Source organism: Dermacentor albipictus, chromosome 7, assembly GCF_038994185.2.
Source record: "Dermacentor albipictus isolate Rhodes 1998 colony chromosome 7, USDA_Dalb.pri_finalv2, whole genome shotgun sequence".
Lineage (NCBI taxonomy): Eukaryota > Metazoa > Arthropoda > Arachnida > Ixodida > Ixodidae > Dermacentor > Dermacentor albipictus.
In genome coordinates this window covers 70335419-70407507 of record NC_091827.1, presented here as the reverse complement: position 1 = coordinate 70407507, position 72089 = coordinate 70335419, and the positions used below count along the sequence as shown (strand labels likewise).

The window sequence follows — 72089 nt, the reverse complement described above, 5'->3', positions numbered from 1 at the left end:
CTAAGCTTTAACTAACCAGTATGACCACAATTGAATACCGTTTGGTGTTACTTTGATGCGGAATGGGGTCCCCGCCATCTCTCACTGCTATAGTTATGCACAATGCTTCGCTATTTCTTGCACTTCAGTATCCAAGGTGGTGTTCACTGAGAATTGAAGCTATGTGAAATCATGAATTAAAGAATTCTCTGCAAGTTATCTGATGGTTGTTCAGCCTTTGTGAGGCAATTTTTTCACCAAATGCGGGTCCAGAAAACGAGGCGTGCCCGCCTCGTTTTCCGCCTGCTTTTCCCGCTCGGCGAAGAGGTTTTCGCCGCTTTCCGCCTGCCCGCTTTGTCCGGCCCGCCTTCGGTGTGAATGCGCCATTAGCGTGTTAGCCGTCGTCTGCTACGGCAGGCCCACCACCGGCGGCGCCACCGTCGCGGCCGCGCCGAGCGGAGGAGGAGGGAAGTGAATGGCGCTACTTTGGGAGATTGAGGGGTTTTACGCGCTGCCACGTTCGCTGCACTGCTAGTTTTCCTCCTACTCACTCCCACAAGCGTCTCCTCTCCACAAACGTCACCCCCCTCTTCCACCCGGACTCTCCGCCTCCGCGCCAAGAGCTGCAACACAGAGGCGCCTTCCCCACCCACTGCATTCAGCCACCACTAAAAAGAGACGCGTTTTACGATGCTTGGCATCTTTCTTTGCCTCCCTCTAGCTCCTTTTTGCATCAACTAATAGCGCTTTCACTCGTGTGAACGACAAGTGCACCAGAACATACGTATGCTCAGTCTGAAGTTAACTTATGCGAATTATTACAGACTGTGGAGCTAGGAGTCCTTGAATTCCGCTCAGCAGGCAGTACCGAGCGGTGATGCTTTCATTCCCAAACAGACAAACTAATGCAGGCCTTGCTCCACAGTGAATTTTTTATATGTCATTTATCACGGCAAGACTATTCGTATCCTCCTCTTTTGGATATTTGACGTAAGGAAAGTGTCAGAAAACTAGTTAAACATCTATTTACTACAGCTGGCGCAGATATATTGTTTACTCAAAATGAATTGGTCAGATATGAATTCACAATTTAAAATTTCGGAAGAACATGCGCGACGAGGTGATAACACTGAACGCACGCTGAGCATTTGCCAAAAGGCGAACGCGAATTGTATTGAACCAAGAATAGAACTACGGTTAGGAAAATGCATATTATGTGGGAACCGCTGGAAACAAAAAAACAGTGGCGCAAAAAAAAAAGAGGACTAGAAACAGAATAAGCCCTGTGTCCTCGTCTTTCACGCCATGATGTTTCCCATGAGCCAAATAGCCCAAGCAAACGTTATGCGACATACTAAGAATTAACTTCCCCTAATAAAAGTGCTGATGTCATTTTGCAGGAGATGACTGGGGAGCGCCAGGGGTTTTCTGTTCCTGCTTTGCTACGGGACTGTGAAACGTAAATGCATCAGTAGTATAACTTCGGTGTTGCACCTACAGCAACACAATCTCGAAATCTTCTCAGCCAATCTTTTCTTCCTTTTAGTAGAAATGATTTGGCTGCTACGACGGCGCAATTCAGCTGCTACGGCACCGCGTCCCACTACGCATTCTCTAAATTTTTGTTTCTTCTTTCAAGAAATGGTTTGCCAAAGGCTCGAGGATGCCTTTTTAGGAGTGCGTCCCAGCAAGACTTTCTCTGTTGCACGCTTCTGCAGCAGCACTTCGCGCTCGCCCAGGTTTTCTCGCATAGTTTCCGCGTGGGCGATTTTCAAATAGCAATGCAAGGTTTTCCCTCATGGTGCGGGCTGCCGATTTGACACTCGGCACGCCGCTTGCCGGTTTTCCAGTTGGGCTGGCAAGCGCTCTGTTAGGCACTCATACATAACAGACAACTGTATCCTCGCGCGTTTCTCTTCGGTGCAACAAAAAATACGTTCCTTCATAAAAATCTAACGCGTATGATTTCGGCGCACATGTATATCTACAGCACACCGACCTCTCAATGGAATAGTGCTTTATGTTCAGATTCATGATTTATCATTCGCTATGTGCCGCTGGCTGCGCGCAATTCAGTCTAGTCCTTCAGACTGAGCATGTGCCATCTTCTTCGGGTGATTCGTGGCGGACGGCGCGGCGCTGCTCGAGGCTGTGAAGCCTCCTTTCTCTTCGAACTCGCGCTACTGCTTGCGGACGGAATGCTTTTCTCCGGAGCCTGAGGGGACGAAACTGTGTTCTGGCCTTTTTATTTCTTTCTTTTTCAGCTTCTTCTTGGATCACTGGTAAAGAAAGTTGCGAGTTCGGCGGCAAGCGAACCGCCTGGTTTCCGCGATCCCGAATGTATAAAGACGAACACAGCCCCCTTCACTCCCCCACCAACACGTCGCGCGAGAGCAGGCGGGGACCATTCATGCCGCCGTGCAGGCGGCGATCATGTTATGGTACGTCCACACTAGCGACAAAAACGCGCGCGACACACCGCGCGCGGCAAGATTCACGAAAAAATGGAGGACGCTTAAGCTTCGCCTTCAAGAGTGGAACGCGATAGCGTTATCGCACCCCGTTCGCACCGCCTACTCGAACGATCTACGCCAGCCAAACGTCGCAATCGGCACAGATAGCAGGGCCGCGACGCGCCATGAAGGCGGACGCGATCATGGGGCGAGTGGCCCGCCACGTGTCGGGGCAGCGCCGTACATTGCGAGGAGGGGGTCTTCTGTGTTTGCCGCAAGATGGCTCTACGTGTGCGCAGAGCGCAGAAGAAATGTAGCGGAAACGTAATTCGCTACTCGTGAAACTGCGACTTCTGTAAGTTGCATGGTGATAATTACCGGTATACACCGCAGTATAACTTTCTACTGCATGTTTCTAAGGCAACACCGCATTCACTAGAGGCGATTTTGTCCCGTTTTGGACGAACGAACTCGTGGCTGAGTGGTAGCGTTTCCGTCTGACACTCCGGAGACCCTGGTTCGATTCGCACCAGCCCATCTAGCAAGATGTTGTTTATTTATGAATTGCCTTCTGGGATTTATCGCCCAAGGCCAATGCCGCTGACGCCGACGTCGACGACACCGGCTTTTCGGCGACACGAGCTCCTTAACGCTGTCGCGTTAAAAGCGGCAGCAACGCGCGGCAAACGCGCGAACGGGTGCGAGACCCATTTTTCGCGGCAGACGCAAAACGACCACCAATCAGAAGCGAGCCGCTTTCCGAGCCGCGCTGTTGTGGCGCCACCTGTCGCATAAGCAAAGAATCATAATCTATGGGCTCCGTGACACGCACGCCTTAAAATCTCAGAGGCCATTTCCCGTCAAGGGGGCTGTTTTTGTTAAGCCTTCCCACACTGCCACCGAGACATCGTCGAAGAAGTCGCAATGGAGGCGTTTTTGGAAACGGTGCGCGACTATCCATGCCTGTATGATAAATCAAACGCTGACTTCAAAGATAAGGACCTGCGCGCCAACCGCTGGCACATTATCGGACAGCAGTTTGGGATGACAGGTGCGTAATTGGTGAAATTTTCTTAATGTTTCGGGAACATGTGTGAGCATGTCATTGTGTTTGTACATACCATGCAGGCGAGCAGGCAGCGGGGAAGTTTAAAAACTTCCGCGACCGCTGGCTCAAGGTAGCGGTGGAGAAAAACAAGGCCTACAAGAGTGGTGCTGCCGGCAAGGACGGGAAAGCCAAAACGGAGTGGACGTATTATTACATTCTTGACAGTTTTCTGCGGAAGACGCCATACTACGCGGAAAAGTAAGATGCACTTGTGAAGACTGTTTCACCTCTGTTTCCGCTCGCACAGGGACTTGATCTGGTGCATATATAGGAATATTTGCTGCCTGGGTAAATGTATGCTCGCTAGCGCATGGGTGCATTTACTACCGTATTCCGAAATGCGACTTAGCTTTGCCGTGGCTCACGTGAACGGCTGATGCGCCGAAGGAAACGAAATGACCCCCTCGGGCATGTTCATTACAGACGATTCTTTAATCTTTGGTTGACCAAGTCCAGCCGCGACATTTTCTGAATACGGCCGCTCTCTTATGTTCAAGAATGGCGCTGTATTGTTCGATACATTGAAGAGGCATGTGCCTACGCGCCGTGCCCGAGGCGCATTCGTGCGGCGCACGGCCGGACGTATTTCTGTATTTCTTCGTTAAATAAGGCGTTTTCATCCTAGAACACATTCATGCATGTCATTTTTACGTAGAAATAATAAACTCGGTTGCTCGCGGTTTGGTTTTTTGCCGGCCGTGCGCTCGCCCTTTCTCCATGTAAAAAAGTGACTGCATTTGTTGCCACATGCCTACCGCTGCAATTTTCAACATTTTCTTGCCCCCTTCTGATGGCTGCGATATCCCGTGCTTGCAAACTCATATTTCACTGCTCTCGCATAGGCGACATTATCGAAGCAGTTATTATAAAACTATTAAATTACTCTCACTTTTACGTTTCATTATTTTGTTGCTCGGGGGTTTTACGGCACGATGCAGGAGCGGGCTCCACTGCCGCCGAAACCCGCCGGCGCGCGTATACTACTCCTTGCCCCGGAAAACACACAGTGGAAAGTGCGTGGTATATCCTAAGAATTTGAAAAGGCGGTAGCGCAAGAAGACACGGACGGAGACGAGAGGACAAGGATGGGTGCTGATCTTCAAAAAACATTTATTGTGAATGAATCACGAATATATACATGCTGTCCGAGCCCGGTGTAATCATCTGCGCATTCGTAAATATGCCAACTATTTGTCTGACAGCGTGATGGATGCCATGTTGACACATCCCCATGCTTACACAGCTTTTTTTTTCCCTATCCTCCATCGATGATGGAAATAAAGTTCAAGTTCATTTCTAGAAATCGGTTCAGATTCTGCGATTTCCAGAATAACACGAGTTTTACTCTTCTTAATAGCGAAAGTGTTTACAAGGTCGGGCGAACAGTCCCTGCAAGTCAGACAATGACTTGCCAGAAAACCTTCGAAATCTTTTCCTTCACGCGGATTTTTTACATTGTTTGTGTGCTTCCTTAGCCTATCATTAACACATCTCCCAGTATGGCCAATGTACACTATTCCGCACCTTAAAAGAATTTCATAGACTACCCCTTATGCGCATTCAATAAAAGGCGGCCTGTGCTTTATGCCGCAGTCACGTTACTGGCTTGCTTCGGGGTCGGTCATTCTACAAAGCTTTGACAGCTTATGGGGAGCCGCGAACACTCGTAACGCTGAGCCACCTTTTCCAAATTGTGGGATTGTGTGTGAACGTAAGGTATCACAGCTACATTCTGCCTACGCTGTGCGCGGGTTTCGCACGTTTGTGGCTTTCTGCGCATATTTCTCAGCAGGTTCCCTGCAGTATTCTTAGCAAAAAAAAAAAAAGCCCTCCTCCATTGCACCCTGTGAAAGTGGATGTACAACGAAACGATTGCCGACGTTAGACGACGTTACTCAGAAACCAACCAACACTAACACCACAAGCGACGTACGTGACGCGGGCAGGCATGTATACGGAAGTGCAGCATACATGGCCCCCGCCAAGCGCAAGAGCCTTATGGAACTAAATGAATCTTTGAGGGTAAATTGTCAGAAAATGCGTAAAATACAACTTAAGCACAAGCTTCAGACATGATAACTTCGGATTGCAAAACGAGTATGCGGGAAAACATAATTCTGTTACGCGGAAACTGAAAGACAAAGCCCTTTTCTAGCTGCCATTTGAGGTCTGTCTGAGTGGCCACGGCCGGTAGGTGGCGGTACCTCGGATTAGTACCACAGAGAAAGGCGGAAAAAAAAAAGCGAGCTCGCCATGCAATAGGCTGCATAAACATGCAGGGTGCCAGAAGAAAGGAAAAGCGCTTTTAAATTGAGGAGCAGTTAAATAGAGAACAAATAGGGGTGTATGCGGTTATAAAAACGCACCTTAGAGACTTAAAAGATGCACCAGTCATTGAGAATTATGTTTCGGAAGGTTGCAACAGAACTAAATCGAAAGGAAAGGGAGGGGGGCCGGAATGTTCAAATGGGAAAAAGCATATTCAAAGTGTCAAGGGCATCTTTGGTTTTCACGCACAATGAGTAGAAATAAAACTTGGCTGGGCTTAACGTATTTATGAACGAGAAAACATTGCAGAGAGAAGAACCAAGGCTTAGCGGAATGCCTAAGTGCTGATATTAGGCGTTTCGGAAATAATGCCCAAATTACCTTGTTAGGTGACATGAATGCCGCAGAAATACACGAAGCACCACACGAACACCTAGCTTGGGATGGCTTCCACTTGAACCGCAGTGGAATAGAGCTAGTTTCCCAACACATCAAGTCCTTTATTAAGGACAAGTACAGAAAAACTCTTTTAAGTTCCACCTCAAATACCACCTCCACCAACTCTGCGGAACGTGCAACCGCGAACAACACAACTGCGACAGTCACTTCGAGAACACAGGGAATACAGACAGTGGAATGTGAAGCAAGCCACTGCACAAGTGAAACAGTCAACACAAGAACAGTTGGAACACAGACAGTGGAATGTGAAAAGAACCAGAAGGCACACACAGCACCAAAAATGACATCAACCACCATGCAAACAGACACAATGGCAACAGACAACAGAAAACCCACCACCGAAGTCTACACAGACCCCCACACGCCTGCCTGCACACACACAAACTCAAACAGAGACCGAGATCGAATTAAGCCAGGCATACGATAATAAACCGGCCGAACAGAAAAACACCCCACGCAAATCTGCCCGCAAGAAGAAAAGTAAATGACAGACACCGCAAATCAATAACTCTTCAATGCCACGAAGCACCGAATTCCTACAGGCTAGAAAACTTACCAAAAAACATGTCAGCTACACCTCCCATCTGAAAACCTACACCAGCTGCACAGAGAAAAATATAATTCCTAAAGGCCTAACACTCAAGGCTGTACCAGCTCTAGGAACACTCCCACCACACCATCGCGCAAACTGGCAAACAACATTACATAATGCCTCACTTTCACTTTTGAATATCGTCAAAGAACACTGCGAAGAGCAAATCGAAACTTTTAACCACAGACTTAGGAACATAACCCTGACACCAGATGAGAAGAGAGATTTAGAACATTACGGCGAAAAACAATCTAGAAAATTGGTTCAAAAACAAAGGAAAAAGCAACCTTCCAGTCAAACAGCCACCACACCCAGACAAGAGGGACCTCGAGCTTAGAAGTACCAGACAGGAAGGAAATTTCCACAGAACTAAACCGCTCCAATGTTAGACATTTCTAAAACACTAAGTCAAAAAGAAATAGCCGTACTCAGCAAGGGCTTAAACTTTTGCCCCACGAACAACACAATAAATGAATTCGAGCTTCACAAGGACCTCTCGGAATTCTCCCGACGAATGCGTATCCGACACTTTTTTGCAGACACACCAGACACCGGGATGACACCACTTAGAGCCCAATCCACTTGGACTCCCGAACCAGAACAAGCCATAGAACTTGACATATACCTTAAAACTATCACTAAAGAAATTATAAGCCAATCCAAGACATCTAAGCGACCTAAAAACATAACTGCGTCGGAGAGTCATATCATTTCAAATCTGAGCTGCCGGAATGACATTGTTATTAAGGAAGCAGATAAGGGTGGAAGTATAGTTATTTTGCCAATAGAAAAATATAAGCACGAGGTTTACAGACAACTAAACAACCCAGAACATTACCGCAAACTAGATAACGATCCGACATCGTTCTACAGAGTGACAATTACGAACAGGCTGAAATCACTTTTGGCTGATGAATTGATAACACCATCAGAATACAAATTTCTTAAACCAAGCAACAAAACTGCCGGACGTTTTTACCTCCTTCCGAAAATTCATAAAATTCCATCCGCTGAACTATACACTGCTATTATTCCAGACCGTCCGATAGTATCAAACAACAACACCCCGACAGAGAGCATCTCCACATTCCTTAACCACTACCTTGGTGACTTGCCAAAAGCACTTCCGTCATTTGTACAAGATACGCCCCACCTGCTGAGAATTATAGAAGACATTAATACTAAAGGCACACTACCCCACAACACAATTCTCGCAACACTAGACGTCACGGCGCTGTACACCAACATTCCAATCCCTGATGGTTTATATTCGATAAAACAAACGCTGTCGAAACACAGTGCACAACACTCTACTGAAGTCTACCTGTCTCTCCTTGAATTAGTTCTAACACATAACTACTTCGAATTTGAAGAGAGTTACTACCTACAGATACATGGTACAAGCATGGGTACGCCTTTTGCACCAACCTACGCGAACATATTTATGGGGATTCTAGAAACAGATTTCCTATCGCGCTGCACTACCAAGCCCCACACATACCTACGATACATAGACGACATACTCATAATCTGGGGACATGGCCAAGACAGTCTAGATAAATATGTAGCCTTTCTAAATTCTGTTCACCCAACAATAAAATTCACATCAGAATCCTCAACTGAGCGCATAAACTTTCTGGACTTCTTAGTTAAATTCTTCTGTTTTACCATAAATGCGCGTGAAACTATGATGATTGTGTAATTTGTACGACGTGTGCGATGACGTTTTTAGGTGTAGGGAGCCTTTGTTAGTGCGGTGGGCGTACTTATGAAATAATGACAAAAGGGCTATATCGCGATGATTACTTAGCAGCTTAAGTGAAAGGGGAAGCTTTATTTGAGTTACGCTAGAACGACAGTCATAATTCCGGGAAATGGATGGAAATATATGGAAACACAGGGAAGAAACAATAATAGCGAAGGTGAACAGGGGCACGACAGCGCACCGGGAATGGCACGCTCACGCTGGTTCTTGCTACAGGGCGCTATCATCTGGGCAGTCTGTTCTTGGCTTGTTCACCCAAGCCAGAACTTTGGTGTCAATCTACCACCACCACTGTCTGCATCACAGCGCTGGAGGCCGGTTCTGGACGAAGCTTTCTGCACCAACTGGCAACCCGGGCGTGAGACGAATACCCTCGACACAGCGTGCAGAAGCCTTAGATGCCAGCCATCAACAGCGCACTTCGGGCACGACAGCGCACCGGGAATGGCACGCTCACGCTGGTTCTTGCTACAGGTCAGTTACCAGAATAATGCGGCGTATGTTAGGAGCAGTAACCACTGTTTATGTGCGGTGTCGTGCCCTGTAGAACTTCATGATTTGTTTAAGCGGTTTTAGCTGCTGTATTCCAACGTTCACAATGCTTTTTCTGCCCTTTTGCTCGTACTTTCTGGAGACGTGGAACGAAATCCTGGTCCAATGTCCAAAACTGAAGCTGATGCATTTGCCCAGGCTCTAGAATCTATTCGAAAGCTTGAAAATGGTTACGCTGCTTTAATTGCCGTACTTAAGGAGACGAAAGAAAAGCAAGAGGCAGCTGAAAACGAAATCAAGCTGCTCAGTGCAAAAATCATAAAATTAGAATCCGCCACTTCTTCGCATTCCAGAGCCGAAGCCGGGACAAATTCTGATGCTATAAGCAACGTTTCCGAGCAATTGGCAGCCATATCTTCAAGGTGTAATGACACTGAAAATAGACTACGCCGCTCGAATCTCCTGTTTTTTGAAATAGATGATGATCCCAAAGAAGATTGGGCTGCGTCGAGCAAAAAATTATCAAGTTTTGCTCAGAAAAACTTGGCGTTAACACGACAGCTCAACAATTCGAGCGCGTGCACCGTTTGGGCAAACATTCGCAAGAAAAACGCAGGCCAATCATAGCGAGGGTCGCTTTTTTCAAAGACAAAGAGCGTATCTTGGCTTCAGCACCTAAACTTAAGCGATCAACTTTTTCAATCCGCGAGGATTTTTCTCCCGCAACGCGACAAGCGAGGCGGAAATTAATTAGCTTTGCCAGGAATAATAACAAGGCATTTAAGTTGCATGTCGACCGAATGCGCATAGACTCTGAGACGTACACTTACGATGTTTCAATCGATGCAATTGTCATGGTCAACAGATAGCTCCGGCACAATACGCATGTGCGCAATCACCATAAACCAAATCAAACGTTTACTTCTTCATCCTTATCACTATCGTTTGCTAACATCCGTAGTATTATGTCAAAGCGCGATCTTGTTTCTTCTTTTCTGGACGATTGCAATTCAGATGCTCTTGCTTTTACCGAAACCTGGTTAAACCCTGAAATGACTGACAACAAAATTTTTCCCGGTAACACAAGCTACAACATATACAGACGCGACCGAGATAAGAAAAGAGGGGGCGGTGTCATGATAGCAATTAAAAAGAATATCGCATCATTTGTTGTTCAAACCCGTACTAACCTCGAAATCATTTGGGTAGCCTGCTCTGTATCCACCATGAAGGTACTGCTCGATAACTGTTACCGTGTGCCCGATTCTGATTTTTCCTTCGTAACTGCATTACATGACAGTATTAATGAGGTAGTTGGTCTGTATCAGGCAGATATAATGTACCTACTTGGAGATTTCAATCTTCCTTCAATCGACTGCGTTAATCTATCCTCTTCGTGTCATATGTGCACAAGCTTTATTTCCTTAACATTAGATTTTAACCTATTTCAAGTAGTTAATCAACCGACTCGTAATTCCAATCTTTTGGATCTCATTTTAACAACAGCTCCAGAAACTGTCACACATATAACTTGCTTAGATGGATTCAGCGATCACCGGCTACTCCAGGTGACCATCGATATTCCGTGCGCGTCCACCGGTTCCACAACAAAGCTAATTAGAGACTACAATAAAGGTAATTATGATATCATCAATTTAGAACTAGACAACTTTTTTGTTACTGTATTGGAGCCATCCTTTTACAGCAGATCTGTCAACGAAAATTGGGTTCTGTTCAGAGATAAGTTGTCGACATTGATTGAAAAGCACGTTCCTCTTGTTACTATAACTAACGATAATTCCAACCCGTGGTTTACTAAAACCCTTCACAGAATGCGAAACAAGAAAAAACGCCTATATGAAAATGCAAAGCGTGTACAAACAACATTGGCTTGGGAAAAATACAAAAGCTATCTAAAAGAGTACTGCACAGCTTTATTGGTCGCCAAGAATAAATATTTTTCAATAGACTTGCCGGAAATTCTTACAAGCAATCCGAGGAAATTCTGGAACATAGTTAACCCTAGTAATAAAGGCAGTAATATTTCATTGCAGGATAAAAACAACACACCTATTCCTGACAGTCAATGTCCGACAGCATTCAACTCATTTTTCACATCCGTCTTTACAAGGGAAGATAGTTGTTACATACCTTTTGTTCCTGATTTTGATTTTCAGTACATGGCACCCATCACTATCACTTTAAAAGGCGTAGTCGATCTTATAGATAACCTTAAAATGTCTTCATCCTCTGGTATTGATGGTATAAATTCTAAAATACTAAAAAACACAATACTAGTATCAAGCAAAATTCTGCTACACCTTTTTAACCAATCGCTTACAACTGGTATGCTTCCTACAGACTGGAAGATAGCAAAAGTAGTTCCCGTCTTTAAGAAAGGTAACAAGAGTTCTAGTGATAATTACCGTCCTATATCACTAACATGCATTTGCTGCAAAATGTTGGTACACATTATCGCATCCCATATATATTCTCATCTTGAATGTAATAACTTTTTTGCCCGAAACAGCATGGTTTCCGAAAAGGATTTTCCTACGAAACCCAACTTCTAGAATTCACGTCAGACTTACACTTTGAAATGAACAGTAATAAACAAATTGACTGCATCTTTTTGAATTTCTCGAAAGCATTCGATCGCGTAGCCCATAGTCGCCTGATATCAAAGCTCTCAGCAATTAAACTCGACTCACTAACCCTATCATGGATTCGTAATTTTCTTACTAATCGCGAACAGTTCACTGTTGCTAACTTTTCCTCTGGCCTCTCTGACGTCACCTCTGGTGTACCTCAAGGCAGTGTACTTGGGCCTCTTCTCTTCTTAATTTACATTAACGACTTACCTAACAATATATCATCTTCTGTACGATTATTTGCTGACGACTGCATTGTATACCGTTCGATTAACTGTCCCTCTGACCACGCGGCACTCCAAGATGATCTTGCACATATCAGTGATTGGTGTGCTACGTGGCTCATGTCCCTAAACGTGTCGAAGTGCAAAGTAGTTTCCTTTTCTCGAAAGACTGTTAACTCTCACTTTTCTTATCATCTGGATTCTAACATAGTTGACCACACCACAGAATATAAGTACTTAGGAGTGCTCCTTACACACAATCTTACATGGACTAAACACATCACCTCCATTTCAGCTAACGCCTCCAGATCATTAGGATATCTGCGCCGCAACTTAAGAACTGCGCCTTCACCACTACGAAAACAAGCTTACGTAACTATCGTACGGCCACAAATTGAGTTCGCCTCTTGTATATGGTCTCCACATCAAAATTACCTCATCGAACTCCTGGAGAGCATCCAGAATAGAGCGAGCCGTTTCATTTCCAAAAATTATAGTAACCAGTCCAGTGTAACCCAAATAAAAATCGATCTTTCGTTACAACCACTAACTACTCCCCGTGATATTTCCCTTCTATTAATATTTCATAGATTTGTTCACACAATTGGCCTAACCTTATCAAACTTGAAAAACGCATCCTCGACGTAACAACGACTGAACAATCAGTTCAGCTACACCCGAATTTATGGCAACACTCACGCTTTTAATTTTTCAGCTTTGCCCCGTGCGGTCCGTTTATGGAACGCACTGCCAGATACCATTGCATGCCAACTTAAACACACTGCATTTCGCAATCTGCTAACCAATCAATATGCCGTTCAACCGTCTAAACACATCATGTCTTTCGTAATTTTCTTGCATTTCTTCTACAATGTTAAAGAATTTCAGTGCTCCCAAAACTTTTTTTTACAATACTTACTACTGTATAACATGCAAAAACGTTTACAATGTTATTATGCTGTTATGGTATTATTTACCATTTATTGTTATTGCGCTACATATTGTATTTGCTAATGTATTAATTTTCCATGTTCTGTGCGTACTCCTTTCATTATGCTGATGTTTATTTCTTTCCCGATTCCATACTAATATGTTACCGTATTTCCCCCCTTACACTATGCCTTCTCGAAGGCCTGTAAGGTATATGTAAATAAATAAATAAATATTGTCCTTAAAGCGGGCTCCAGTCTGGGAAATGAATAACGAAATACAATACACATTGTATATTTAACATTTATTACATCGCGCTTGATATAATTATGATCGGTACATAATAAAGGTATTCGTCATTCGTCATACTGCTCGTTATTTGAGCGTGTGTCGGCCTCAGTTTTGTATGCTTGGGTTGTCTGTGATATCGTGTAAACACTATCCCTGCAGGCATTCTTCTGCTCTATTTTTGTAAGAACATTCATATGCATAACGCATTTGTATCATTAGTGTTTTGCATCATAACATAACCTTCAAGCTACCATTTACTGCTGCATAGATTGCATTCTTGCATTTGCTATACAACAGGAGGAACACCGCCGGATTTTTATTGAAAGCTGATACATAATTTTTTATTAGACAGTTTTAGAGTCATGCCACATAACCAATGAGCTTCAACACTAAGGTTCCGAAGCACCCCGGGCGCCGCGGCCAGCGACGAACGCCGAGCAACCCTCAGGTCCCAGCGGCCCATATGTCTTGCGCACATTTCGTGCCATTTTCGCGCGCTTTTCTGCCTCCACGATTCCTACTTATCCCAAGCAGGCTTCGCATCTTTTCTCCTGCGCTTCCGCCTTCGCGCGTTGCCGACCGTGGCAACTAAAAAAACAAAGCAAAAGAAAAAACACGTATAGGACACTGCAGGAAACCGTGTACTCGCTAGAGAAAGAAAAAAAGAAATAAGCTTCAAAGGCAGTAAGGGGAGGAGGCAGGCATAGGGAGAAACAAGGCACAAACAGCGGCGGCCCATGTCCTCACACTTCCCGCGTTCGTCCCTGCCCTTCACGAAGTCGCAAAGTTCACAAACAGCTGGGTTTTCTCCTTTCTCTTTTTTTTGTCTTTTGTGTTACTCGCGCGCTGACCGCTTGACCGGCCGTTTTAATGCCTCAAAAACATGCCGCCAACGACTCCCCCTGAATACCTCCTAACCTTTCGCATCCCCAACACGCTCCCAAGCCCCCATATTTCTTAAAGATTTCATTTTTCTCTTTCTTTTTCTTTCACTCCCCCCCCCTTTTGTGTCGGTCTTGGCGCCGCCCTGGCTTTCCCCACCCCTCCTTTTCTTTTTCTTTTTTTTCCTTTTTTCTGCTTCTACTTTTCTTTTCTCCCCGCGTGCCCACTCTCAAGCTCTTGTCCCCTCGTCTTGAGAATGAAGCTCACAGACGTCGGACGACAACGCTTGTTTCCTCTTGTAATCTCTCTCTTTAAAACCAGCCGCCAGCGACAACACCCGCACGTGACGTCACTGCACTAACCCTTTAAAACTAACACACCGAGGATGATGAGGCCGCCTTTGATGAAGATAGGTCCTCCTATCGAAACGTTGGCCAGCCTGTCTGAGGCACTTCATCCCTGTTTACAAACTTTATACCACAGTGTGCTATTCCATCTGTCAGCCCCTTTCTTGTTTTTGGACTTCCATGACAGCTGACGATGACGGAACAGGGTAAGTGCCACTTGTTATCCTTTGCCCATGTAGCAATCCTTGGAGACAGTCAGTACAGATACTTGAAGGAACATTTTCCACCAGGCCAACACGCGCCATACATAAAACACCTTAGTGGGGCACAAACATCAGATATTCTACCGCTAGTATGTGATACGCCAGTTGACACCACACACTTTATTATCAATGTAAGCACAAACAACCTAAGAACACAAAGCGCCGCGGACACGATAGAGCCCATGAGCGACGTAATAAGAACCATTCAAGCCGCTCGCCCAAACGCACATATAACCATAACGACTGCCGCTCCCCGCCTACAAAACAAACACCGCCCACTAATCTACCAAACTAATGCACTCATGAAGCACAATGAGGAGATTAACAAGCTAAACTGACTAATTTTCAACTTAGAAAACGTCCATAAGAATGTTGACACCATGCACCACGCAGAATTACATGAAGCACCACACGAACACCTAGCTTTGGACGGCTTCCACTTGAACCGCAGTGGAATAGAGCTGGTTTCCCAACACATCAAGTCCTTTATTAAGGACAAGTGCCGAAAGACTCTTTTAAATTCCACCTCAAATAACACCTCCACCAACTCTGCGGAGCGTGCAACCGCGAACAACACAACTGCGACAGTTACTTCGAGGACACAGGGAATACAGACAGTGGAATGTGAAGCAAGCCACTGTACAAGTGAAACAGTCAACACAAGAACAGTTGGAATGCAGACAGTGGAATGTGAAAAGAACCAGAAGGCACACACAGCACCAAAAATGACATCAACCACCGTGCAAACAGACACAATGGCAACAGACAACAGAAAACCCACCACCGAAGTCTACACACAGACCCCCACACGCCTGCCTGCACACACACAAACTCAAACAAAGACCGAGATCGAATTAAGCCAGGCATACGATAATAAACCGGCCGAACAGAAAAACACCCCACGCAAATCTGCCCGCAAGAAGACAAGTAAATGACAGACACCGCAAATCAATAACTCTTCAATGCCACGAAGCACCGAATTCCTACAGGCTAGAAAACTTACCAAAAAACATGTCAGCTACACCTCCCATCTGAAAACCTACACCAGCTGCACAGAGAAAAATATAATTCCTAAAGGCCTAACACTCAAGGCTGTACCAGCTCTAGGAACACTCCCACCACACCATCGCGCAAACTGGCAAACAACATTACATAATGCCTCACTTTCACTTTTGAATATCGTCAAAGAACACTGCGAAGAGCAAATCGAAACTTTTAACCACAGACTTAGGAACATAACCCTGACACCAGATGAGAAGAGAGATTTAGAACATTACGGCGAAGAACAATCTAGAGAATTGGTTCAAAAACTAAGGAAAAAAGCAAATTTTAATCAAAAAACAACCTTCCAGCCAAACAGCCACCACACCCAGACAAGAGGGACCTCGAGCTTAGAAGTACCAGACAGGAAGGAAATTTCCACAGAACTAAACCGCTCCAATGTTATAGACATTTCAAAAACATTAAGTCAAAAAGAAATAGCCGTACTCAGCAAGGGCTTAAACTTTTGCCCCACGAACAACACAATAAATGAATTCGAGCTTCACAAAGACCTCTCAGAATTCTCCCGACGAATGCGTATCCGACACTTTTTTGCAGACACACCAGACACCGGGACGACACCACTTAGAGCCCAATCCACTTGGACTCCCGAACCAGAACAAGCTATAGAACTTGACATATACCTTAAAACTATCACTAAAGAAATTATAAGCCAATCCAAGACATCTAAGCGACCTAAAAACATAACTGCGTCGGAGAGTCATATCATTTCAAATCTGAGCTGCCGGAATGACATTGTTATTAAGGAAGCAGATAAGGGTGGAAGTATAGTTATTTGGCCAATAGAAAAATACAAGCACGAGGCTTACAGACAACTAAACAACCCAGAGCATTACCGCAAACTAGATAACGATCCGACATTGTCCTACACAGTGACAATTACCAACAGGCTGAAATCACTTTTCGCTGATGAATTGATAACACCATCAGAATACAAATTTCTTAAAGCAAGCAACAAAACTGCCGGACGTTTTTACCTCCTTCCGAAAATTCATAAAATTCCATCCGCTGAACTGTACACTGCTATTATCCCAGGCCGTCCGACAGTATCAAACAACAACACCCCGACAGAGAGCATCTCCACATTCCTTAACCACTACCTTGGTGACTTGCCAAAAGCACTTCCGTCATTTGTACAAGATACGCCCCACCTGCTGAGAATTATAGAAGACATTAATACTAAAGGCACACTACCCCACAACACAATTCTCGCAACACTAGACGTCACGGCGCTGTACACTAACATTCCAATCCCTGATGGTTTATATTCGATAAAACAAACGCTGTCTAAACACAGTGCACAACACTCTACTGAAGTCTACCTGTCTCTCCTTGAATTAGTTCTCACACATAACTACTTCGAATTTGAAGAGAGTTACTACCTACAGATACATGGTACAAGCATGGGTACGCCTTTTGCACCAACCTACGCGAACATATTTATGGGGATTCTAGAAACAGATTTCCTATCGCGCTGCCCTACCAAGCCCCACACATACCTACGATACATAGACGACATACTCATAATCTGGGGACATGGTCAAGACAGTCTAGATAAATATGTAGCCTCTCTAAATTCTGTTCACCCAACAATAAAATTCACATCAGAATCCTCAATTGAGCGCATAAACTTTCTGGACACAACAATATACATTGACAATGGTGAACTAAAGACAACGCTGTATAGGAAACCTTTCGACAAACAACAGTACCTAGAATATACCAGGCACCATCCCAGACATTGCAAACAAGGCATCTTTAAAGGCCAAGCCACACGACTACGTCGCATTTGCGTTGAAAGCCAAGACTACATAGATAGACTCGATCAACTTAAAAAAAACGCTATCAAACAGGAACCACCCAAACAGTGACCTTCAGACAGCTTACATCGCTGCAACCAAACTTGATCGAGCCGAGGTCCTCAAGCCCCGCCCGAGGATCACGAGAACAACAACGCCTCTCCTTACTACTAAATTCTCAAACGCACTCCCAAACGTGAATATCATCCTAAGTAAATACTGCCCGATTCTCACCACCAACCAGAAACTTAAGAAGATTTTTCCCGACCCTCCCAGAGTGGCCTACAGACGCAACACTAATTTTAAAGATGTTCTTGTGCACGCCAAACTACAGAAAAAAGAAGAAGTTGGGAACCAATCCCTGTGGCCGCCAGAGGTGCTCTACATGTAAACACATTCAATCTACTACTACAGTAAAAAGTACAGCGTCGAATTACACACACAAGGTAACTTCGGCTTTCACCTGCACATCAAGCAACGTAGTCTACTGTCTAGAATGCGCCGCTTGTAGCAAACAATACATAGGTGACACTGGACAACAAATTAATACAAGACTCAATGGTCACCGCGCGGACACAAAACACAATTTACCCAAAGCAGTAGCCAGCCACGTTAATGAACATGGACATATGTTCGACAAAGCAAGACTCTATATACTACAAACAAATTTCCGTTCCCCTCGCGAAAGGAAGTATACGGAATCATACCTCATACACAAGTTTAATTGCCTACACCCGACAGGAATTAATTTGGAACGCGGCAACATAGAATCTTTAAAAGCTGTAACTTAAATCTGAAACTCTCATATCATCAACCAATACACAAAACACATTAGGCCACCAGCCAACTTTAATTCTTAAACTCACCTACTCTTCCATTTGGAAAAAAATTTTTTCCTCCCTACTACTCAATTGAATGTACCCTTTCAGGTTTTTACGTCTATACCAACTGTACGATCCCCTTCTTCCATGTACACTTGCCCCCTTCTGCGCGCGTCACCCTCCTGTTTGTTATACCGGTTTCGCCCCCCCCCTCTCCCTCCCCCCCTTTTTTTTAATCCTTTTTTTTCTTGAAATCCCCTCGACAACACACTCCGAAGTCAATATGCCTTTTTCGGCGCCTCAACCCAGAGTATCGCCATCTCTGGATGCCGCCATAACGACACCTACGTTAAGCGCGTAGGGCAGTGCCCCTTGAAAGACCATGCCGCTGCCTTTCAGTCACCCCATATATTGCATCGCAGACTCCTCGTCGCCACCTTAACTATTTCAAAATTACCCGACGTATTACTACTATGCCATACAGTCACTTTCAACTCATGTTTTTCTGTTTGTGTGTGTGTGTGTCTGGGTTTTCTCCTTTTACTTTTTTTGTCTTTTGTGTTACTCGCGCGCTGACCGCTTGACCGGCCGTTTTAATGCCTCAAAAACATGCCGCCAACGACTCCCCCTGAATACTTCCTAACCTTTCGCATCCCCAACACGCTCCCAAACCCCCATATTTCTTAAAGATTTCATTTTTCTCTTTCTTTTTCTTTCACTCCCCCCCCTTTTTTGTCGGTCTTGGTGCCGCCCTGGCTTTCCCCACCCCTCCTTTTCTTTTTCTTTTTTTTTCCTTTTTTTCTGCTTCTACTTTTCTTTTCTCCCCGCATGCCCACTCTCAGGCTCTTGTCCCCTCGTCTTGAGAATGAAGCTCACAGACGTCGGACGACAACGCTTGTTTCCTCTTGTAATCTCTCTCTTTAAAACCAGCCGCCAGCTACAACACCCGCACGTGACGTCACTGCACTAACCCTTTAAAACTAACACGCCGAGGATGACGAGGCCGCCTTTGATGAAGATAGGTCCTCCTATCGAAACGTTGGCCAGCCTGTCTGAGGCACTTCATCCCTGTTTACAAACTTTATAACCAACAGCACGTGTGTAACCCTCCCGCCAACGCGCATTCGCCATCTAATGCGCAAACCCTTCTCGCGCCTCCATTTCCATCCCCATGCCCGGGAAAGAGCCGTTTAACCGCAAGCGGGCCGTCCTGCACCGCGGTTGCTTCCAGAAGCTCTATTCCTTTCTTTTGCATTTACTTTTCCTGAAAGAGCCGAAACCCTAATTTATTGCGACTCTTTGCTCATCCTTGACTGTAACATGACGTGAAGCTCCAGAACCCGGGAAACCATGCACTCGCTAGAGAAAGAAAAAACACAAACGCAAGGCTTCAAGACAGGGGAGAAGGCAGGCATAGGGGGAAACAAGGCACAAACGGCGGCGGCCTATATCTTTGCGCTACCCGCGTTCGTTACTGCCCTCCACGAACATGCAAGTGTACAAAAAAGTGTACGGTTGCAACCATCCCACCAACGTGCATTCATTTTCTGAAACTGCAAAGCGCAAACCCTCCTCGCATATGTCCATTTCTATGCCCGGGAAACAGGCGTTTAACCGAAAGCTGCCCGTCCTGCACGATGGTTGCTCCCAGAGGCTTTCATTCTTCTTTTCTTTCGCGTTTACTTTTCCTGAAAGATCCGAAAACCTATTTTAGTGCGACTACAACACGACGTGCAGCTGCGGGACTCGGGTCATTTCCCACAGTGCAAACGAACAAGGCCACGAGTTACCAGGTCTCAAAACGTAACCGAAATTCTGAGCGTGGTACCTCCAAGCTTCGAATTGGTGCACATACCGGTAAGCATTCGTCCTTTATTTTACCGATTGTACCATAAATGACAAAACTTTCTTTATAACTTATTGCCGCTGTTTATTGCCCCGCGCGATTCTCCTTGTTATTTCATATAATTTCTAGAACCTGCAATATGAAAGCTTGCTGCTTCATTGCATTTTGTGTTGTATTGTATTGTATTCTTCACGAATCCTACGTGTGCTGCTCATTGTTGTGGTAAACAGGTCCCCTCGAGCTGTCCTAAACAGCATGTTTTCCCGATTACCCGCAGCATCGCCTTTGTTGGCGTTTGTTGCAAATGAAATCAAATTGAATCTCATGCTTACGCCATGCACTCTTAAAAAAAATTGCACCTCTTTGGGGCTTACCTTGCTCCAAACGATAATCGTCATTTGCCTTGCTTGGATTTCCTTGCTTGAAAATTATGCGCTCGCTACTTTCCTGTCGAGAATGATATATGTTACGCTGATAATGCGCATGCCGTCCGTGACCTGGAAGTAGCAAGCTCCCAGCGTTTAAGAAAGGAAGTGCAGGCAATACAGTTGACAATTATCGTTGTGGGTCAACATAAGCCCCAAAGGGTGCACACTTTTTCAAGATCGAGTGTTTCACTATTCTAGCCGCTTGGCAGTGTTATTGCAGAAGTGGCCGCTCGTACAGGATATATAAATGAACAATACTTAGGTGCTGTTAAAGAAGCTTGTAAGCTAAAAAAAGGCCATAAAATAATTTATCAGCCCTTCCACTCTGTGAAGGACGAGCAGCAAAGTTCAATGTATATATAGGTATTATTATTATTATTATTATTATTATTATTATTATTATTATTATTATTATGAAGTAGCGACGTGTGCAAGTACCGCCGCATGGCAGACGGGAATGCCACAATACATACAACTGCGTTGTGAACTACCTAATTAAATAAAGTAGATGAAACTCGGCGTAATTTTAGAGTCATTTTAGCGGCTAATTGCCATATAATTTTTTTCGGGATCATCATCAGCCTGGTTACGCCCACTGCAGGGCAAAGGCCTCTCCCATACTTCTCCAACTACCCCGGTCATGTGCTAATAGCGGCCATGTTGTCCCTGCAAACTTCTTAATCTCATCCGCCCACCTAAGTTTCTGCCGCCCCCTGCTACGCTTCCTTTCCCTCGGAATCCAGTCCGTAACCCTTAATGACCATCGGTTTTCTTCCCTTTTCATTACACGTCCTGCCCATGCCCATTTCTTTTTCTTGATTTCAATTAAGGTGTCATTAATTCGCGTTTGTTCCCTCACCCAATGTACTCTTTTCTGATCCCTTAACGTTACACCCATTTTCGGAATACTCCCGATAAAACAATAGTTACATCCGTTTTCTGCAACCATACTCTCTCCGCAGACGGCCATGTGTTGACAACGGACGGGAATTCTGTAACGTTTACAACTGCACTGTGAACTAAAAAATTAAGATAAGTAAATGAAATTCGGTGTAATGATAGAGTCACCTTTGCCCCTACTTAAATTAATATAATTAAACTAGTTAACCAAAATGTATTAATTACCTTTTTATTACTGCCTTAAGGGCAGTTGAATAAATGACGAATTTTTAGGCAGTCACATTTTAATGCACCCTCATTTTTGAAGCATATTGAAAATCGCAGCTAATTCGAGATATTTATAATAAAATTTGAACGGTAAATCCAGGCTATATCGAAACCGAGCGCCGCGGGAGGACAGAAAAGGCGGCCTCGCTATCATATCAGACCGAAACGCCCCGTGACGACAAGCGCGAAGAAGTTTGAGACTCAACGTCGCGAACAGTCGCAGAAGCTATACTGATATGGCACGCTCTTCCTAGCAAGCATGTGTGCCGTTATGTGTACGGTCAGGATTTGCCGCGTCATGGTATCATTCTAACTTCGCTCTTTACGGGACGTTGCCGTCTGACGCGCTGCGGAACGCGCTCAGTCTCGATCTTGCCTGGATTCGGCCTTAAATTTCGATTATGAATATCTCAAATTACGTGCGAATTTGTGGATATCTGAAAAAAGGGTATACCATAAATTGTGACGCCCTACCAGTTTTCCATACAAACAACCGCCATGAAATTAACAAGAAATATGTTGATTAACATTTTTTTGCTATTTAGTCTTTTCAGAGTAAATTAAGCAGCGGCGAAGTATTTCCCCCGTATAACATATGCTCTTTGGGGAAAAAAAAAAGGTAGCTTATCGACTATGGTGTTCGGCTGCTAAGCACTATTGACTAATATAGATGACTATTATTGTTGTGGGACAAATATACACCCCAAAGGGTGCAAACTTTAATAGTTTACTGTGTTCTTGACTGGTAGTACCACGTGACAATATATTGTGGGTTATATTAACACCTACATTTTTGTTGTCCTCATTGCTTACAGCCTTCGAGAATCGAGAAGAAAGTTTTCGAAAATCAGATGCGACTACACAGCGAAGTCTCAAATGTCAAACAAATGCTCGCGGCTAACGCATCAAGAAATACTGTGGTGGCACTACCTGATGACTGTCCCCCCTTGCCAGCCAAAGGTGCTGAGGAGGTGCATATCTTAGAGCAATATTTAGCTTCCGATTCCCGCATGGAACAGATGGTGAGTGACATGCTGTGTTTTTAGAGAAACTATGTATTCATGTCCAATTTTTGGCTGATTTTCATTTTGTCATTCATACAGTACTGCAGCCATATGCCGTTCCGTCATAGAACGTTGTTTCTAGATATACTTGTTTTATGGGGTTAAAGCATATAAAACGAGAACCATCATATTTCTTATCCTGACCATTATTTTTTACAGACCGCGATAACCACGTATTTGGATGTCTGGTTTAACTCTACATGCGCTGGTTCGTGCAGGTGAACTTTTTCTCCAGATATGGAGGCACAGACACCAGTCAAGCCGTGCACACTCATCTGCAGGGCATTCTAACGAATGAAGCTGCACTGCAGTTCAGCTGGAAAGGGTCGCAGGGGAGGAAGCACGCCTTCGTGAAGCTCACGGCCATCACGAATCTCATTCTAAGTAAGAAATATGGCACAACAATCAGCTTTCTTGTGCACGTTGCGAACATCGGTACCAACTGCATGCTTCGGTTTTTTTTTCTTCGTTCAAACAAGCTGCTGCTCCTTGCATCTTGCTGCGTCCAGTATTAGCACTTTCTTTAATAAAATAATGCCGTAATAAGTGAGTTCTACTTGCGGCGTCCTTATTTTGTCACTGCTTTTGAGGAGTTTGTTTTGCTTCACGATATAATATATGCTGTATGTGATGTTTCTGCTTTAGCCCATGTATGCTGTTTTCTGCAAAACATAGACCTATCATCGTTGCCATCATGTCAGCAAGTATATGTATCATGCCATAAGCTTCCCCTCTTGCCTCTCCAGACATTCACCTATTCACCTCCTTGTGCCGCTTGGCGCTCCGGCGCGTTCTTTGTCTCAGCGTTTCAACTTGGCTGTTTCATACAGTGCTCACGGGAACCAACCAAACCTATCGTGGTGTAAATAGCCGCGCTACCTATAGACACAGTAGCCACTGTGTATGCGTGTTTTGTTATGGTTCCGTGTTCAGTTCCCCCTATTGCTAACGACATATAAATTACCAACTATCCGGTACTTACACGATTTGTGTCGTCCAGCCACTCTTCCTGCCAGCTTCGATACTGATTTGCACGTCCCTAATACTGCTTTGTTGTCGTTTCTTTAATGTTTCGTGAATATCTGGCTTATGATCTTTTTTGATTGTTTCACTTCTTCAAATGGAATGCGACTCACCAACTGAACTATAAAGCGGGGGCAGCTTTCTTATATGTGCCGCTTTTTTGCAGCATCTGTGTGGAGCACGTTCCCTGACGCTTCACTGGCATCAGTGGCTGGAGTCGCAAAACGCTGGTTGGTTGGAGCAGCTGACAGGGATGGAGGCCGGAACGAAAGAAGGCGCCGTGACCCTGCTTCAAGCCCACCAAATATGAACTAGTGTTTGAAACTTGTGAACGTGTCGGTGTACATATCCAATTTAAGACAATTACAAGAAATAAAGACCTGTATAAGAATATTTTGCCTGGCATTTATGTGGCATGAAAAGTACAAAAAAGCGTTCGCTTTCGTGTGGTACTTCTATGCCGGCCGCCACACAAGTATGATGCATGATGCGCATGCTGTTGTAAATGCATGATGCAATAGCTACGATTATTCGGGGCGTCAAAAGCAACGTCGGCTTTCTGCACCGGGCCGGTGCAAAGCCGACCATTATTGTCGTCAGGGCCATGGCTGGCCCGCGTGTGGCATGCGCTCGGCTGCGTTGGCCAAATAGAATGGCCCTACGGCTGGCCGACTGACTACGTACCTAAAACCTTGGTAGGCCCTCGTATGGGACGCCGTCGGCCACAGAGGTCGGGCCTACATCGATTGCCGACGATAGGCCGACGTTAGGCCAATGTCAATCCCCAAAGCTGGGCCGCCCTTGGTTGCCGAAGTCGGGCCAACCGTTTTGCAGTCGGCCGGAGACGTCGGGCCGACTTTTTGCCACGGACTTTTTGTTGCTTGGGTTGGCCTGAGCAGCAGGCACTTGATGCAGGAAATTAGGGAGGCGCGCAGCTCTTTTGCAGGGTAGCCAATTTACGCAGATGTCCACTGTCATACGCTATGCCACTGCCATATTCTACGTCAACAAGGTCAACATACTGACGCCAAGGTCAACATACTGAACAGCTCAGGCACACGAAATATATATACGGGAGGGGAGGGGGGGAGGCAAAATCCCTGTGACTTGCACGTGAAAGGCGCACTTTCTTATTTGCGGAAATTGAAAAGCATGCTAGCTAGACATGTAGTTCATTGAAAGCAGCAGCAAAAAAACAAAAAAAGGGGGGGGCACTGAAATAAGAGCCGCAAGTTCCGTGACACTTTTTCCAATATGCCCGTCTCACTACCTTTCTCCGCTATCTTTCACCGTGTCGATAATCCTGCTCGCCGGGCTGACCATTGCAAAGCTAGAAATCTGACGTCGGTTGCAGTGACGGGGGGTGCAAATAGTAAAAAAAAGTGAATAAATGAAGCAATTCCCTTATATCAATAGTTCGCGCTCTTAACGTCCCACGTTGGCAGAGCTTCTCTCTAATCTGGCAGGACAGAATCGGGAGAGTGACTTGTGTTGCTCGGAATACCCCACTTCTGCAGCATTTTGTAAAGCAACCGCGAAACACCACGACGCATCCATTTGTTCGATGTGAGTGTCCCGAAAAAAATTACTTTCCCCAAATGCCTATGTTTTACTAGTTCTCGGTTCTTGCACGAATCGACCTGAATAATAATGACACAATCGAAGGTTTCAGCTCTCCAAACATCTCTCCTGCCCATGAGCTGCATCATCTACAGAACACCCTGTTTAGTCAGTAGTGCCTTAAAGTTTAAATGAAGGCGCGCTTTTTGTTTTAAACACCAACTTTGTGGACATAGACGTGAAACATTGTTCGAAGATTTGCTAAAACTAGGGAAACGCAAAAAAAGGAGACGTTGTCGCTCACCTTACGGGCGTGTCAGAGCGGGGCGAGACGGTGCTTCACGTGGCGTGGTCTCTTCCTTGGAGACGGGCGAGTCGGGCGCACAACCAAACGAGTCCGCTCGTCACCAGAACTGCACAGTCGGAAACGAGCAGGGAACCGTTGTCAGATGGGAAGAGGACTTGGCACCTTTGAAGGCACCGCGTCCATGAGCAGGGAAAAGCGCAAACAGCTTGCCCCTCCCCGTCAAACTTGTCTTCTTCAGACAGAAACGTGGCGGTTCTCGCCAAGTTCTAGGTGACGTTGGTCTCCCTCGCCAGCGTGCACTCTCTCCTTCCTCCGCCGACGCCAGCGCTCGTCTTTCCCCTAGCGGACTAATGCGAACTCGGAAGGGCATTATCTCCGAGACTTTGCGCCGCGCGCCATCCTTCCCGGGCCCTTCCACCGGTCCCACTTCACCGACGCTCTTCCCGGAAAGGGGTCACGGAGGGTCTTTGGTCCTACACGGCGGGGGATGCCTCGAACCATGGCGCCACCTCTACGTGCTTGTGCACATACCACAGATGCGGCGGCGGTGTGAGCAAAGGGGCCTGCGAGAATATTCTCGTGAGCAAAAAAAAAAGAAGGAAAGAAAAACAAGCAGCGCCTGAGTTTTTTTCCTACTTTTTTTTTTAAAGACGAAGTCCTTGATCACGGTACGAGCACCGCAGAAGCGCGCTACTCAAACGCACAGGCGTACTAGGCAGAATAGCCCTTTCAGTCACGAATTACGTTCGGCTGTGGATAAATCTGTGAAACGCATAGTTTTATGCGAAGGTAATGGATACTACATCGAAAGCAAGTCAAGGTGGGATGAGACTGACTTTGTCCATCTTATAAGGGACCCATCATTAACGGAGAGTAACTAAATATTTCTTTATTGTAGAGTAAGTCATGCTACGTTTCTTTATTAAAAAATATTGGATCATCCGCTCGAATTAAACGCGTAGATTAATTGTTGGGTGCAAGCCCTACAAGAGGAAAAAAATATCGCACACTCGCTACAGAAACGCCTCACTTCAAACGTCCCGTCAAACACGCTAGTGCCTTCATCAAAGCGGTCGTCTGAAGCGGTACGTTTCACTCAGACGTGAAATGGGTGTACCTTAGGAAAGCAGAATGATCAATTTACTCGACACTTGATGTCCGCTGTTGTTTCTCTCACAACCACTGCGTAGTAATGGCAAAGATAAGTCGCACCCACAAATGTGGTACGCCGTGACTGAGTTGGACAGAACATCCTTAAAAAAAAGCAAAAGGTTTCCCTCCCGCCTGACAGTCAGCGCGAGGAAACGCTTGGCCCATTTTCCCGAAACTCGGTCTCAACTTGTGCGCACCGTCGATGTGCGACACGCACAACACCATCGCTGGCGCTCGTCGTCACGCAAGTGTTGTCAGAGGTTGCGTAGCAAGAAAGGGTGCCGCTACTTGTTTCGAGCAGCAGTTCGTCTTAAGAGTTGCGTCGTGGCCTGATACACCACGCTACAGTACACTTTACGAATCATCCCCTGGCACAACGCTGAACCTGTCACTGTTGGTGTTGACGGCTTGCCGTTCGTGCAATACTGCCAGTGTACTTCTTTTTAAAATGATTTATCCGATAAATATTGTCCAACGACTCGATTCCAACAGAGGACCGCTGGCACGGAAGGCCGACATTTCACCGTGAGCGCTTCACCCCTCCGCCAACTGCGTTCCGCGTCGTGATCAGATCACCCCCGTAAATAATTTTAAATTAACACGCCATCACACGTCAGAGTTCGGGACAATGTGTGCTGTGCATGTGTGCATAAAAATGTGTGCCGATCACGCAGGTCGGGAAGTAATAAATAAACAAATTTACGAGTCCGACGCTTCTATACTGCCCTCAAGCGAGCGGTGATGCGATAGCGTGCGGTGCACAGTGACATCGCGCCTGTGTATCGCTCCAAACTTGCTCAGAAAGAGCGTCTCTAATATACAGTTATTCAAACGAGGGACAGGAGTGCAGGGGGAAATGAAATATTTAAGGGATGAAAATTCGTCAAGAAAGGAATGGAGCTCCAGCCTGACGATATAGTCCTCGTTCGACGGCTTCTTCGTGGTGCATAGTTTGGCATTAAAACACAGCGAATGAAGGTAGCTAAGAAGTCCATCAACTGCAGGCGTCAAAGCGAACGCACGGTCCGTTGCGTGATCGCAATCGACGATGAAACATGTTTTAATGATGAACAATATAGCTGACGGTGATGGGTGCACGTCCTAGTAACACGTATACCACGCCTTTTTTTTTCCCTATAGCCCAATCTGTTAAAGTGAGGTAAGGCTCCGCTACGACTTGTGATTCAAGACAGACGGCACGTAGGGTGGTGGGGGTAAACGCGATGGCTCTCCTTTAAAAAAATACGATAGACTGCATTCAAGTATCCGTCGTGTCGCCGGGTGTTCACGCGCAGACGACAAAAGCTTGCGGGCCACGGGATTTCCGAAAGCATTAGGTTGTAGCAGTATTGAGTAATACTGTACACGACAATGCTGTTAGCATATTCAAGTTGAGGCCAGAAATCCAAATACCAGGCTGCGGATATATTCGGCTTTTTCTCGAATCTCGTGCCCCGCAATATTTTGTCGCAGTGTGTACGTTACACTAGACCGGCGCCGACTACTTCACTAAGATGGCAGGTTGCAAGAATGGTTACAGCTTATCCCCGAAAATGCAGGTGTCATTTTACTTCGTAGCCCACAAAAATGCACTGTAGACAATGATCGCGCAAAGCGTCGCCAAACTAACTACGCGACGGATAGGCCAGCAATTGCCTGCTAACGGCGCTACACCACATTGCTTGCGACTACGCAGAAGCAAAAAAAAAAAAAAATCCAGAAAGTAACTTACCTTGTAAGAAATGTCTGAAGCACACTCGAGAGTTGGCGGACGGTGGCCACGGTGAGCCGCCGAGAATCACGCGGCTCATTGCCTGAATTCGTTTGGCTGCACGCAAGCCGGCAGCAGGAAATCTAAACAGACTGACAGCTCCTGACATTCGCGCAGCCTACGGCACCACACCGAGTTAGCATTGCCTGCGATTTGCTGCTTCCGTTTCGCAAAGATCACGGGAAAAAAAAACTGGCAAAAACAAGCTCCTGCGCTCTTGCTACGGTAAGAGTGCGACCACACGACCCCCCCCAAAAAATGGCGTCGTATGCCATCCTATGATGCACGGCGCGGCAACACGCCACGCATGCGCAGTAGGTGCACCCTACAGGGTCCAAAGGGATCTCGCCGAGAAACGGGAAACGGCGTGCATGCCGGCAGTGCGCTTTGTTCATCGATTACATGCGCACTGCAGTTGTAGGTAACAGTGAAGCGACGAGTGCATGCACAATTAACTTGTTGCCGTTGCTGACGTCTTTGTCACAGTCGGCGAGAACGGTGTCGACCTCCGTGCCACCGAGGTTATTGGGCAGGCAGCACTTCAGAAGGGTCCGCGCTACAATCTAGTAGGGCAAAGGCGTTCTCGATTTTGTGTTGAAACACGGCTCCGTACGCGGCAGCGATCACAGTGTGGGGTCGTTTGGTTAATGTCACTGCAGTTTGAAGAGCCCGAACAAAGAAAAAGAAACGAACAACCCGTTACATTTGTGTAACAAACCCAAATATTGAAGGTGTGCCAATTATCATACACAAAGTTTTATAAATATGCAAATGCAACGTAGCTGGACAGAACCAAGGTAACACTGTTTGCTGTCGCTTGGAGATACTGATATTATTTATTGTATTGAGCATAATTACACAAGTGATCTTAATTAATCAACATCTCAAAGGTTATAATTAGATGAAAGGTGTCATTGAGAAAATTATAATGCAACATGCAAAACTCCCGATACAGCTTTCTGTTGTTCAATGCGTGCTACAGAAAAGTTTTTCTGAGCGTGAAAGGAGCCCACCACGAACGCACGCAAGATTGCCGCGGTAGCAGCCACTCGAGGCTATAACAGCACTAACTTCGAACGTTTGGTTTATTTTTCCGAAGCCGTACATCATATATATATATATATATATATATATATATATATATATATATATATATATATATATAACAGATGGCGCAGCATAGCCACGCGCATTTGTACTAGTTTTGTATTAAAAAATATACAGCAGAGATGCATGTATTTAGGGAGTTCAGATAAAATGAAGGCAGTGATATAGTGGCCACAATATACTGGCGGCCACAATTAGTACATGACCGGGGTTGTTGGAGAAATATGGGAGAGACCTTTGCCCTGGAGTGGGCGTAACCAGGCTGATGATGATGATGACATAGTGGCTACAATTATTAAGAGCCCTGTTTGTCTTGCAATCTTCGCCAAACCACTCTTCCCGTCTTGTTTAGAAAATCAGATGCCTTTTTCGGGCCTTCTCTTGAAGGCTCACCAACACACGTGTCCCCCAAACCATAGCGATCTTCACCGCTTCAATTATTGCACGAGTTGCTTGCGCCGGACATATCACGCTGCATTGAGTGAATATAACGGATTGCATTCACAGTTCCTGCAGCGAAAGGCCAAATGGCCCATGCGTCCAGTTTGCCCAAGATTTGCGTGCTCACCTATAGCCTATCATGTGCGCAACGTCCCCTCTGGCCAGTGTATTTTTTGCCACAGCACAACGGCAATTCGTACGCAACGTTACTCGCACATTTAACACATCTTTGTCGGTGCTTTTTCTGGCAACTGGGCGTCTTGAAGCCGCAGTAAGTGACGTTGCACAGACTAGGAAGCTTGTATGGCGCTGAAAAGACGGGTCTTGCATTAGTGTTATTTCCGATATTCTTCGGCCTGTGTGAGACATGCTGTACGTACGACATTACTACGCATTTCTGCTTTACTCGCTCCGTTTGCGGCGTGGCATATTGTGCGTCCTTCCGGGCGCATTTGAAGGCATTAAGCAAGCTTTCGACCACTGCTGTGACAACATGTTGTGGAAGTCTGGCTTTTTAAAAATTTTCTGGTGACCTGCTTGTGCCAAGAAACTGCTGCAACACTTGTGAAAACATGAACGGCGAAGCGCATTCATTAGGGCTAATTTGCGATGCCTCTTTTTACCAACTTCGAGTGGTCGAACGAAAAGGGATGCAGTGGGTTGTTGGGACTTGGTTCATACAGCCAGCGCGCATGGCCTTACTCGAAAAAACATTCGTATCTCAATGAATCGCAAAGCCTTGTCGTTTGGCAGTTCATGTGTGACAGAGCAGTTGTAAGCACTTGGTGAAAGTATCTGTAGCACGTGCGAAGTATCATGGCGAAGCCTGGCTGAAGTTGTTTGAAGAAACAGTAAGTAGCCATCAACGTGCCTAAATACATTCTCCGCAGTTGAATGTTGTATCCCAGCTTTTAGTTGCCGGTTTACACGAGCAAGATGAAGATCGCTTAAGATTGGCGCGATGCAGGAACCAATGCAGATTCCTTGTAAGGATTTGCCAAGCCTGCTAGCTCGTTGATTGCGCTCCATAACGTTCCCATGGCCTCCGCAATCGGGACTGATCTCAGAGGCCATGGTCACCAGTTTTCTCGTTACAACGATTTGTGCGAGGCGGCCCTTGTGCGCCTAAGCCAAAGTGCTCGGCATGCGATGCGTCGTTCTCCTGGTTGCAACACCTCGCCCGTGGCAGTGCCATACTTAACAGGGTTGTCAATAGTAATGCCGTATCTTCTTTTTGCATACCTCTCACTACCGCGCTAATGTAAATCGCATATTACATTTCTAAACAATCCTATATCACAGCGGCACTCTCTTTCGCTTTCGCCACGTCCTGTCTGCGAAGTGGGCGAATTTGTCGTGTCGAGGCGATGTCATCGATGCCGCTCAACAAGCTTTCCCTGGAGGGCTGCAGGGGTGCCACAGTCATTTCAGTGAAGCTGAAAAGTCTGCAGACTTTTCGAGCTGGCTACACTTCCTACGCAGTAAATCGTATTGATAAATAATCCATCCATACGCTTATGCCAACGTCTTAAATCGTATCTTTTTTGTTCAGTACAAATGAAAATACAAATTTCGTGTTCATTGAGTGGCCTTCGCAGACGCATTCTTCATTTCTGTTCACGAGGGTTGCAATGTGGGCTTGTTGGTAATGCATCTTCAAGGGGAGTACGGTAGCGCGATTAAAAGACGGGACAAAAGAAGACACATAGGGACACACACAGCGCTAACTTCCAACAATGTTCATTATCGAAAACCAAGTCGTACTTATACACTCAGCCAACATATGTGACAGCCACGTGAACAGATTAACAATCAGAGTGATACATTTTGTGATATGTTATGCCATGCGCATAAATTCCAGTTCTTTTTCAGAGAGAGCCAATGAATGTTTGCTGATACATGAATCCCCTAGGTCATCAATCTGCTCGGCTTCTACTATTAGTCTAGTGAGTTCGCACTTATTTGTACCGGTAATGACTGTTGACTCAAAGAGAGGGGAGCACTTTTGTTGCTTACAATGAAGGGAGAGAAACCCATCTGATACTAGTTTGTCGACTTTAATTTTTGTGTTCGCGCAGTCTATCATTGATGCATCTGCCCGACTGTCCGACGTAATACTTCCCACACGATAAGGGTATGCGATATATAATTGATGTCTTACATTATCTAAACTTCTTCCTGTGCTTAACTTGGCAGCTAGTGGCACTATCCTTCTTTTCTGGTCTCGTTTTCCTGCACAGGCTGATTAGTTTGTTGGGCGCTGAAAAACCCACATCAGTGTTACCTCGGGGGGCAATTTTCTTTAGGTTGTGCGACAACCGGTGGACATAAGGTATCACTGTTGGTCTTTCTTTTTCTCTCAGTTTATATTTCCTTCTGCTCGTTCAGCAGTCCCTGATTGCTGCACTTGCCTAAGTGTTCCCTCTGCAACCGATGCCAGTACATTATTGGGATAACCTGCTTCATGTAGCCGCATGGCCTGTTGAGTGAATGCTTCGTCAGTGCAATGATGGCATGATTTAGTAAGTTCGTTAGTAAAGCACATTTTCGCAATTCCTCTTTTTACCAGTTTAGAATGGGCGGAATGATATGAAAACCACAGTTTGTTGGTCCTTGGACTGTAACAACAGCAAGTTAGATCATCACCGAAGGTAAATTTAATATCCAGAAATTTGATCTTTTGTTCAATAGGCACTTCGAACGTAACTTCTAGTGGACAAAGGCACTCGCGTATAATATTACTAACAGCTGAACACTCTGTGTCAAAGTTGTCAAGCTTAACATTGACAAACACCAAAAAATCATCAACGTATCTAAATATTTTAACAACTTTTGTATCATTGATGCATGAGCACAGGTCTCTGTCAAGCTTGGCTAAGTACAGGTTGCTTCAAACAGGCCCTAAGCAGGATCCTCAACAGACCCCTTGTTTTTGAAGGCACGCAATGTCATTTCTTTGCACAAATGTTGACTTCATGTACAAGTCTAAAAGTTTTAAACAATATTTGACGGTGGTGCCCGCCTTCGTACTAAATCTTACTGCCCCAAATTCATCTATACATGATTGAACGCAACAATTCAGTCTGCGGCAAAGATTAATACAGGTCCTTCACATCTGCTGAGAAGGCCTTTAGTCCCACGTTACAGGGCACGGGAAGATGATCCTGAAGATTATGCGTGCAGAATGGTTGCGTCAAGCGCGACTTCTCAGGGCCCACCTCGGCGCACAAGTGCGCTGCACCTACGAGCCTAGTGTGGTGAATAACCAAGTTCACAAGTACTCGGCTCTGACGCAACAGGTCACGGAATACCTTTGGCAACATCAGCTGAGGCAGCTCCGGGCAGAAGCTTCCAAGGAGCGGCACGCCCCATCGAACCACACAAGTAGCAAGGTCCACATTCCCGAAGGCCTTGCCCTGCCAGAAAAGGTTCGTCAAGTCCTAGAACGAGGTCCTAATTTCGCCATGGAAGCTAAGAGCACGAAACCGGAGCTACTTTCTCTCGTGCGGCAGATCTCCAGACGTACACCAGAAAACCAAGACGTGAGGATGAACTCTGAAGGCGTAGACGTCCTGAACAAATGTAAGCTTCAAAGTTCCAAGTTACCAGTGAAACACGTTGTTACGTACTTAGTTAAAAATTCACTGTCTATCCTACTTGCTGACAAAGAAGGAGGCTTTGTATTATTTTCACTTGATAGCTACAACGAAAAAGCTAATGAAGCAATAGCAGCCGTGTTCAATGAACACAGGGAAATTTCACTGGTGAAAGTTAAGAGCAGAGCTGTTGCGATGTGCCGGGACATGAACCTAGATAAAATATTGAAATCAATAGTAAAAAGCAAGAATGACAGTCTCGATGTATTTTTTAGCGCGAAAACTCACAAGGAAGGTGGTCCCGTTCAGGGTAATAGTATCGGAGAAAGGCACGTGGCAGAAATCTATTGCAGTCTATTTATTAGGCAAATTTAATCTACTCTAGAATAAAGATCAGTTCATCACGAAAAATTCGGAGGAAGGTTTAGCCTTTGTAGAGGCCAACTGTAACGCGGGACTAAAGGCCTTCTCAGCAGATCTGAAGGACCTGTATTATTTGCTGCAGAATGAATTGTTGTGTTCAATCATCTATAGATGAATTTGGGGCAGTAAGATTTAGTATGAAGGCGGGCACAACCGTCGAATATCTTTTAGAACTTTTAGACTTGTACATGAAATCAACATTTGTACAAAAAATGACATTGCGTACCTTCAAAAACAAGGGGTCTCTATAGGATCCTGCTTAGCGCCTGTTTGAAGCAACCTGTACTTAGCCAAGCTTGACAGAGACCTGTGCTCATGCATCAATGATACAAAAGTTGTTAAAATATTTAGATACGTTGATGATTTTTTGGTGTTTGTCAATGTTAAGCTCGACAACTTTGACACAGAGTGTTCAGCTGTTAGTAATATTATACGCGAGTGCCTTTGTCCACTAGAAGTTACGTTCGAAGTGCCTATTGAACAAAAGATCAAATTTCTGGATATTAAATTTACCTTCGGTGATGATCTAACTTGCTGTTGTTACAGTCCAAGGACCAATAAACTGTGGTTTTCATATCATTCCGCCCATTCTAAACTGGTAAAAAGAGGAATTGCGAAAATGTGCTTTACTAACGAACTTACTAAATCATGCCATCATTGCACTGACGAAGCATTCACACAACAGGCCATGCGGCTACATGAAGCAGGTTATCCCAATAATGTACTGGCATCGGTTGCAGAGGGAACACTTAGGCAAGTGCAGCAATCAGGGACTGCTGAACGAGCAGAAGGAAATATAAACTGAGAGAAAAAAAAAGACCAACAGTGATACCTTATGTCCACCGGTTGTCGCACAACCTAAAGAAAATTGCCCGCCGAGGTAACACTGATGTGGGTTTTTCAGCGCCCAACAAACTAATCAGCCTGTGCAGGAAAACGAGACCAGAAAAGAAGGATAGTGCCACTAGCTGCCAAGTTAAGCACAGGAAGAAGTTTAGATAATGTAAGACATCAATTATATATCGTATACCCTTATCGTGTGGGAAGTATTACGTCGGACAGTCAGGCAGATGCATCAATGATAGACTGCGTGAACACAAAAATAAAGTAGACAAACTAGTATCAGATGGGTTTCTCTCCCTTCATTGTAACCAACAAAAGTGCTCCCCTCTCTTTGAGTCAAAAATCATTACCGGTAGAAATAAGTGCGAACTCGCTAGACTTATAGTAGAAGCCGAGCAGATTGATGCCCTAGGGGATTCATGTATCAGCAAACATTCATTGGCTCTCTCTGAAAAAGAACTGGAATTTTTGCGCATGGCATAACATATCACAAAATGTATCGCTCTGATTGTTAATCTGTTCACGTGGCTGTCACATATGTTGGCTGAGTGTATAAGTACGACCTGGTTTTCGATAATAAACATTGTTGGAAGTTAGCGCTGTGTGTGTCCGTGTGCCTTCTTTTGTCCCGTCTTTTAATCGCGCTACCGTACTCCCCTTGAAGATACATGTATGTTGCGTCAAAATAGGTGTGGTAGCAATCCGTGAAGCTTTTCTGATTCTGTCTGCGAAATATTTTCCAGCTGTTAAAACGCTTAAAGGGTCTGAAACGGTTGGACAACTTTTTAAAGTGCGCAGGGTACATTTAAAGTAAAGCATCTGTTATTATCGGAGCTACGGGCGTTTACAAATTACCCTCCACCCTGGCAACGCATTTTCTCCTCAATCGGTTTGCCGACTGATCGGTGCTGAGCTGCGCCTTCACTGGCTCTGCGTCCTGATGTGATGCCGTGTTGTCTACTTCAGATTGTCTTAGAGTTAGAAAGCGAGAAAGGCCCTTTTACGTTCGAGCCACCCAGCCCCGCAAGCCACCCCGCACGCTTCCGGTCGTGCGAAAAACTTGCACATGTCGAACACTTGTGCACGAATTTCGGTTTACATTGTGTACTGTTAACTCTGCGTACACAGTGTAAACCGAAATTTGTGCACAAGTGTACGACATGTGCAGTTTTTCGGGGCCGCGCGGCTCGGGCTTAAATCGGCCTCAAGCCTCTCCGCTAGCCGCCTGGTCGTCGATTTTCAGCCAGAACTATCCAAGCAGTGTGTGTTGCGAACGTTCTGTCGCCGCGCCCAATTGCTTCATGGGCTCGAAACTGTGATAGTAATCCTCCGGCGTGAGCGATGGCGACGAACGCATAGATCCTGGAGCCGATCGGACACCGGCAACCGGATGAGATACACTCTGCTGGCCCGTTGCGTTGCAGAGGGTCACGATGCCGCAGCTTGACATGTCGCCGATAGCCAAGGGTGTTCAATATTCCTCAGGAAACTTCGAGACCAAAAATAACCACGTAGCTCGCGTGATCACGGAACACGTTGTAACACAAGCAGACGACACTTACTGTGCGCAGAAGTGCTTGCATGTAGTCCAACACTACATACTAGTGCTAGTAGTAGTGATCTTATTTTATTCACTGCTTCCTTATGTATATCGCAAAAAAAGAGAAAGACAAGCTTATAGCTTACTGTAGCCGTTGTCAAGAACTCCTTGCTTCGCAAACATGTCAGGTGCTGTAACAGCGATCAGCTGTGCAATGACAATCACTGGTAGAACATTTTTCTGAGTTTACAAATCAACCTTTGTCTCAAAGGGTTCTATTAAAACCTTGGTCATGCCCTTGTCGTCAAATTTGAGTTGTAAAGGCTCTCATGAAATTCTTCCACGAGAGCCGTCTGAATTTGAGACTTTGAAGAGTCTTCGTTGATCAAGTTTATTCACCACCATCTTCATCCTCATCAAAACCTCTATTTTAAATGCGTAACCATTTCTACGCTTACCCAACGATAAATTTGTCCGTCCATCACTTAAGACGAATGCAATGGCTAATTTTCTTTTGCTTTTTCACGTTCTCTTTCTCCCGCATTTTTTCTCCCTTTCCCAAATTTCTCTTACGCTCATATTTGCCACTACCATTGTATAACATGCTGTGCTTATTTTTGTTCAGTTTACTCTTATTTTAGTACCATTCTGTGACATTTTATTTCAGTTTTACAATTTGTCGCTAATACTTTATAACGCTGCACGTTTCATTCTGTTCTTTTCTTTGTTGATATGTTGTCACCCACTCTCCTCTGCAATGCCTCGGTGATTGAGGGTATCGAAAATAAACGAATAAATAAATAAATAAGTAAGTAAATAAATAAATAAATAAATACCCCCGTAATCAAGCAAAAATGCAATTGCTCAAACCCTCGAAAGACTCAGCAAAGCGTTCAGCAAGGTGAAACGAACAGTGAATACATTGATTGAAATCACCCATACAACAGACAGAACAGCATGCATTTCAATAAAGAACAAGCTAAAAACAAGCATCCGAACCATCAATAAAGCCCTGCATATCCCCCTCAGCAATTGTGGTGGTGGTTTTGCAACAGTTTCGCTTGACATCCAGGTTGATAAGGACCAAGAAAAATTCATGAGGGCGGATCATGTTCGATAAGGGTGGTAATTAACGACCGATGAGGGTTTTTAACGGTTTATGCTGGTCGAAAAAAGTTTGATAAGATTGATAATGAAACTGGGCTGCGTGGAGATGAGCAAGTGGCACAAAGCTTACGCATACTGAGACAACTATCACAGGAGTTACTGCGCGAATTTTTTCACTCCTATTTCCCTTTCCCAATGTTACGTAGCAAGTCAGAACTGAGATTCACATCGACCTCTCAGCTTTTCTATGGCAATATACGTTTCTCTCCTCCTTGATTTGCATATGGCAGCGAATAGCAGTTGTAGGCTACCGCTTAACACGGGGGAAAGCAGCAGCTATGCCGTCGGGTGAGCAGTTTCAGTTTATCATGCCCTAGAAAAGATGGCAGATGGGGGTTTGCTGCAAGTAGATAGATGGCGCTTGATACTTTGAACAGTTAGTTTCCGAAGGGGAGCACATATATGACTTCTATGAATATCTCCTTTACTCAAAGCCTTCTCAGTTAGCCAGCTAGGAGTTTAGTTAGAGCTACAAATTTATTTTTTCAGATTTCTTGCTTGCTTAATTTGTAAACCTCAAAACCTTTTTTCTTGCATCAATAGTGTCCAAATTTACCCTTGAGATTTCTAACTTTTGACGACTTCATGTTGTGGACTTGTACTTAGCCTTTGGTATCGAGTCAATCCTTAAAACAAATTTTTGTTCGCGCTCCTCCATATTCGTAATACGCCCAACCCATACGTCACCCTGCAATGCCTTGGTTCGTAGTTTTGCCGTGGGCTGTCAAAGCAAATCCACTCACAGGCCTTTGGTGAAATGTGACACCCAACAAGATATCCGAATTTAAGCACAGAATGACATTTACTGCAGCCCCAAAGTACCTTTGTTTTATTATAGCCACGTTCAACCACAGCTTGCCGAGGGTGGGTCAGTAACCCCCTCCGTTCACTGCGTGCGCTGCTTCCCAATAGCGCCACGGCGAAGTCCGCCCTATCATGCAGGTTCTTAAGTACTTGTAGTCCGAAACCAGATCAATATGCAAAAAGAGAACAGTTGCATTCAGCGCTGTCTCGCCAAACAATACGCAAACAATTTCAGCCATTTGCGCAGTGACCTCATCATTTGAAGAACAAACAATCGAAACGTTAAATACACAAGGGTGAAGAAAGAGTCGGCGACTACTATAGTCGGATACAACTTTAGAAAAAAGGGGAGGCCCCGCCCAGGTGACCGAAGCGGCGAAGTCACCGGCCGTCCGGCGCATGACGTCGGTCCAGAGTGCGCGCCCATTGGTGGATGCTCGTCTGCATCCGCCTCGGAGGAGTAAACGCCCCCTTTTTTCTAAAGTTGTATCCGACTATAGTGCGGTAAACTGTGAACAATAGATTTCACTTCAGATAGACAAAAAAAAAACAGTACGTAAACTACTCTGTACAAATTATGCACCGATCCATGCCACAGGTCTTCTAAGCATCTAGCGACTTCTTTCAGTTGCAATTGCAGCGAGCCGGCCATAATAGGTAGAAATGGAACATAATGCATCAGCTTCGGCCTAAAAGCTGGTGTGCGGGGAACATGAGCATTGGGGTAAATCGAGCGGTGGTGAAACTGCGAGATATGCACCACGTTTCACAAGACGCAAAGGTTCGATATTGAAACTATATTCACTACTATATCTGTCCCTTTCAGGACAGCCAAAGCAAAATGTCAAATTGTTGTTTATAGGCAGACGTGATGATTTCAGGTTACGTTATAGGGTGGCGAACGACACACTGATGCTCAAGCCGTTCGGCAAAGTCTCTGCGGTTGCGCGGCTGATTTCTTAAAGTTCATATCTGGCTCATGCTACTGCGCCATAGCAAAGTACGTATACAAGGCACTACATGGCAACATGCTTGTTGAACAAACATTAAAAGAATCAGCCATATTAGAACTTATCGAATCATCTGCGCGCCACGTTGCTTTTACAATTGCATCATTGAGTTTCTCCATGTTCGTGACACAAGCGTGTGTTGGAACTAACAAGGAAAGATCGAAGTATTAAAAGACAGTTGCAGAAGGCTAAGAACAATGCTAACTAAAGCTTCACACAATAATATCCGCAATGTAATTTTCGTCGCCAAAATATGTAGCCACTCGTATCGTCTGAGCTGGTTTACGTCTTCATCCAAAGAAGAATTCGCATTTCCTTTCGGCATTCATCTTGGATCCTACAGGGCATTGAAAAGCTTTAGCGAAAGCAATGGAATTCCTCGCTACTTTGTTACAGTCGAAATCACGGGAGTGCTGGCGACCAGAGATGTCGCATGAAATATAACACAATGTCATGAAGAAGACCTTGTCTTCTGAGAGGTCATCGCGCAGCGCCAGGGGTTCGCTGCCCTCTCGAACGTGGGATTGCTTCATGGCTGCGTAGGCGATCGCAGCAGCCGGCGCTTCGGGGAAGAGGCTGCGCTCTACGGCACCGTCCAGGCATCGCTCCCTGTCGCGGTATTCGATCAGCGTCGCATTGGACAGGATGCTGTGGACTTCGGTTCCGTTGGGTGCCCACCTCAGGCCTTCGCTGTCGAATGCACGAACCATGTTAATCGCCACGAGGAACAGGAGACCACCGTACAACATAGACTTCGCACCGTTCGGATAATACAGCGGTGCTGCGATGGTGGCGGTGGCAAGCTCTACAACGTTCGAGACGTAATCGTAGCAAGCGTAGCCAGGAAGGCTATTCCAAGGCAGCCTCATCGTCTCCATGTATGCGCCAGTCATGTTAGCCTTGCTCGCAGCCACTCTCGTGCCCATCCATAGGGCCGCGAAACTTCTAGTATCTTCGGGGAACTCACCGTACAGCTTCTCCAGCAAGTCGGCGTTCACGATAGCCTCGGGCGGCCACAATGACTTCTTCACAGCGAAGATCTTCTCGCTTAATCGCGCCTTGCTCTCATCGTCCATCCAGTCCGAAGCGTTGACCCTTTCGACGGCCGCCGAAACCACGTTGTCGAAGCCTTCGTTAACGGTTTTGATGTCCTTCGCCGTGAACTCGAAGACGAAGTCGAGCGCTGCAACAAGAACCTTGAAAGATGCCTCTAGCTGGTGGCCGCAGTACGCGGGCAAATGCGACGCGGCTTTGTCCTGGCTCCCGTAGTAATCGATGAGCATGGGGTAACCGGCCACAGCAGAGTAGTACTGCACGAGTAGCCACGTCAGGTGCATGTTCAGCTGCGCAACGTCGTACTTGTTGAGCAGCTCGCTGACTCTCGGGAGGAGGCGGACATCGCTGACGGCGATTTCGTCGTCGAAGGTGAGCTGTCGTCTCAGAGGGATGGATTTCTGGAAGCTTCGAAGCCATTCAAGAGCCGAGGCGTTGGGAACGTGAGCCGGAATGTTGCCAAATGAGAACACCGCCTGCCGCGGCATTACGACATCGCCCAACGACTTAAAGGTTTCGAGTATGTACTTCTCCATGTTGCGAACCTCGTAAACAGCTGCTTTGTTCATGGCGGGTCTCGTTGATTCTTCCGGATACATGTGAACGAGAAACTGCTTCCAGTACGTAGTGTACACGGATTCAACGATCACATGGTGGTGGAGCAGCGTGGGAACGAGTGCGCTCGGCCGAATCTGGACCCGCAGCCTTGCAGTCGACAAAGAATGGTCCGGTATCTCAAACACTCTCACCGACACCCAAAACGGGGAATGCCACAAATAGCCGAGCTTGATTACGAATTCAAGCGGTGGTTCGAATTCGCGTGGCGATTCGGGCCAATTCATTCCCAAGTCCCTAAGAAATTCGAGAAAACGCGGCAGATCGGGCTTGTCCGACGGGTACTGATCCAGGCACATCTCGTACATGGTGAGCGCCTTCTTTCCGATGGGAAGCTTGCGCGACCCGCCGTGAAGGATGCCGCGAAGCCTTTGGAACCAGGAGAGCCGGAGTCCGTCAAACACCGTATTGAAGAACTCGCTTCGGTCGGAGGAGGAGGTCGCCGCCGAGCAAACGAACGCTTGAAAATCCTCGCAGGGATCCAGCGTCCAGTCGAGATGCCCAGTGAGCAGCTTGGCGTGTGCGCGGCAGTCTTCCGTGTTGCAGAGCCGCGCACGGACATCGGTCCGTCGGTGGGAGCTGGCAAGAAAGATGAGGAAGCTGAAGAGGGCGACAACTCCTAAGGTGACCAACACGAGTGCCCAGCGGTAGGACTTGGCAGCGCCAGGCTCCGACGCTGACGGCAACTCGGTTCTTGGCTGCAACGAACATGGAACAATGTCCGCTGTTGGCAGCTAAGCAGGGTTTGGGCATGGGCTAGAGTTGGTATTCCATTGCAAACTTGACTACAGCGCGTATTCGCGCCGTGTAGTCATGTTTGCAAAGAAATTGGTAGCGAAGGCTGTTTGCCCTGGATTGTCTGACACCTGCTTTTTCATTTTTTCTGAGTGCATATTTTGTTAAAAGGTTGACGGGGATAACGGCACGGCAGGATGCTTCTAAGCATCATGTGACGCTGGTATTCTTAGATAACTTTACTAGACTTCGGTAATATATTTCAGAAATTTTGGGGCTCTTGATTTTTTTCTTCCACTTATAAAAGCGCTGGCCCTTTCTTCCCTCTCTGTGCTCGTCGTCTTTTTGTTGCGCTGATTTTCATCACCAATATTACACCTCGTCCTGCTTGTTACCCTGGCTTCACCAGCTGCCCTTTTCAATTACGAAAAGTTCGCCCTCAGCCAAAATAGCCCGTTCGTTATTTCGAACCAATTAACCGCTACTCATCACGTTTGATATTTTTAATTCAGTTTTCCTTGCCTGTGGGTGAGTCCGGGATCGGCGCTACGTTCATCTCGCAATAGACAGTTGTAGGTTGCCCGTAGCACATACCGCCGTACGGATTGACAAGAATCTGCCCCCGTAGACAATAGCAACGCAGGTAGCGACATCTCGTGATGGTTTGTCCGATCACGAGATCGGACAAACCATCACTACCCCTTTGATGCACCACTACGCCTTTGATGCGTTTGTGTTGCAACACTGTTCTCGTCAAATAAAATGGTAGGTGTCTCTTAGTGGCGCTCGCACCTCGGCGTTGGTATTCTTTAATTCATCATTGGGCAACTGCTGTCCCTTAATTAGCGGGTAAATATCATGCCACCTTGTGTGTGACTTCATTAGTGGCGTCACTACTTCCACTTTCTACTTCCGGGTTTCCAGGAATTCCGCCAAAGTCTGCTCGCATGGCGGGTCTCTCGAGTGAACGATTCTGAGCTTTGGTGTGAGGTGATCAATGATTTCTCATTCTAATTATTCCAGACAATTCAGTAATTCAACTTTAATCTTAAGCTCGGATATCTTATAATGAAACCAATCAGGTTTGTACTTTATTACTTGTATTTTTTCTGACTTCTTCCGAATTTTGTCCCCGGTCATCTCAGTGATTTCTAATTACCTCTAGTTATTCCAGACACTCCAGTAACTCAACTTGTAACTTAGCTTACGCTCTGATATCATATCTATAATGAAATTCATGAATTTTGTACTGTAATATTTTTTTTCTATCTTTTTCCTGATTTATTTTGAATTTCCTCTCCAGTGGTCTGAAGAGGTGAACCGGAAGTGCAGCGCAAGAAACAAGAGTGTCACTTGATGCTCGTGCCATGATAAAAAAAGCTGAATTTCAAAGGCCGCGTCGCTACTGGCAATCTATGCAGCTAAAGAATGCGTCAGGTCACGGTAATGGCGTCAATGTGTTCTCCGTGTCCTCTCTTGTTAAAGCCTTCGCAACATATTGAGTGGCTGCTCGTGCAGACATCTCCGGCAATCACCGTTAGCACATATCCGGGGACGTGGCAGTTGAGCTTGAGCAGATATTTCAAATGCTTCGCTCTTGACTGAATGCCGGGTTTACCGGTGACGTTTGCGTTTAACTGGCAGCCTCGGTGGTCCCACCACCTGGCTCAGTGTTTACCCGGAGAACACACAGAACCGCCTGCGTTTGCCGGAATACCGGACACGCTAAATCTATCTGATACTTTTACGAACCCGATAAAACTCTCCAATGAGAACAAGCCATGAAGTTTTCCTCCCAACAGCTGTTTTTGCGGAAAGAGCCAGTGCATGATTCTCTTCTAACGAGCAAAAAAGACACAGTTGGAGAAAAATTAAGCAGGTGCACTCACGTTAATCGCCGGTTTAGTGAACGGAAGGGCGGTCCGTGCAGGCCTCAGGTTGGGGGGAGACGTGGGAAGCTGCATGCTCCCCTGGGCCTTGCTGGAGCTGGCGGGGAGCTGCGCACCGCAGAACATTGCCGGTTGTTCATGGTGCCGACATGATCTACTGACAGGGCAACGCGTAGGGTGCGTAAAATGTTCTCCTTGCTAAACTAGTGGGTTCATTAATCCAGATTTTAGTACCACAGGCAACACGTAAGAGGCACAAAATGTTCTCTTTGTTAAACTAGTGGGTTGATTAATCCACATTTTAGTAACACAGCTGTTGAATTGGTAGCAGTACGCTGTAGCCATTGAAACGTTCCGCATGCGCTCCAATATTTTAATAAGATTTTCATACATATTTTTGGGAATCACACTGAGCTTGTATGGAATCCATGTAGATTTTACACAAATTACTTTAAATAACGTATGAAATATTTGGAACGGCATATGGAACGTTTCCGTAAAATAATTGGTTGTTTATCAATAAATAAATAGCGCAGTTTGCTGTCACTTCAACGGCAGTCAGCAATTGGGGGGGAGGGGGGGAGAAGTAAAAGATCAGGGTGAGATGATAGAGCAAAGAAGCGAATCATTTGCATATACACAACAGGGCGAGTACTTAAGAGTTATCCACAGTTCGCACGTGAGATGACTCCAAAGGTTTTGTCAAGCGGCCTTGCACACCGGCACTGTCAGGTCACGTAGAGCAGCCGGGCGGCGAAGCCCGACTACTCGACAAATGGGTTTTCCTTTAATGACCTGCTTTGTTCGACGTGCCTTTTTAATTACGAATATTTTATGTGCCTATTTCGTTCAGACATTTCACACAGGTAAACCTAGTCTGTGGTGATGCCTAGTACAAAATTTGAAAACTTCCCCATCGGGAAAGACGATGAAGTCGTCTGCTGTCCGAAGCACCAAGGGGACCGCGCACGGCGCTTCGCCCACTTATAGAACATACAGCGCCAGTGTTACTTTTCACCTTGTCACAAGTGAAGAGCCCTCTGTGAACGTGACTGATACGAGTCGCTGGTATTGTCTTCGCAAGAGTGAAAAGATTTACGGTACATACCACTCGTCGACTCGCCTAGGGAAGACGACGGGAAAGAGAGAGACCTTTCGAGAGCGACAGAGGGTCCTGATGTGAACTGAGGCGTTAACTTGCTCCTGTATGGAGTGGGCTTCCGCACTGGTGCCGTGTAACTAAGCTAAATGAACCCTTTTTTCTTCGTTTTCTACAACTTGACGTCGTAATCGATGGGCTTGGTGGTTTCCAAGCCCTCAACGCCACCCTAACCGCAACATCGTCTTAAGTAGTCAACTAATGGAGATTCTCGGGCAGCAGATAAAGAAAAGGACTTTCTAGGTTATACATCTTATTGCAATAACATCTGCTTTCGTTGGCATGGAAGTGAATATTCTGACAATCACTCCAGAGCGATCTACAGTGCGGAGAAAGCTATTATTGCATTGATAGGTAGATTTCTTCCAGGCAAATATTCTGGTACGGACACTTCAAAATATCGCCTTTCTTTCCTAATAAAGGGCTTGAAGATCAACGTTGCCAATTATTGCCTGAAATGACATAACAGTATAACCAAAGAGTGCCCAAAACGTGTTACAATCTGCGTAATGGTTTGATGTCTTCGTTCAACATCCGTGAAAATATCAACTGTGCACTCAACGCGTCATTCTGCCGCTAAACAAGCCAGAAACCCAGAAGATCAATTTTATACATAATTCACTTGTAACCCTCTCCAGGTTCCTTCACTGTTCAAAAAATATTATTGCTTTCAAATATATTCGTAGACGCCGGAACGTGTACATTCCTATTCTTTGACATTCCGAGATTTCATTATTTTGACATCAGGCTTGTATATTGAGAAAGGGAAGAGCGACAAATATTCTAATGACAGTTGCAGATGCTAGCCTAGCGAAATGCCTGACATGCTACTTGAAATGATATCACGGATTAGAGCCAATAATAGGACATACACACACTGCAAGATGTCTCTCGCGTCGATGATAAGATTCACCTTCGTGGTTCGCCCTCTTCAGGCACCACATTTGCTGCCATGATTTGTATGAAAGCTCTAAAAAAATTAAAGTTATCAAATAATTGCAATGATAGTTTCCATAAGTCGCATTATCATCGTGACTTATGTAAGCAGCTAAGCCTCCACCCCTCCTTTCCGCAGTACATCGTACGTAGATTAGAGTCCACATTTATAAACTCTGCATTCCACTGCATGAAAAATTCATTTATTTATTTCTGACCACGCACATCCAATGAGTGCAATCACCTCTTCGCATCAATAAAACCTATCTTAGACCAGAAAACAGCGCCATAGCCAGAGTTACACTATATAGAACAAGTAAATAATAAACGTATTACACTTCCTCTTGTCTTCGCCGAGTAAATATGTACTAAAGAAATATCTTTGCATTTTGCTGTGGCACCTAATGTTGTACAAGATGGAACTCACAACTCAAGTAATATTGCGCAACAAAAAAGCGACATGGACGTAAGAGAAGACACACCAAGCGCTTGGTGTGTCTTCTCTTACGTCGGTGTCCCTTTTTTTGTTGCGCAATATTAGTTCAGTAATGGATTACCAACTTGTGCGGAATTCTGCTCTCACTAAGAACTAACAACACATTTCGTACGTTCTGTCGTGCAGTAACTTCCTTCAGTAAGGCTATTTGATAACGTTCAGGGTAGTCCGAAATGAAAACACGGAATGTTGGTCAACCTGTTGCAAGGAACCTGCGACTCCCACTACAGGCTTCTGCAGCGGGATCGTTCTGCCCGTACTTCCTCCTTTCGTCACCGTCTGCCCCGTGGTTCCTCTGCTCGGATCCAGCTGATCTGTGCGGCCAGTGGACGCGTCAGTCGGGAGTGTGCGCCCTGTGCCTCCGTCCCGATCCTTGGCCGAAGCCGGCTCGGCAAGGCCGGCGGCTCCGATCGACGGGGTGGTGGCGGCTACCACAGAAGGCACCAATGTCATGCCGCTCGACGGGGACTTCGAAATGGGCTCCACCTCCGCGGTGCCGCCTTCCAGCTCGGTGCACCGTCCTCCGCTGCCATCCTGTTTCGGTGGCGTCGGCTGCGGACGGGCCGTCGGCGACAGTGTTAGCATGGCGAGCACTGGCAGCAAGCAAGAAACCAATATTCAGTCAACGGGTGACATCGCGTGGGCCTGTAGGGCAGAAGGTCTATACGTGAGTCGCCTGCACGAACTACTTTACGTTAGAAATTCTGCGGGCAGAATTTTGTCAATGGGCTCTGTGTGTAACGTTCCTCGGGACTTATGTGACGGCCGGCTATCACTAAGTGTAAGATACACACTCTCTCAAGGCCACGTTGGACATGCTGCACGGTTCGAACTTGAAGCTGTGGAACATGCCCGACCGACGGGGGAACGATGACTTACACGTTGCGTGCTACGGGAGCACTGCTGTTCTACTTTGTTGTGTATGCGTCTCTGAGTGCATGTACTAGCTGTTTGTGTGTTTATATTTATTTAATTATTTATTGTCGTTGCTCTCAAAGCCCACAGGGCTTTACAGAGAGCAGTGACATGAGTTGACGTGGTTGTGGCACGCAATAGCGGCGATGCAGGCAGGGAGATGGTTCCATTCTCTACTAGTGCGCGGGATGAAGGAGTTGAGGTAAGCACTCGAGCGACAAATCGGCACTCCAACTTTGGACCGATGGTAAGCACGTGGCGAAGTATAGAAGAAGGACGAAGTAGAAGTTGCTCCTTAAGATTAGGATTAGCGCAATAAGATGTTTGAGTAAAATGTCGAGACGAGACAGGCGATCGAGTTCACGTAAACCAAGGGTTGATTTCATGGAGGACACATTGGCATGACGAGAATAATTGGACAAAATGAAACCAGCCGCGGTTCTTAACGGACTCAAGAATGCTCGCGAGGGGAGCATACCAAGGGTCCCATATCGAACGTGTATATTCGAGCTTGGGTGGTATGAGTGCTTTGTATGAGGATAACTTTACCGGGAAATTTGCAGATGAGAGACTGCGCCACAAGGTCCCAGAGCATGCGATTAGCTTTGTTAGATGCGAATTCTACGTGTATATTTCATGAAAGGATGCCTGTTAGGTGAACTCCAAGGTATTGATATGAATTGACGCTTATCAGCGACGTAGTATTTGGGATGTATACTACTGGGTTAGGATCATTTGAATGATGCGAGGTACGTATGCACTTTCACTTAATTACGTTGAGCTTCAGTAGCCAATGCGAGCACCAAGACGAACCGTTATCCAGATCATTTTCGAAGCATTGCATTTTCAGAATAGTTATTGACGGTTCTATAAACAACACGGTCATCTGCCACAGTTTGATCGCAGATTGAATTTTAGTGGGGAGGTCGTTAACATAGATAAGAAACAACAGTGGCCCCAGAACAGAGCCTTGTGGTACACCGCAGGCGACAGAGGTAAGTCTGGAGCCGCAGCCGTTGTCAAACACATATTGTGAACGATCGAAAGGAAACGTTTAATCCAATTGATGTTGGGATCGACGTTAAACTTACTCAATTTACAGAAAAGTAATAATTGCGAGACAGGGTCAAAAGGCCTAGCAAAATCTTGGACAATGCCGTCTATCGTGAGGCCAGAATCAAGGACCCGAAACAAATCATTAGTGAAGGACAAGAGTTGTGTTTTGCAAGAGAAAAGTGTCCTAAAATCTTGTTGACAGGAGGTGAAAAAGTGAATATTGTTTTGGAAATTGGAGCAAATTTGAGTATATTATATTTTCCATTAGTTTAGATGGGACGGTAGTTTGCGATATCGGATGATAGTTAGAAAGTGTCGACTACCTGACTTATGGACGGGAACCAGCTTCTCTATACCTTCAAATGTCATGGTATGCTACAGGACTGCAAGGACTGTCAGAAAGAATTCAACGCCGGATAAGATCAATCACATAGAGAGCAACCCACTTTTTAAAATCCGCTTTATTACACTTTCTAAGACGAAAATATGGAGGGTTGGTCAGCTCACACTCTTGTTACCATGAAGAACACAACCGTTCATCGTAAATTTCCCTCTCATCGAATTAGTATAATGCATAGTGCAGTACCTGATAAGGACTTTGTACTTGGCCAGAAAGCAGCTAATCAAGAGGCGCCAAAGGTGTTTCATATGGCTGTCGAGTTTCAGAGGCAAGCCATGCAGCTTGACGCAAATTCGAGAAACCTTGCAGGCCTCCTCCGCTGTTTCCTTTCCTAAGATTTCCTTCTTACCGATGTCGTGGCATCGGAGATGGGCGACGTTGGCAACGCAGGCAGGGCACCTTCCGAAAACGTGTTTCCGACGCTGCTGCTGCTTTGCGATCCCGGCTGAACCGAAGTAGAAGTACCGGTAGGGGACAGTTGAACGGTGCTGACGTTTCCGTGTGACGTGGGCTGCTCCGCGTCTGGGGTGGCAGGTGGCAGCCGGAATGGCCGGGGGACGGGGCTTTCTACGCCACTCGGGGACATCTCGCTCACATCGGAGGTGACGATAGTGGACATCGTGGCGACCGACGGCATCCTGGCCCTGCTGTCGGTCATCTTCTTGTGCCGACGACGGCGATGTCCCGTGTATTTCTCACCCACTTCCTTAGACATCGCGGTCTGGGAAATTTGCAGTACAATTTTCGATATCGCAGGAGGTGTGCACCCTCTTGCCGATCTTTGTTAAAAAAATTTTGCCACCACACGAGCTTTGCAAAAGTAAATGCATACGTGACGTTCAGTATAACGCAAAAAAAAGAATAAACTAAAAACTGATCCATTTACAGTCTCGCGCTGCAATAGATGCTGTAAATCTAGACTCGGGCCATTCTCAGTTTCATGCAATGAATTTTACGGATTCAGCGATAAATGCTCTTTTTTTTTCTGCAAATACAACCACCTCATTGCCTTGGAAAGATTCAGCTGCTATGTTTCGGATGTAATTTGATGCCGCTTCCCCTTCCACTTTCTTTCCATCGTCGTCTAGGATATCTTGCTGTATTGTTGTTTACTTCCTGTCTAATAATTTGATGCGGTTCGAAAATATTCTAGGTGAAGCCTTCTTTTTCTCGCGTATTTCTGACAAGCAACGTTCACTTTCACCTTGTATCTTTGCTTGCACCAGTATTTAAACCATACATTCTTTTTCTACCGCTATATTTCTCATTTACTGGCTATTTCATCCTGTGGCAACTGCGCTCTTTTTGTCTGCCTGTGCTCTCGGGATGCTTTCTGTTCGGCGATCGCTCCTCGTATCTCTCTGTTCCATTAGCTTTTCGGTTTCTATTTTCTTTCCAACGAACTTGTTTCTCTTTGCGTATGTCTGCCGTTATTACACTTAGAAGCTCACTATATTCCCACTCCTGGCCATTTGCCAAGTTCTTCCTCGACTTTTGTGACTATATTTCTTATTTCTCCAGCGTCCAAATTTCGACTGGCCATTTTTCACTCCTTGCTCGCTTTACCATCTACATATCCGATTTCCGAAATGATGTGCGTATGGTCACTCCCAATGCTGCTATACCCTTCCTCGCCAAAGACCATTTCTCTCAACTTATCATGAATTCCTTCTGTGATCAGACAGTAATCAATGGTCGATTGCCAGTTTCCCACTTCCCACGTGATCTGCCCTTAACACTTAGGCCCTGTGTTCACGATAACTAGGTTATATTGCTCACAGGGATCTAGCATTGACTCAAAGTTGTTGTTGTTATAGCCATCTAGATTCTGTATGTGGGCATTCATGTCACTTAATAGGATAATTTCAGCATACTTTCCGAAACCCTTAATATCAGCACTTATACATTCCACTAACCGTTTATTCTTCTCTGTCCAATTATTTCCAGTCCGCAAATACGTTATGCCCACCAGGTTTTTTTTTCACTCATTGTACCTTCCTTCCTTCTGCCGCTCTGCATGTTGATGTAGCCAATTGCATGGCGAGCTCCCTTTCTTGTTTTCCTCCTGTTTCAGTTATTGATGGCGATGCTATTCTGAGGTTCCCGTAGGGGATCTTCTTCCTTAATACTTCTATACCACCTATCTTGCGGCGCACCCAGCGCGAGAGGCGGTAACTACGAACACAGAGGGAGCCGGTTTCAGGCGCCATTGAGACGTCTGTCTATTCTATTACCTTATAACAGACGAAGACGGGTGACATTCTGTACTGAGGCTTGCGATGCGCTGTAGAATGCTATCACTGCGTAACGACGGATAAGATCAGCCACGTAGAGCGCAACCTACTTTTTCGAATCCGCTTTATTACACCTCTCCAAGACAAAATCATGGAGGGTTGGTCAGCTCACCCTCGTGTTACTATGAAACCCGCCGTGGTTGCTCTGTGGCTATGGTGTTAGGCTGCTGAGCACAAGGTCGCGGGAACGAATCCCAGCCATGGCGGCCGCATTTCGATGGGGGCGAAATGCGAAAACACCCGTGTACTTAGATTTAGGTGCACGTTAAAGAACCCCAGGTGGTCGAAATTTCCGGAGCCCTCCACTACGGCGTGCCTCATAATGAGAAAGTGGTTTTGGCACGTAAAAGCCCATAATTGAATTGTTACTAGGAAGGCCACAACCACGCATCGTAAATTTCACTGTCAGCGAATTTGTCTAATACATAGCGGGATACCCGATAAGGACTTCATAGTTGGCCAGGAAGCAGGTAATCTAGAGCTACCAAAAGTGTTTCGTATGGCCGTCGAGTTTCAGAAACAAGACACGCATTTTGACGCAATGTCGACAAACCTTGCATGATTTCTGTGCTGTTTGCTTTCCTAAGATAGGGCGCCTTCTTACCTCTGTCGTGGCATCGGAGACGGCCGACGCTGGTACCGCATCCACGGCACCTTCCTGAAGCGTCTTTCCGACGCTGTCGCTGCTTTGTGACCCCGGCTGAACCGAAGTAGAACTACCGGTGGGGGATAGTTGAACGGTGGTGATGTCTCCCTGTGATGCGGGCTGCTCCGCGGCGGGGACGGCAGGCGGCTGTCGGAATGGCCGGGAGACGGTGGTGTCCACCCCACTCGCGGACATCTCGCTCACATCGGAGGTGACAATTCCGGACATCGTGGCGACCGACGGCGTCCTGGCCTTGCTGTCAGCCGTCTTCTTGTGCCGATGAAGGTGAGGTCCCGTGTCTTCCTTAATCACTTCCTTCGACGTCGCGGCCTGGGAAGTTTGCAGTACCATTTTGGATATCGCAGGAGGTCTGCACGCTCTTGTCGACTGTCTAAAAAAAATGTTTCTCCACCACACGAGCTTTGCAAGGGCAAGTTCACACGTGGCGTTTAGTATAATGCAAAAAAACAAACCCCAATCCATCCTCAGTGTCGAGAGGCGAAACATGCAGTAAACCTAGAGCCCGGCCGTTCTGTGTTTCAGACAGTAACTTTTAGGCTTCAGCCAATTCCGGAAAGCTCCCCGCGTCGTTCCTCTACCAACTGAGCGGCACCCATGATCAGGAAAAGGATTATGTCCTCTCTATCCAAGATTAAGCTGAAATGGACGTGTTTTTTCTATAGCGATAGCATTATAGGGGCGCCGGGACTTCATGCATTTCGGAGATCTCGCCTTCGCGTGACCAAAAAAAAAGAAAGTATGCGCCGTTTCCAAAGAAAGTGCAGTCTAACAGCACGGCAAGATGTCACGGGGGAAGAATGCGAAAAATTGCTATTGGCGCATGCGCCAGAAGTTTCAAAGAGCGACTTTTTGGCATCAAAGAAGCATATAACCGTGATCGGGGCCTAATAGGTAAAGCATTGGGCTGCCATGCTGGACGAGAGGTGTTCGATCACACCACCCGCCACGCATGACTAAAGCTTTATATATGGACCTAATCCATTGCTGAGGTGTCTGACAGTATACTAGGAGATGTGTTGAGCGGATGCGAGCGCTTTGCAGAGTGCTCGACACCCTAAGTTATACGAGGTACAGAACCGTTAATTTGTGCTCACTTCTACGACTGCTCGTATGCGTAACAGGTGATCTTGCATACTGTTCTTCAACAAGTTCCCATTTTAAGCACGCTATCGCATGCTTACGGAGAGTCAGTGGTGCTAATGTATAGCATTGTTGCTTCTTAAAATTTACACAATAAGAGCCAAGATGAAACGCAAGGCCACTGAAGGTCGCAGAGGTGGATGAATGGATGGATGATATGAACGTGCCCTTTGGAACGGGGTGATGGGTGCGCAACCCAGCTGTTGCAATAATGCTGCCTAATGTTCTACCTAGGTTAAAAAAGAAAAAAAAGAAAAAATACTATCGATAAATATTCATAACCAAATTTTCCGACCCCATATTTGAATTTTTTGTACGACTCCGTTTTTTGTCGTTACCCTACTTCCACCAATCTTCCATTCGCCTCTTACTAATGTCAATTGCGGACGTGTTTACTTTCCCCCTTGCTGTTGCGGAATCCAAGGGCTTCAAGCAGTCCTATGGCGCTTAAATCGACGGTTGGGCAGGTATCTTCACATTCCAATAATACACGCTCCATCGTTTCCCCAGGTTTACCGCATCAAGCACATGCTTCTTCCTTCGTATACCACGTTTTATAGGTGCACGTTCTAAGGCATCCCGATCTCGCTTCGAAAAGTTCTGAGCTTCCCTTTGAGTTATCATAAATTATTTCTTTCCTGATTTAGTTTTTTCGTCTTAATTAGCTACTCATGGCAGGTTTCTTTTCCATTGCCGCTACCCCTGAGATTATTGACGCCTCTGGCTTTCTGCTTGACGTTCTTTGTTGCTGTCTTGCCCACTCTACAGGCCGCACACTTGCTGGTAATCTTTCTAGTTCTTTTCCTCCACCGGGAATCAATGTTTTTCCTGCACAAATACCTCAACATCCAATTTACTTTCTTCCATATTTCTCAGTCGTTCTTCATAATAAATTTTACTGAGAGTTACCCTCACTTCGAAATTGTCAAAGCCATATCACTCTGCACAGCTTCATTTGTAGTTTTCCTTTGAGCGCCAAATGTGAGGCGCACGACCGACCTTTGTTTGCCATCGAGTCCTGATTGTAAACCTGATTTCAAGCAAACAAGATCATTTCCAAAAGTAAGTCCTGGAACCATTACTCCTTTCCACATACCCCGAAGCACCTCGTACGTGTTGTATCCCCATAGCGATCTGTGCTTCATTATGGGTGCATTTCTCTTCCCCTTTACTCTTGTTGCTTTTTCCTATGTTTCCATATAACTATTGCCTTCGTTTATTCATATAACAAAGTATTTACATTTTTTTACCCGAGGTATTTCCAGGCCCTGTATTGCCACTGTCCGTTCACTGTTTTCATTGAATCCCAAACACCTGATTTTCTAACACTAAATTTCAAACCTAGATTGTTGCCTTCCTGTCCACAAATATAAGCCATACGTTGCAAATCACTTTGCTTGTTAGCTAGCAACACAATGTCGTCCGCATAAAATAAACCTAGAAGCTGCTGCTCTACAACTGTACCCGCCAGTTTGTATGAGAGAATAAAGACGATATTAGTTCTTTCTAGCGCCCTCTCCATCCTCACCATGTACATCATAAACAGCAGTGGGGATACAGGACATCACTGCCTCAGTCGCATTTTGATATCATCGTTTTCCTCGCTCTTCATCCCTTCCCATTCAGCGCAAACGGTATTTTCTCGGTAAATCTCACTCAAAAGCTGTAGCCAATCGTCGCCTAAGCCTTCCCCTTCCAGAATATCCGACAAAATGGTGAGGTATAGGTTGTCATACGCTCCTGTAATGTCTAAGAAGGCACATATAATGGTCTGCTTCCTACTCTTGATATTTCAACACACTGACTAAGAACAAGTAACTTATCATCAACACGCCTACCTATCTAAAACCATTCCGAATTTATCCCAAAATGCCATTATTGTTTGCCCACGTTTGCAGCTTTAATTTGTTTGCCTGCATTACTAACATGTGTATTACAGATGTAATGGTCAACGGTCTATACGAGTGAATTCCATCTTTGTCCCCCTTACCTTTACAAAATAAATTTATTCTACTTTATCGCCAACTGTCTGGTATTCGTTTTTTCCACTGATTTCACCATATCTTCCTTACTTTTTTGTCCTAGTTCCTTAATCAGCCTAACAGGATCCTCATCTAGCCCTGTGGCTGTGCGCTTAGCAATTCTCTTCAGCTTTCTTCCAGTTGAAATTTGTCAGCTCAAGCTCCTTTTCCATCTGGTTTTCTTTCATGCTCATTTTTTCTTGCAGTTTCTTTCCGCCTTCGTCTAGGATATGTTGTGGCGTTGCTGTTGACATCCTGTGTAATAATGTTATTTGGTTCCAAAATATTCTAGGTGCAGCCTTTTTTTCCCTCACATATTTATGACAACCGCCGTTCCCTTTCACCTTGCATCTTTGCTTGCAGCAGTATTTAAACCATACATTTTTTTTTCTCGCGGTAGGTTTCCCATTTACTGGCTACAACTGCGCTTTTTTTTGCCTGCCTGTGCTCTCGGGATGCCTTGTCTCGTTCAGCGATCGCTTTTCACATCTTCCTGTTCCACCAGATTTTCGGGTTTCTTTTTTCCTTTCAAATGAACTTGTTGTTTCACTTTGCGTATTTCTGTGGTTATTACTCTGAGAAGCTCACTATATTCCTATTCTTTACTTGGCCATTTGCCAAGCTCTTCCTCGACTCTTGTGACTATATTTGTTATTTGTCCAGTGTCCAAATTTCGACTGGCCATTTTTCACTCCTTGCTCGGTTTCCCATTTACATATTCGATTTTCAAAATGATGCGATTATGCTCACTCCCTATGCTGCTATACCCTTACTTGTCAATGACCATTTCTCTCAACTTATCATAAATTCCTTCTGTCATCAGGCAGTAATCAATGGTCGATTGCCGGTTTCCCACTTCCCACGTGATCTGCCCTTAACACTTAGGCCCTGTATTCACTATAACTAAGTTATGTTGCTCCCAAGGATATAGCATTGACTCCCAGTTGTCGTTATAGCCATATAGATTCTGTATGTGGGCATTCATGTCACCTAATAGGATAATTTCAGCATACTTCCCGAAACCCTTAATATCAGCACTTATACATTCTTCTAACCCTTTATTTTTCTCTGTCCAATTATTTTCGGTGCGCAAGTAAGTTATGCCCGCCAAGTTTTTTTTTTCACTCATTGTTCCCTCCTTGCTTCTGTCGCTCTTCATGTTGATGTAGCCAATTGCATGGTGAGCTCCATGTCTTGTTTACCTCCTTTTTCTCTTTGATGGCGATGCTATTTCGAGGTTCCCGTAGGTGATCTTCTAGCTTACTTCTTCTATACCACCTATCCTGTGGCGCCTCCAGCGGGAGAGGCGGTAACTACGAACACAGACGGAGCTGGTTTCAGGCGCGATGGAGACGTCTGTCTATTCTGTCATCTTATCACAGACGAAGCCAGGTGACATTCTGTACTGAGGCTTGCGATGCACTGTAGAATGCTATCACTGCGTAACGAGGGATAAGATCAGCCACGTAGAGCGCAACCTACTTTTTCGAATCCGCTTTATTACAGCTCTCCAAGACAGAATCACGGAGCGTTGGTCAGCTCACCCTCGTGTTACTATGAAGAACACAACCGCGCATCGTAAATTTCACTGTCTGCGAATTTGTATGATACATAGCGCAATACCTGATAAGGACTTCATACTTGGCCAGGAAAGAGGTAATTGAGAGCTGCCAAAAGTGCTTCATATGACCGTCGAGCTTCAGAAACAAGACACGCAGTTTGACGCAAAGTCTAGAAACCTGGCAGGCCTTCTCCACTGTTTCTTTTCCTAAGATAGGGTGCCTTCTTACCGTTGTCGCGGCATCGGGGACGGCCGACGCTAGCACCGCAGGCACGACACCTTCCTGAAGCGTGTGTCCGACGCTGTCGCTGCTTTGTGACCCCGGCTGAACGGAAGTAGAACTACCGGTAGGGGATAGTTGAACGATGGTGATGTCTCCCTGTGATGCTGTCTGCTCGGCGGCGGGAGCGGCAGGTGGCAGCCGGGAGGTGGCTGTTTCCACGCCACTCGCGGACATCTCGCTCTCATCGGAGGCGACAATTCTGGACGTCGTGGCGACCGACGGCGTCCTGGCCTCGCTGTCCGCCGTCTTCTTGTGCCGACGACGGCCATGTCCCGTGTCTTTCTTACTCACTTCCTTTGACATCGCGGCCTGGGAAGTTTGCAGTATCATTTTGGATATCGCAGGAAGTCTGCAAGCTCTTGTCGATCGTCTACAAAAAAGTTTCGCCACCACACGAGCTTTCCGAAGGTGAATCCACATGTGACGTTCAGTATAACGAAAAAAAAAGTACACTAACCCATCGTAAGTGTCGCGGGCCAAGAGATGCCGTAAACCTAGACTCAGGCGTCAGGCCATTGCCCGAAGCTCCCTGCGGCATTGCTGTACCAACTGAGCGGCGCCTCTGAGCAGGAAAATGATTCCGTCATCTCTCTCCAAGACTAAGGTGAAATGGATGCGATTTTTATAGCAATATCGTCATAGGGTGACCGGGACCTCTTGTACTTTGGAGATCTCGCGTTCCCGTGACAAAAGGAATATATGCTGTTTCCGAAGGAAGTGCAGTCTGACACCACGGCTAGATGTGACGGGGGACGAATGCGAAAAATTGGCAATTGGCGCACGCTCCAGACGTTTCAAAGAACGACTTTTTGTCATCGGAGAAGTATATAAATGTTATCGGGGCCAAACAGGTAAAGCATTGGGATGTCATGCTGGACGACAGGACTGGTGTTCGATCACACCACCGGTCACGTATTACTAAGGCCGTAAAGATGGACTTACTCTACGGCGGAGGTATGCAACAGAAGACTTTAGATGTCTTGAGCTGATGCGAGCGCTTCATGGTGTGCCCGACACCCAAAGTTATACGAGGTACTGAACCGTCACTTTGTGCTCACGTCTGGGAGTGCTGGTGAGCGTAACAGGCGATCTTGCCTACTTTTATTCAATAATCTCACATTGTAATACTCTATCGCATACTTATAGAGGGTCAGTGGTGTTAATACACAGCACCGGTGCTTTTTCAATGCGAAGGACTTCTTTGCATAGTAAGAGCCAAGATGAAACGTGAGGCGACTCAAGGTCGCAGAGCTTGTCGCCGATGCGCACGCCCTCACGCGTCCAACTCACTCGCCGCTACGGCTGCGCGCGCCACAAACAGAAGTAGCAGCTCGGTGTCGCTGGGTGCGCTGCGTTGCGCGTAGGCCTCTACTTGAAAGTGCGTATGCTTCGGCATCTTGGTTGAACACGTTTGTAAACAGGTACAAGGTGCCTCAGAAAGGCTGGCCAACGTTTCGATAGGAGGACCTATCTTCGTCAAAGGCGGCCTCGTCATCCTCGGCGTGTTAGTTTTAAAGGGTCAGTGCAGTGACGTCACGTGCGGGTGTTGTCGCTGGCGGCTGGTATTAAAGAGATAGACTACCAGAGGAGACGAGCGCTGTCGTCCGACGTCTGTGAACTTCGTTCCCAAGACGAGGGGACAAGTGCGGGAGAGTGGGAACGCGGGGAGAAAAGAAAAGAAAGAAAAGCAGAGAAAAAAAAGGAAAAAAGAAAGAAAGGGGGGTGGGGGAAGCCAGGGCGGCACCAACACAGAAAAAGGGGGGAGAGAAAGAACAAGAAAGAGAAAAACAAAATTTTAAGAAAGACGGGGCTTGGGAGCGTGTTGGGGATCCGAGGGGTTAGGAAGCATTCAGGGGGAGTCATTGGCGGCATGTGTTTGTGGCATTAGAAGGGCCGGTCAGGCGGACAGTGCGCTAGTAACACAAAAGACAAAAAAAATATTTAAAAAAGAACACACAAAAATAACATGAGTTGAAAGAGTGACTTGAATAGCATAGCAGCAGTACGTCGAGTAATTTTGAAATAGTTAAGATGGCGATGAGGAGTCTGCGGTGCAATGTATGGCGTGACTGAAAGGCAGCGGCATGGCCTTTCAAAGGGCATTGTCCCAGTCGCTCATCGTAGGTGTCGTTACGGCGGCATCCATAAATGGCGATACTCTGGGTTGAGGCGCCGAAAAAGGCATATTGACTTCGGAATGTGTTGACGAGGGCGTTTAAAAAAAATAGATGAAAAAAAGCAGGAGGAAGGGAAAAGAGAAGGGGAGGGGGGACCGAAACCGGTATAACAAACAGGAGGGTAACGCGCGCAGAAGCGGGCGGGGGCAAGTGTACGTGGAAGAAGGGGGTCGTACAGTTGATATAGACGTAAAAACCTGAAAGAGTACATTAAATTGAGCAGTAGCCAGGAAAAAATGTTTTCCTGCCTACTACTCAAAAGTACAGCGTTGAATTAAGCACACAAGGTAACTTCAACTTTCACCTGCACATCAAGCAACGTAGTATACTGTCTAGAATGCGCCGCTTGTAGCAAACAATGTATAGGTGAGACTGGACAACAAATTAATACAAAACTCAACGGTCACCGCGCGGACACAAAACACAATTTACCCAATGCACTTTAATGAACATGGTCATATATTTGACAAAGCAAGGCGCTATATACTACAAACAAATTTCCGTTCCCCTCGCGAAAGGAAGTATACGGAATCATACCTCATACACAAGTTATATTGCCTACACCCGACAGGAATTAATTTGGCTCGCGGCAACTTATAATCTTTAAAAGCGGCAACTTAAATATGAAATGCTCATATCATCAACCAAGACACAAAACACATTATGCCACCAGCTAACCTTAATTCTTCACCTCACCTACTCTTCCATTTCAAAAAAATTTTTCCTGCCTACTATTCAATTTAATGTACTCTTTCAGGTTTTTACGTCAATATCAACTGTACGACCCCATTCTCCCATGTACACTTGCCCCCGCCTGCTTCTGCGCACGTCACCCTCCTATTTGTTCTTCCGGTTTCGGTTCCCCCCTCTCTCTTCCTTTTCTTTCTTTTTTATATATATATTTTTTGAAACACCTTCACCTTCTCACTTCGAAAGTATTCCGCGTCGCCGCTGGCATAAATTCTCGGCTGTGGCGTAATCGTGAACACATTGACTTTTTAGTTTTTTTCCAAGAACAAACTTGTAACACAACAACGTGTTTAGGGCACTGAGGCTATACGAAGCGCCAAGATATGTCGTTGACAGTAACAGCGCTGGAATGCCTGTCCAGTAACACTGTAGACCAGAAACGTTAAACAGTTTGCAGACATTAAGCGAAAACTCGCTCTCCCTGTGGGCAGCAAGAATAAATGGTAAAATCATACATCTGTTAGTAGCATCTCATAAAGTATCAGCAATGTTTTGGCGTTAGTACTGAGATGAGTTTTTTGTCTTGACGCTGGTAGGCCTAGAGAGACTGCACTGGGCCAGGGGAATGTTCCAAATTCTGCCTAGCAGATGGCGCCACGACGTAAGCGTTGGTAATATGTTGACAGTGCGGAGCGCTCCAAAAGCCAGAATTTTTTTTTGCTGCATCATTAATACTCTGCCTTAGCAAGGTACACGATGTCGGTACGCTAATACTGTATTCTCACGACATGCCTACCACGGGTCCGTGGAGTGGTGGCGAATGCCCTGAAAGAAATATACCACTTGTCACGGTAACATATCACTTATCACACAAAGCTGCATCGCGGAAGTGGCTAGAGAACGCGGGTTGATGCCGTAATCGTCTCTCTCAAGGCGTGGCCTCTACGATTGATTTCAGAAAGCTCTTACAAGAGCTATGGAAACAGGACAGATCGATGAATGTCGTAACCGTTTTTTATGTGGAATGCTCTCCGAGAAGGTGCCGTTCGATCTCGGAGGCTATATCCATTGCAGCCACTGTACCGAACAATCACGGAGGCCGTGTACATTGCGGCCACTTCAAATCTTCAACTGTTCCATGCCCGTAACGCGGCCATTAGCAACTGCAGGCCTTTTTCGCAAGCAATGGCCAATGTTGCTTAGCGTCAGGGATCTCGCGAGAACTGTCGTATTGAGCGTAGCATCGCTGACGGTTCGGGTTTAAACGCATTCGGTACCCTCGTAGATTTTAATGAGGAAGTTAAACGGTACGGTCCTAGAAACACGGCACGTGACCACACCGAGGAGCTATAGAACCCGTAACAATTAGCGCTGGGAAAGGTGCATCAAGCATACCTCTTGTAATGCTGCCGATTCCCAGGCCTGCAGAGCGTAGCTGGCAGGAACGAGACTCGGACTTCTTCTACGCCCGTGGCTCGTGCTTGCGCGGGCTGCTGCTGCAACTGGTGCCGATGTCGGTGCCTTGTCCCTTGAATAATCAAATTTGCATGCTTGACATACCCAAGATGGCGAAAAAAAAAAGAAGTCCAGGAAAAAAAAGCCACTTCAGTAAAAATAATAATGGTGCTGATTTGTATGCAATCAATGTGACGATGTTCAGAGCAGTGCAAATAATTTGGCATACTACTGCAGCCAGTTTAGGTTTCATTTCCCTTCAGGATACTGCGTTGTGACGCCAGGACACAATATTAGGTCCCGTGGAGGCAGAAAAGGCGACACGTCTACCGCACAGAAATAAAAAAAATATTTAGAAAAGGTCACTGTGCGAGACCTTGTATCAGCAATACGTCACACATATGTGGACACCTATTTCTCCTGCCCAAAACCAATTGGCGCAAGCTTGCAATAGAAGAAAGAATGCGAAATGAAATTAACAAGCAGTGTCATACTTTTAAGTTCTTAACACTGAAAGTAAAAAGAAAATATTTGCATAAAAGCAGCTGAGTATTTGTAAATAAAAATTTGCCGCTTCTTTTTCCTGCGCCACCAAGTGAAGCCAGACCAGTCATAGACGCAACGCCCGTTCTTACGTGTGTGCGTTGGCGGTCTCTGTTTAGCGAATGTTTACAAGTTTATACGACCACTAAAACTACTATCCTTACTTCATGCAGTTATCCACTAATTTGCTATGGCAATCGGTGCTTCGCCTTTTGAACGAAACTGCGAATTTTTATATCGCACTCCTGCATCTTTGAGCGCGCTGAGGCGCTCCAAGCCCTGTCGTCGTAAAGTCCTTTATGTCGTCGGAGCGGACGTCGAGATTGAGAGCGTAGCCAGCATAGGTCACTGCATGCTGGCGTCTCGACGAACGCTCGTCCCACCGCCCACGCAGGTTTTTCCCAGCAGCGCTGGAAGCTTTGGACGGGCGAAACAGCCGACGTTGGCAGTGGTCCTGTGGTTTCGCATCTGGCCTTCCCTCCTCCGAGAACAAGTCAGACGTTCGGCTTGCGCGCTTGTCCTGTTCTTCTGAGTTTGGTGAACGCCGGATCTGCTCGACTCTGCTTCGGGAGACGGAGGCGGTCAGTTAAAGACACCATTAGTGGGATCACCCTCTTCAGAGGACAACGTCTTCATCATAACTGCATTATACGCATCATCAGCGTCGTCGTCATAATGAAAAGATATCATTATCAACAAAATCAAAGTAATGGAAGAAGAGAGAGAAGAAGATCAAGAAGAGCTGACGCAAACGCCAACGTTCGATGCTGTTCGACTGCGACCGGCACTCTCATTTTCTGGTCGTGCCGTAGACGCCTGCCGGCCCAGGCGCAACTCCTACGGGAATCGCCGTCGTTGCGTGAGAGTTGCCCGACATTTTTCACAGCATCATCAGGAGCTTGCCGGCACCATGGAACCCGAGGTGCAGGCACGCGCCGGTCTTCCGGTGGTGCTGGTCAACCGCGACGGCGTGTACGTGATCATCGCCTTGCTGGGCGTCTCCATCCTGGGATGCGCCTGCGTTCTCACCTACTCGCTCGGCAACTACGGCAAGCTGAAGAGGTACGCCGAGGAAGCGCGTGACTACTTCTCGCACCACGACACCAAGGCGGCTGTCGAAGAGCACAGCGGTGGCAAGCGGAGGACGGCGGCCGACGCCACCGGGCTGAGCGATGACCGCTCGGTCACCGTTGATGTTCCGATGTCGAATGCTTCGGCGAATGGGTCGAGGGTAGACGCCGGACCGCCGCTCGGAACAGGACGAAATAACAGCGAATACACATCCATGGTGCGGAACGTCAATGACGCGTTGGTCATTTCAGCCAAGCAGGAGGAGTCCGGTGCGGCCGCGGCTGACCTGCAACACACGAACGCTTCGACTGCGGGCTGTGACAGCGGCGACGCCAGCCTGGAGTAGTCTCAACCGCGCGCTACTGTACTACCGCCGTCTTGGCTACCAACGTCAGCTGGAAAGGCACGCGTCACTACATCGCAGATGGTGATTGAAGATCGGCTTTTATTTCTCGCTTACGAACTTGACTCGCCTACATAAAGCTCTCCACTGCAGTGACACTAAACTTTGCAGATAAACGAACAAGTGTAGGAGAACCACTTCGCTATAGTGGGACGTCTGGCCAGGAAAGCAGAACATTTCTGGAGTTCTCATCAGTTCTGATATGTCAGAATTGCGTCATCATATTGTGTCGGATTTCACTAAAGTATCTGTGTGCTTTCAGTGCGCTGTTGCTTAACGTGTGTTTGCTTTGATGAGCAGGTCAATGAAACTGTTGCAATGGTGTTCCTGTCGCCGCTTTATGCAGTGCTTCCACATTGCATCGCATTCTTAGGCAGTCTCTGCCTCCCCCCCCCCCCCCAAGCAAAGGCCACAGATCACCTACTTCTGAAGTTAAATAATCTTGATCGATCACGCAAGATAATATGCGAGGCACATATGGTCATGCGAGATTATTGAAAAGTTACTTTATTATTCGGGTTTTCAAGTAGGAGTCATGCAGAAATATTGAGTAAAGTATTGTATTATACGAAGTCAAGCATAGGCTTCAAGTTGAGGTGCATTTCTGAATACGGGGTTAGCATCCGCATTCAGAAATGCAATGTACCTTGAAGCTCATGCTTGGCTTGATATAAATGACGGCTGGTGCAAACGCGCCAAAAAGCTCATTGCGTTTATTTTACTGCGTTAACGACAGGCGTCGTTAAAATCAAGTCAAGCATGTTCTTCGATTTAATATGCATTTCTGAATACGGGGTTAAGTGTCGAAAATGCGCCGAGGTATCCGTACTGCGACAGCAGCAACGCAACGATGCGAGACGGCGAACAACCATGTGTGCAGCAGGTTTTCGCCTTCACATGTTACAAGAGTGTAACATGCTGCCAATCTTTTTCTCTTAATTTCAACTAGAATATCGGCTATGCCCGTTTGCTCTCTGATGCATACCGCTCTTTTCCTGTCTGTTAACGCTATACCTAACATTTTTCGTCCCGCCGCTCTTTGCGCCGTCCTTAAGTTGTTGTGGAGTTTTTTTCTTAACCTCCAAGTTTCTGCCCCATATGTTAGCACTGGTATAATGCAATGATTGTACGCTTTTCTTTTTAACGACAGCGGTGAGCTACGATTCAGGATTTGGTTACGCCTGCCGTATGGACTCAAGCCAATCTTTATTCTTCTGTAAATGTCGTTCTCGCGATCAGGGTCTCCTGTGAGTAATTCACCTAGATAAACCTCGAGTTTAACGGACTCTAGAGGGTGTCTGGCGATCATGAATTGTTCCATTACCAGGTTATTGAACTCTACTTTTGTCTTGTGTGCTAATATTCAACCGTAATCTTAGAATTTCCGGGTAAGATCCTCAATCATTTGGTAGAATTCAACCCCAGTGCTGCTGAACAGGACAATGACATCTGTAAACCGAAGCTTGTTAAGATATTCGCCATTGATCCTAATTCTTAAACCTTCCCAGTCTAATAGGTTGAATGCTTCTTTTAAGCATGCACTGAATCTCATCGGTCAGGTTGTGTCTCGTTGCCTGCTCCCTTCTTTGATATGTAATCTTCTACAATTCATAAGGAGAAGCCAGGCATCTATGGAATCGTCCCAACAAATATTCGCGTCAACCTCCTGTGTTGTCCACATGCGAAACAAAGAAACGAACCATCCCCATCATCTAGTCAATCAAAGGAAGGAAAGAAGACAAGGAAAAATGAGGTGAGCTCGAGCGGGTAGGTGACTTGTGGTAAAGTGAACAGTAAAACGAAATAAGTAATTTATATCCACTATTACTTAATTAAAGGTACTAATGACCAATAAGATAAAGGAAGCAAGGATTTAATATTATGTTATTATTGCTAACCATCGCCAATCACGCTTCGTGGGCACGTGCCATAATTTAAAGTTCACAACAACAACAGCAACAACACGGTGCCATTGTATACGGCTCAGGAACCAGCAGAGTTTGAGATTCCATGACTCCAACCAAAATTAGGGTTCTGGGTCGGGTCGGAGATCATTGCCCCAGCCAGTTCCAGGCACAACAAACCACTGGAATCGTTCTCATTGCTTCACAACTGCCCGACGTTTTCTAGCATAGCCAATCCTTGTGCTGAAAGCGTGATAAGTAAAGGAAAACGACCAATGGAAAAGAATGCTTACGAATGCTAAGCTTTGTTTTGTGCATTCGGCCTCAGCAGTCTTACTACCCTGTATAACGGTATCTGAGGCAGTCCTCACTATGGCTTCCTTGTGCGCTTACACGGCCAACGGATTAGTTCGTCTGTGCCACTTATCACTTTGTAATAATTAAAAAGTTTGGTGCGTTTACTAGACGTATAGCTGCTCCCTAAACTGCATCGGCATTTCGAGGACTCGCCGAGGGTGGTTGAGATCGACATACGTGGTTTTTGGCCTCAAGTGATTGGTGCTAAGCGACAAGCACGTAAGCCCGCCGCTCCTCGAGCAGAGAGCGTGAAAGAAAATCAACTTTGTTCAAAACAGCACATGCACTTGAGTCGAGCATGGGTGACTCCTTCGCTATGCCGTGTTTGGTGCAGCAAGTCTAGGAATCCGGCGGCCTTAGCTGTCTTTGTTGACCGGTCGACCTGCTGCAGCTTATCCATCGAGTCCGGACTGGACAGTGGTGCCTCCCATTTCGATGGGGTGGAATCTGCTTTGAGTGCCAGCTCTTGTGACACCCGTACCCTTTGATATAGCGTTTGCACTTTCACCGCAGTGTGGGTGAATTCAGTGCTGGGTGTATAGCGAGGTGCAGACTCGAGTGAGGATACTTGTTTGTGGTTTCCGCCATACTGTGGCTCTCTCTGGCGTGAGAGCGCTGTGCGGCGGTTGTAGTGCTTTTCCGTGGCAGCAGCTGTGGTGTTGCGGTATGTGTGTGTAGGTTTTACGGTATCGGTTTGGGATGGAACTACTTCTCGCGTCTGTCTCGCGGCTACCGGTGTGCGTGGGCTCGGGCGCACTGTTTTTGTCATGCCATCACATCCACAGTTGTGCATGCCTAAGGAGGCTATTCTGAAAGTGTATGGACAGACGTGTAACTGCATGGACAGCCACATCTTCACTGAATCGTCCAGCAGGTTACGTTGCTAGAGGGGCCGTCTCTACTTCAATTTATTTTTGTTGCACGTTATTTTAGACATCAACTATTTTCAATTTTGTTTTCTTGCAATTAGACAGCAATCAACCCTGTATTCTGTTATTTTGTTGTAAATATTTATATTTCCGTGTAGCCTTTATTTTCGCTGTGCGTGCTATCTCCGTCATCGGTAAGTGCTTTGTACTAAGGAACCCATATCGGCATCAATGATGGCGGCGGAAGAGAAGTAGAAGGAGAAGAAGAACGGGATGGAGCTCGCACAGACGCCATAGTTCGAGGCTCCGCCACTGCGCCCGACGAGTCTAGTTCCGGGTTGCGGTGGAGACGACTGCGCCCCCGCCCCCCCCCTCCCCAACCACAGGCGCAACGAACCACCAGGACCGTCGTCAATGCGCCACAGGTGCCCGGCCTACATACAGCATCATCAGGAGCTTGCCGGCACCACGGAACCAGAGGTGCAGGCACGGGCGAGCCTTCCTGGGTTGCTGGTCAAACGCGAAGGCCTGTACGTGATCAACGCCGGGCTGGGCGTCTCCATCCTGGGATGCGCCTGCGTCCTGGCCTACTCGCTCGGCAACTACGGCAAGCTGAAGAAGGAGGCCCGAGGAAGTGCGCAGCTACATCGGGCACCGGGGGACCAAGGCGACTGCGGGCGAGCCCGGCGGTGGCAAGCGGACGGCTGCCGCTGCCGACGCCGGGCCGAGCGACGCCCACATGGTCAACGCGAAAACTCCAGTGCCGGTGGCGTCGGTGAATTGGTCGAGGGTTGGTGCAACACCGTCGCTTGAAGCGCGACGTAACACCGGCGCATTCGCTTCTGCGGTCAGGCGGAGTGTCGGTGACACGTTCGTCGCTGCTGCCAAGCAGGAGGAGTCGCGCTTGGAAGCACCACAGACGGAGCGCTTTGACGCCACAACTTCGGGCGGCGGGAGTGGCGCCAACGACGGCTCATCTACTATTGAAGGCAACCACGCAGGAGAGTGCTTCCACCGTGGCCGCCGACGTCACCTGGAACAGCACGGGTATGCCTGCTCAACAATGGCTGATTGAAGGTCATGCTATCTATTAAGGGCGTGACGATATTTGGAATGATTTTGTAAATAAAGGAAGATCCACAGCGCAAGGACCACTGCTTGAGGGACGGGGAGCTTTTCTGGAGTTTTCGCCAGTCCTTGTGTCGTCATCGCGCTGCGCATGTAGATTCTCGGGGTCCTTCGCGGCGCTGTTGGCTCAATGCATGTGTTCAATTTGGCGCACGCTAATGAGGACGAAAATCCTGCAAAGTCATTTTATCTTGTCTCTTCCTACGTTGACTCTGCGACTAATGAATTCATCCCAAATATGTATGGAGATATCGGAGCCTAGCGATTCCTGCAGACTGATAGCCAAACTCCGTCACAGTGATACACAGTGAGTGTCGATTGCCGATCTTTCATTTTTCTTTGAGGCCTCCGTGAACACTGTTCCGTGGGTAGGAAAATCTTCGAGATGCTCATTTAAGAGTCAAACTATATCATATGACATGTCGAATTATTCGGCGGGAAAAATATCAAATTTACAAGTATTGCAACATTGAATAGAGCCGAAAGCTTATATTGACCGTTGGTTAACATTCAATTTTGCTAAAATACTCTGTGTAAACACAACCTGAGGAAACTTCAATCAAGAACACATATAATCGAGAAATAGTATCGGGTGTGATATAACTCGTCCATAGAACATGCTCATAGGCGCTAAGAAAGGTTTTCAGTGTTAGCTGTTGAAATATTAACGCTCAATCTTGCATGTTTGCTTCGAGGTGAAGAGAATTGGCCATATACTTAGGGGCCCGAAGAGACTGACGTAGGGCTCATATTTTCAACACAAATATAGGTTGTAAGTTGCAAATTTTTAAAGCCAAAGATCAACACACAACCGAAGTCAATAACGGGTTTTACATACGCGCGATAAATACAGAGTACGTGTCCCGTACTCTACAACACGCATTCGAACTTCCTTTTGCACGCCGCCATCATATTTCATATTTGTCGTATTCGTCATTATTTCATCATGGCGTCGTCGTATATTCACTGGTCTTCATTGTTATTCGTTCATTCTTAACACCACGTAGACAGAGACTAGCTTTACATGGATATGCAACGCGATCTAGTAATTTTTCGCAGCCCCTAATGAAATTATACATTGCCAGCGACCCCAAAGTGGGGTGTAAGGAGAAGAAACGCACTGTATTTTTGTAAGGCTGGGCGTTGTGCCTGCTTGGGGTCCTCAGTTCAAGGCCTCACTGGATTCAGAGTCTGCTCAATAAAATCAGCCAATGTACACGTGACCAACGCGGACAACGGCGGTTGTCAGCCACCCAGCAGGTTGTGGTAATTACGTGCACCTTGAACTCAGAAGAATGCAACGAGTGCTCATCATACAGGCAGATGCAAGCAAATCAGTGGGAGGAAGGCAAGGAATACTTCCCGATAAAATTGAGACTAAACACTCGCTGTTGTAATCTTACATCTTTGCGTTCGCCATACGGAAGTATCGGGAAAATGAGCAGAGAAAGATGTATTAAAGCTGTTAGTTATCAAATTTTTCAATGGAATAAAACTTTATTCCCAATTAAGAAAAGCTGAGTAGCAGCTTTGCGCATGCAGGCATTATTATTTGAAATAATATTTTGTCGAGGATATTATTTAATAAAAGGTTAACCTAAAATGGCTTTTTTCTTTAGATCAATCTTCCGCAGAGGCTAAGTAAACGAAGCTTTGGGTTGCGAAAGAATACTCTAGTTGTGCCATACAACATGCATGTGCGTCTCATCAATGATTTCGGATGCGCCTTGTTTTGTGGCAGCGGAGATGATAAAATTAATCCTCTGCAACCTTTAGAAGGGGAAAATCGGTGCTTGTCGTTGCAAACAACGTTTTCTACATGGAGGCATGAATGCCATGCTTACAAAGTAGATGTAGTACCCATACGGTTCAAACGTTATTAAATATTTACGATACTCCTCAAAGACGAGCATTGTACGTTTTCATTAATGAACCAAGTACATTTTTTTTTATACTCACTGCTCTACTCATACATTGCTGAGATATTATTCTTGCAGGCAGAGCTAGCACCATTAAACGTGCAGATTAGATGTATTGACTTAACGGGGCAATGAAATTCAAGCATTCGGATTGAATTCGTCGATGTTTTTCTCCAAATGCTAATCACATCCCGAAATTGAAATGATCACCATCATCATCAGCTTGGCTATGCCCACTGCAGGGCAAAGGCCTCTCCCATACTTCTCGAACTACTCCGGCCATGGGCTAATTGTGGCCATGTCCCCGCAAACATCCTAATCTCATCCGCCAAGCTAACTTTCCGCCGCCCCCTGCAACGCTTCCCTTCTCTTGCACCCTTATTGACCATCGGTTATGTTCCCTCCTCCTAACATGCCCTGCCCATGCCCATTTATTTTTCTTGATTTCAATTAAGATGTCGTTAACTCGCGTTTCTTCCCTCACCCAATCTGCTTTCTTCTTATCCCCCAACCTTACACCCATCATTCTTCTTTCCATAGCCTGTTGTGTCGTCTCCAGTTTAAGTAGAAACCTTTTCGTAAGCCTCCAGGTTTCTGCCCCATAGGTGGGTACTGGTAAGACAGAGCTGTTATACACTTTTCTTTTGAGGGATAATAGCAACCTGCTGTTTATTATCTTAGAACGCCTGCCCAAACGCACCCCAGCCCATTCTTATTCTGATTATTTCAGTCTCATGATCCGAATCCGCGGTCCCTATCTGCCATAAGTAGATTTATTATTTCCCGTACCACTACCAGTGCCTCGCTACTTATCGTAAATTACTGTTCTCTTCCAAGACAGCGAAACATTACTTTAGTTTTCTGCAGGTAATTGTTAGACCCACCTTTCTGCTTTGCCTGTCCAGATCAGTGAGAATGCATTGCGAATGGACCCTTGAGTTACTACGCAAGGCAATATCATCAGTGAATCGCAAGTTACTAAGGTATTCACCATTAACTCTTATCCTCAATTCTTCCCGATCCAGGTCTCTGAATACCTCCTGTAAACACGCTGTGAATAGCATTGGAGAGATCGCATCTCTCTGCCTGACGCCCTTCTTTATTGTGTTTTTGTTGCTTTCTTTATGGAGGACTACGGTGGCTGTGGGACCGCTATATATATCTTTCAGTATTTTTACATGTGGCTCGTCTACACCTTGAGTCCGTGACGCCTGCATCACTGCTGAGGTTTCGACTGAATCAAACGCTTTCTGGTAATCAGTGAAAACTATATATAAGGAGTGGTTTTATTCCGCACAGTTCTCTATCACCTGATACAGCAGGGCCAACGGTTATCTCGAAGACAAGGAGGTTTACACGTGCAACATGATCGACTTCTGCGCCGGACTCTCGACGCAGGATACCATGAAGCTAATGAAGCATCAGATTGCGGATGGGCGTTCCAGAGGCGTGAAGGCTCTGCTCGGTCTGTACCTTGAGAAAGCTTTCGACCACGTTCTCCACAGCTTCATCGTAAAGACCATTTCAGATCTGGGTCTCGGTTCCAGATTCCACAGCTACGTCAGTTCTTTTCTAACGGACAGGAAATCCAAGCTTCGCATTGGGGACTTGTTCTCCGACGATGTTCCCCTTGGAGGGCGGGGCACTCCTCAGGCTGTCGGCATCTCACCCACACTGTTTAACATCGGTATGACTGGTCTTTCCGAGAGGTTGGCACGCGTAGAGGGCGTCAAGCACACCATATACGCCAACATCGCCTTATGGTGCTCCGGCAGCTGCGAGGGCAGAGTCAAGGAATCCATGTAGGAGGCGATCACGTGATCGAGGAGTATCTCTGCCCCACCGGACTTCGATGCTCCCCCGCCAAATCGGAGCTTCTGCTTTACAGAAAAGAGAAGGTAGGCATACCCAAAGATTGGAAGCCAGTCTCCAAAAGCAGAATCAGTCTTCGCACTTGTGATGAGAGGGAGGGGAGGGGTGATACCCAGGGTCGACGTTATTCGGGTCCTGAGCATGTTTGACGAATTCAACGGCGGGACAGGGAACGGCTCTCCGCAAGATCATCGCAAAGATGGACAACGCTTTCCGCGTCTTTCGCAGAATACCAAACCGGAACCGAGGAATGAAGGAAAACAATCTCCTCAGGCTAATCAACTCCTTCGTACTATGTCACTTCATGTACACAATTTCTATTCACAACTGGCGCACAGTGCAGCAAGACAAGCTCAGCGCTCGCATCCGCAAAGTGCTCGAGAGGGCTCACGGGCTACCCACTAGGACCCATGCCGAGGATCCCCTCACTCTGGGGCTGCATACCACTGTCGAGGAGATTGCCGAAGCCCAAGAATGCGCGCAACTCACTCGCCTGAGCACCACAGCGGCAGGTAAACGCATCCTCGAAATGCTGGGTTACCACCCTGCGGGATTCCCAATGGTGAGTACCCCGATCCCTAGGTGCATTCGAGACAAGTTCGAAGTGGCCCCTGTGCCCCGAAACGTCCATCCCTTCGAAGAGAGCAGACGCAAGGCCAGAGCAGCAGCCATCCTCAAACAGATCAAGCAATGAGACATTAGAGCAAGCTGCGTCGACGCTGCGGAGTACAGCGATGGGAAGACCTTTGCCATCTTTGTGGTCGACTCCAGCAGCTAGATTTCCGATAGCGCATCCATTCGCCCTTCAGACCCCGGAGTCACCGAGCAAGCCACCACCCCCCTCGC

General features: G+C 46.2%; 1 protein-coding gene and 1 long non-coding RNA gene across 2 annotated transcripts; both read right to left on the bottom strand.

The window, feature by feature from the left end:
* Nucleotides 1–13525: 13525 nt before the first annotated feature.
* Nucleotides 13526–28986, bottom strand: LOC139048033 (uncharacterized). Its single transcript, XR_011507437.1, has 3 exons — nt 28666–28986; nt 25779–25887; nt 13526–13800 (listed from the first exon to the last, which is right to left on the bottom strand). It is a non-coding gene; the product is annotated as an uncharacterized lncRNA (long non-coding RNA).
* A 10476-nt stretch (nt 28987–39462) lies between these two features.
* LOC139048032 (endothelin-converting enzyme 1-like) lies at nt 39463–61200 on the bottom strand. The gene is made up of 7 exons (XM_070522384.1): nt 61118–61200; nt 56802–57164; nt 51788–52159; nt 49239–49610; nt 46717–47070; nt 43928–44035; nt 39463–42001 (listed from the first exon to the last, which is right to left on the bottom strand). The coding sequence occupies exons 2-7, from the start codon at nt 57156–57158 to the stop codon at nt 39926–39928; spliced, it is 3639 nt and encodes a 1212-aa protein (XP_070378485.1). The 5' UTR covers nt 57159–57164; nt 61118–61200; the 3' UTR covers nt 39463–39925.
* Nucleotides 61201–72089: the final 10889 nt, after the last annotated feature.

Coding starts and splice junctions, on each gene's coding strand:
- LOC139048032 (XM_070522384.1), bottom strand. CDS start 57,158: ATGTCAAAGGAAGTGAGTAAGAAAGACACGGGACATGGCCGTCGTCGG. Junction 47,071..49,238: donor TCTCCGATGCCACGACATCG/GTAAGAAGGAAA, acceptor GCCCGTCCGCAG/CCGACGCCACCGAAACAGGA. Junction 44,036..46,716: donor TCGCAGGTTCCTTGCAACAG/GTTGACCAACAT, acceptor TGCGGTGCGCAG/CTCCCCGCCAGCTCCAGCAA.